Source organism: Phragmites australis, chromosome 16 (assembly GCF_958298935.1).
Source record: "Phragmites australis chromosome 16, lpPhrAust1.1, whole genome shotgun sequence".
NCBI lineage: Eukaryota > Viridiplantae > Streptophyta > Magnoliopsida > Poales > Poaceae > Phragmites > Phragmites australis.
In genome coordinates, this window is record NC_084936.1 from 2,537,359 (window position 1) to 2,609,447 (window position 72,089).

The 72,089-nt window shown below is 42.7% G+C and overlaps 3 protein-coding genes across 3 annotated transcripts; all 3 read right to left on the reverse strand.

The window, feature by feature from the left end:
• Nucleotides 1–5,679: 5,679 nt before the first annotated feature.
• On the reverse strand, nt 5,680–10,227 carry LOC133896009 (uncharacterized). Its single transcript, XM_062336526.1, has 4 exons — nt 10,056–10,227; nt 9,320–9,938; nt 6,163–6,340; nt 5,680–6,067 (listed from the first exon to the last, which is right to left on the reverse strand). The coding sequence occupies exons 1-4, from the start codon at nt 10,225–10,227 to the stop codon at nt 5,975–5,977; spliced, it is 1,062 nt and encodes a 353-aa protein (XP_062192510.1). The 3' UTR covers nt 5,680–5,974.
• Nucleotides 10,228–10,540: 313 nt separating this feature from the next.
• Nucleotides 10,541–16,912, reverse strand: LOC133894910 ((E)-beta-caryophyllene synthase-like). Its single transcript, XM_062335107.1, has 6 exons — nt 16,363–16,912; nt 15,918–16,281; nt 15,600–15,821; nt 14,472–14,607; nt 13,774–14,025; nt 10,541–11,069 (listed from the first exon to the last, which is right to left on the reverse strand). Exons 1-6 carry the CDS (start codon nt 16,772–16,774, stop codon nt 10,785–10,787), a joined length of 1,671 nt encoding a protein of 556 aa, XP_062191091.1. The 5' UTR covers nt 16,775–16,912; the 3' UTR covers nt 10,541–10,784.
• A 45,159-nt stretch (nt 16,913–62,071) lies between these two features.
• LOC133895660 ((E)-beta-caryophyllene synthase-like) lies at nt 62,072–65,822 on the reverse strand. Its single transcript, XM_062336125.1, has 6 exons — nt 65,244–65,822; nt 64,799–65,162; nt 64,479–64,700; nt 63,366–63,501; nt 62,667–62,918; nt 62,072–62,432 (listed from the first exon to the last, which is right to left on the reverse strand). Exons 1-6 carry the CDS (start codon nt 65,647–65,649, stop codon nt 62,148–62,150), a joined length of 1,665 nt encoding a protein of 554 aa, XP_062192109.1. The 5' UTR covers nt 65,650–65,822; the 3' UTR covers nt 62,072–62,147.
• Nucleotides 65,823–72,089: the final 6,267 nt, after the last annotated feature.

The window sequence follows — 72,089 nt, forward strand, 5'->3', positions numbered from 1 at the left end:
CTAATGTCCACATGAGGTTTATAGGATTTTACCGTTGTTACCACATCCTCATGAGCTATTTCTAACATAGCATGTGAGTCCACAAGATTTTCATGAGAGCACACAAGCTCATCATGATTTTCTTGTAAATCCACATGCTTGCTAATGAGCTCTTCAAGTTTAGCCTTTAGCTCAATATTTTCTTTCTTCAAAGATGCTACATAAGAATTAGAGTTAGTAGCACAAGCATCATCAACGGGAGAAATAGTGGATTTGTCCTTAGATAAAGAATTGCAATTAGGACATGATTTTTCTAAATCCACTAGAGGCATAGCATCTAATTTATCAATCAAAGAAATATGCTTAACTTTAAGATCTCCATAAAGATTAGATAAAGAACTATGAGATTCTTGAAGTTCTTCATATTTCACATTTAAAGCATTAAATTCCTCAATTTTCTCAATGAGGAATTCCTCTTGCCTCTCTAGGCTTTCCTCATGATCTTGTATTATACGCAAGAGCTTGATCATTTTAGACATATTCTTTTTGCTCAAAAGATCAAACCCAAGCTCATCACTATCACTAGCACTAGAACTAGCATTAGCATTATTTATCTCACTTACCAATTTCCTTTTACCTTTTGCCATAAGGCATAATGGAGAATCAATGTGAGAGGATGAGCATCTTGCAGAGGTGGATGCTTCTCCACCTAGGTTTTGTCTCTCAAAGAGTTCTATTTCCTTCAAAATGTAAGTCTCACAAATAATAGTAGAAATAGATGCATCACCATGAGAGCAAAGAGTCATATCATCATGATAAGTAGGCATTTTTGCACTAGATGATATGCAAGGGTTAACAACATTACTAGATATGGAAGTTTCATTGCAAGTGTTGTTAAAGTCCAAAGGAGGGATTGAACACTCACTTACAACACTCACCATTTCATTACCTTGCTCGTTGTTAAATGTTGGTGAAATGGATGATGGAGTGACATCCTCTTGGACAAAGGAGAAAGTCATTTGGTGCTCTTCATGGTGTGATGATGAAGTAGAGCATTCCACAAATGACGTCTTCGGAAGAAGTTCTTCTTCATCACATTTGGGCTTGTCATATCTTTCTTTAAGAGTAGTCCAAATGAGATGAGCGTCTTCAAGCGGCAAGATTGATTCAATAACATCTATGCTCAAATCATCAAATAAGACATTAGTAGCTTGAGCATTAAGATGTATGCATTTCTCTTCCTCTTCGGGTGATATGAGTTTATCATTAGGAGGAGAAATGCTTACATCTACAACTCGCTCTATTTGAGGACCCATGGCCCTAAAGATATTAAGCATACGAGTACTCCAATCACAATAATTAGAACCATCTAAAAGGAGTGGCTCTACGTGCACTAATCCACTAGTCGACATCTTTACTCTCTAGACGGTAAAGCCCGAAAAGAGAGACTTGGCTCTGATACCAATTGAAAGGACAATGATGTCGCCTAGAGGGGGGGGGGGTGAATAGGCGTTTTTACAAAAATTCAACCCTTTCTACCATTGGCCTAAACTTGCAGCGGAATATAAACTAACGAGTTTTTCACAAGAGAAAAACCTAAATATGCTAGGCTCAACTAGTGCACAATCACCCTAAATAAATGTGAAAATTACAATCCTAAGGTGACTAAAATTATTCAATTCTAGCAAGAGATATGCAATAAAACTTAAATTGAAAAATGCGGAAAATACTGTTCATATGCCTGAAAACACTGTTCATCCGGAGTATCCATAGTCCGGATACTCCGGTGTGTACAGGTCCGGAAACTCCGGTAAAGGCCGGATTCTCCGGGTTCTGTACAGAACTGAGCCCGAAACTGAATAAAATTAATGAGTAGAGGGTTCTAGCTCAAACCAAGTGATGTCGTGTGTTCCCGGAGATGATTCCAAGCAGATTCACGAAGAACCTACACTCAAATACACACAAACAAGTATATCGAGCAATATGCACAAAGATTTGAGCAAGAACTTAAAAGTAAGGAAACAAGAGAGGAGACGCAAAAATTTGTTTCCCGAAGTTCAGATTCACCACCGTGAATCCTACGTCTCCGTTGAGGAAGCTCTAACGAGCCGGGTCTCTTTCAACCGCTTTTCTCTCTAAGCTCGGTCACACTTGAGCTCGGTTTCCACTAACTTGATCTCTTTCCTTCCGGAGGCGAGATCGACCTTCACAAACTTTCCGCGGCTCACCACAAGCACGGGAGCTCACTGGCGACACCTAGCCGGCTAGGAGGCTTCACCTCCAAGAGTAACAAACGCTTCGAGAACTTCTTGTCAAGAACTCAAGTGCTTAAGAATGGATTTAGCTCACTTGCACTCAATCTTCCAATTTCTCAACCCAACTCACTTTTCTTCTCAAATCACACACTAGAATGGAGTGGGAGAGGTTCTTTTGGCTCTAAAAATGTGTTCTTTCGTGCCCCTTCCAGCAGTCCCAAAGGATGGGGTGAGTGGGGTATAAATAGCCCACTCCAAACAACTAGCCGTTACTGTTTTTGACAGAACTGGCCGGAGTATCCGGTGAACACCGGAGTATCCGGCCCTAAATCCAAATACGACGTCAGAACGGTCACAGAATGTGTCAGAACTAGCCGTTACGCTCTTTTCTGGACTTTTACCGGAGTATCCGGCCTACACCGGAGTCTCCGGTCGGCACTTAACCCAGAAAACAGCCCCGGAGACTTCCCGGAGTCTCCGGCCACTCCAGGTACCGGAGTATCCGGACTTCACCGGAGTCTCCGGCCTTTCCAGGTACCGGAGTATCCGACCTACACCGGAGTCTCCGGCCACAGCACAGCTGACCTCCGAAAAACGGCGATAACTTTTGATTCCGGAGTCCGATTTCGACGATTTTGGACTCTATGGAAAGCTTATTCAGAGGGCTACACATCCCAACTGAATTCATGACCTAAAACACATAGGATCAAATTAGGAACACTCCAAAACCCATTTTGGACACTTCCGCACTTTCCGCTCCGGACTCTTAACAACAAACTCTCACTTTGGGTTTGGTTGGGAACTCTTGAGCACTAAGACACGACAATTAGCTCACGTTGCATCCCTCTTAATAGTGCGGCATACTTATACTCAAATTCAAAGATAAAACTCGTTTGAACCACTTTGAGCATTTGAAAACTTTCAAGTACCGCTTTTTTTCTTTCAAACCTTGAGGGTTGCTAACTTCCATAAAATCTTCACTCCATCTCTTCTTGATTCTTTATATGATTTATGTGAATCATGCATAGCTTCCCATAGCCTCGCACGGTCCATCGGCGCAAAGCCTTCACTCGCTCTTCACCACCGCCTTGGGCCTTCGGCGCCAAGCCATTTGCTTTCCCTTCACCACGGATGGTCCATCGCAGCCGAGTCTTGCTTGCCCTTCACCGTTTTGCCATAGAAAATCACTTTGTATTCGACATCTTCAAGGAATTCACTTTTTCATATATGGAGTCCACTTTTGTTCTTCACTCTTGGCATATGTGATTTCAATTCAACTTATGCCTTCTTATAGATCCTAACCCCAACTCACTCTCAAGCACAAAGCACATGGGTTAATCCATAAAACCTAAATGACAACATTTATACCTTAAGTTACTTGATCTCCACAAGTAACTTATTAGCCTTCATGCATATTGTCAATCTTCATATAGAACCTAACCCCACTCATTCTTAAACACATAGCACACGGTTTAGTCCATAAAACTCTATTGACAAGTCATACCTTTAGTTACTTGATCTCCACAAGTAACTTAGCCTTCAAGCTTATTGCTAATCTTATTGAGCTTCTTCTTCTTATGAGCATCACCAAGAGCTCCTTTATTTAGATGCATATTTCTCCTCCATGCATCACATCAGAGCATCACCTAGAGCTCGTTCATCTCGATGTACTTTCAATCTTCCCATTCACCTAGAGTTCATGCATGTCTCTTCACCTAGGCTTCACCTATTGAACAACCTACTAACAATCTCAACAACATTGTTAATCCATATGTATTGTCATTAATTACCAAAACCACACATAGGGGCTAGATGCACTTTCATATACCGGCTGACGAATACACCGATATGCCACCTGTCGGAGATACATTGGTTGCTGATGATCTAGAGTAGATGTTGGCTGACAATGATGATGATCTGGAGCAGATGTTACGCGATAGGGAGGGGAACTTCACCAATGAAAGAGAGTTTGAAAAGTTCCACCATATGATAGAGGACTCTAAAACATCGTTGTTCCTGGGCTACAAGAAGGAGCACACAAAGTTGCATACCGTGCTTTCACTGCGACAATTGAAGGTAAGCAATGGGTGGTCTGATACAAGCTTCACAGAGTTATTACTGTTCTTGAAGAAATTGCTTTCAAAGGGAAATGTGCTTCCAGAAAATACGTACCAGGTCAAGCAGGTTGTATGCCCATTGGGGTTGGAAGTACAGAAAATACATGTATGTCCAAATGATTGCATGTTGTATCACAGAGAGCATGCAGATTTGGAAGCGTGTCTCATCTGTAGTGCAACACGGTACAAGCGTGATAGTGATGATATTGATGGTGAAGGAAAGAAGAAAAGGCCTCCCGTCAAGGTGATGTGGTATTTTTCATATAGTCCCTCGTTTGAAGCGTTTATTCATGAACAAAAGGCATGTTAAATTGATGCAATGGCACACTGAGGAGCACAAGGATGATGGGAGACACCCCGCTGGTTCTATGCAGTGGAGAAACATCAATAGGAAATACAAAAAGCCCGTTGCAGAAGATGTGAGGAATATAAGATTTAGGCTGAGTACGAATGGGACGAATCCATTCAGCAACATGAGCAATAGTCATAGAACTTCACACGTGACTCTATGTATCTACAACCTTCCTCCTTGGTTGTGTATGAAGCGAAAGTACATTATGATACCAGTGCTAATACCAGGGCCGAGGTAACCTCACAATGATATAGATATCTACCTAAAATCATTAATGGAAGATCTTGTAACACTGTGGAATGATGGTGTGCGGGTATGGGATGAATACAAGTGAGAGAACTTCACCCTATGCGTAATGCTATTCATAACAATCCAAGATTGGTCAGCCCTTGGCAACCTATCGGGCCAGACTGTCAAATGTTGCTTTGCATGCGTGTATTGCTTAGATGAAATAGAGAGCTTGTGGCTGAAGAATAGCAGATAAATGGTGTACCTAAGTCATCATACATTTCTTCGCATGGATCATCTGTACCGCAGCAACAGAAGAGCTTTTGATGGAAAGTTGAGAATTGATCATCTCCTAAGCATCGCACTTGGAGACAGGTATATGAGATGGAAAAGGGACTTAGAGTTATCCTTGAAAAGGGACACGAGAGTACACCGGTTCTAAAATCTAATCTTAGAGCTCCTATGTTCAAAAAGAAAATTATTTTTTATGACTTAGCTTATTGGCTGAATTTAGTTGTACGACACGCAACTGATGCCATGCATATCGAGAAGAATGTGTGTGATAGCTTGATTGGTACATTACTAGATATACCTGACAAAATAAAAGATATACTCCAAGCACAGAATTACCTGGAACGTTTGAAACTCAGACATGATGGTGCATACACCAAGTATAGCATTCGCGTAGGAAGTACAAGTACGACCTCTACCAGCCCGACCAAAATTAGAAAAGAAACTAGAAAATAGCGCGCCATTGGCGCACCGTATGGCCCGTCGCTAAGGTAGGAATATGATTGGTCTAAATAGTGCAATGAGTTAGTTAGCAAAAGTAGTGCAATGAATGATAATGCGCTGCAAAAAGATGAAAGTGATTTAAAACAGAAACTAAACACCAAATCTTTAGAGGACGCAAAACAACCATGGTTCGAGGAGCTGTTTTGTTAAGCTCTTATCTGATTGATATTGTAGACGGTCAACGCGAATTAAGCTATTATCTCAATTCCACGAATAAAAGAATTTATTGCAGATGATGATACTCCTTGTCAACGGAGTGCTGCCAATGACTCTTCAATTGGCCTATGCCTCCGTGGACTATTCATCTTGTTTTCCCTGTACTCCTTGATGTCTTCTGCGGTCTAGCAAGCATATACCAATCAGCATGTACACATTTTATTTCTCAAGGATTCATTAACTATTTGGTCAAACTATGTACAGGAGAGATGGAAAGTACCTGGTGATCTACATAGGCTAGCCCTTTCCGTATTAACTGAACAGCATGCTCATACAAAGCTTGGAAATAGTCACGCGTGTATGTTACTTTGTACGGCTCCCATCTCATCCAATGGACAATTTCCTGAATGTGGTCTATGTATTCTTTTCTTTCAGCTTCTGGATTTGTGTCATCAAACCTGTTATTCAAATACATGTCACAAAATGGTAACACAAAAGAACTGAAGTAGCAGCAAATTCTTAGAAATCCAATTCGGCAAAAAAAAAAATCCAAATAAAATCCAGGAAAAAGGAATACTGAAAAATCCAATTGTTTAGGCTGCTAGAGCAGCAGCAACTATTATGAAAAATTCAGAGATCATGATGGAGACATCATATATAGGCATTTTCAACAACTACATTCAGTCACATTGTGTTACTTTGTAATTAACTGCTGAAGCAGTTGATTGACATCTCTAAAAAAGGACATTGAGGAATCAAATTGAACTGATCTAATCTATTTAAACCATATGACTTCAGCGACTGGCGGAACCCCAATATTTTCAGCACTGAAGGCAGTAAGAAAACACATAAATATATAATGCAATATTTCATATAGGTGGAAGTTTGATTGTTTCGTTTGGAGCAAAGTTATACATACAGGAAAGCTAATAAAATCCCATATAAATTATTCATTGGGATCAAGTAGGATACAGTATACAGGTAAGAGATCATATCAAGAATAAAGTGACAATGCAACAAAGGGATATACCTGTATTGAACCATCTCCTATGGCACCCACAATTCGCATTGGTCTTGCTAGCTTAGGTTTGATGACCTATTTATAAAGTATAAACACCAAGCTTCAACTATCCAGAGTTCAAATGATAGAAGCTTTGTTCATTCCAATAGGAAAATGATGAACTCCAAGCAATCGCATACTAAAAGAAAGCAATTACAGTGCATTCTAGGGCCGCCTGATATTACTTCATAGAAACAACGCATTAATGTCTGACAAAGACATAATAGATTAAACTACCTACTTTTGACTTTTGAACTCCGACACATCCCACCCACCACCTGTAAGCCCGCAAATGTGACCCTTTGTATTCTTCAGATCACGAATATACATATCACCCTTAACAAACTCGCCTAGCGTAAGCCCTTCCTGGTCATATATTTGATTTGAAGCTTAAATGTTAATAACAATTTTTGAAGCTTATTGGGAAATTCTGTAAGATTACAAAAGTAGAATACCTTGGCCTAAGCTGAACCTGTAACACATAAGAATCGATCTGACGTTGGACTCGAACTTAGGCTATGAACTTGATGGCCCTCAAAGGGTTCTAATTGCCTGAATGATTGCAGCTTTGAATTCATACCCTGGAAATCATACATACGCACTGTATAGTCATAGCTACCAGAGAGCACTCTGGATCCTGCATGGTCAACAGCAAGGGCTGAGACAACCTGCAAAGAAAATAGCATGGTTATTAACCAGCAAAAATACATGTACTGTGGAGAGACTCAGATATTAATGCTAAGAAGCAATCACTTGCAGCTTGGAAAATGGTTTGTAGACCTAAGAATGAAGCTGCACTTGGTGTAATCAAGCTCAGTGTACAAAATGATGTCTTCTGCTTAAGATTTGGACAAATTTTTTAATAAGCATAAACTTCCTTGGGCCAAACTCATTTGGGAAAATTATTATGCCAATGGCTAGCTTCCTGGCATGGGACAAAGGGGATCATTCTGGTGGAGAAGTATAATTCATCTATTAGATACTTTCAAAGGAATTGCAACAGTTCAAATAGGCAATGGAGAAACAATCCACAAACAATGTGGATTCCACATTATAATTTTGGATATTCTACTGAACACAACCTTTGAAAGGACATGACAGCGATTCATAAGAATATGAGTACTGGAAGGCTAATTATACATCTTACAGAGTAGCCAGAAACTAAGTTCAAGAAAATGCATGACATATATCAAGTTATTCATATAAAAAGAAGTAGCAGTCTATCCAATACTGGCACAATTAGAGAAAAAATTCATCAAGGTATACTGCACGTAGCTTTTAGTACTATCATCAAGATATGTTTATAGCAACAATTGTCAATAAAGAAACAGCAGTGGAATAGAAGGACTATTGCATTTGAACAGAAACAGAATTAGAAAATTATGCCATGCGGTTAAGAAAATTAAACCTTATGAACATAGAGTAGACAGAACTCATTGAAAAACATGGAGTAGAAAGCAAAGCTTTTGAATCAGATACCTGTGTCACATTTGAGAGAGCCTGCCGGAAGTACTCGGTGAAGTGGAACATTTTTTGTCATTCTTGGCACTGTATAGCTTACATGGTTTTTGATCCACCATTTAATCAACAATGCTATGACCACAGGCGTAAGGCAAGTATTTTATCTTGTATGCATAACGGTTTGAAACAGTTACATAATAGCTACTATTTTCAGGCTCCACATGGAGCAAATACCAGCCCGTCCAATCATGTCTACAATGCAAAAATGGTGTTCTGGTGTTGGGATAATCCCAAAAATTTTTTGACATAAGTTGGTAATACTTCCACCCTTTATCAATAAGTCCAGAGTGACTGCAAGCTGACAAAAGAGCAGTAAAAGTGTTTTTTGTGGTTTTCATTCTAGAATCATTCATCTTCCAGAAAAGTTCTATAGATTTGAACCCATGGCCATGGAATACAAAAGCTGATATCATGGAGTTCCGGCCAGCAATTGATTTTTCAGCAGGAGCTTTGAATACTCTGACAGCAATGTCCAGTCTTCCACACTTGCAGTACATATCAACAAGTGATGCTGAAATAAAAAGATAATTTTGCAGACCAGACCTGACGACATGCCCATGTATGCTCTTTCCCTATCTAATATTTCCAAGTCGAGTGCAAGCACAGATAACATCGACTATAGATATTTTATTAGATGCACAATCCTCCATCTTCTGATAGAACTGCAATGCTCTCCAGCCTTTGTTATTCTGCGCGAAACCAGATATCATACAATTCCAGGAGCACAAATTTCTCAGACCAAGCAAACAGGGAGCCGCCCATACGGATCCGCAAAAACGTAGTTCAAAAATCCCCAAATCAAAATGCAAAACCCTGTACGAATCGATCAAAACAGGTTTCCACCCGGTGCGCTCACCTTGGGGAGGCACAAGCATTGAGCACGAGCACGAAAGTGTGGCTGGTCGGCGCCATGCACTCCTTCATCAGCTTGAACAGCCGCAACGCCTCGTCTCCAAGCCCGTTCACGGAGTAGCCGTCGATCATGATATGCCATGAGTCCATGTTCCGTTCAGGCCTATTGTCGAACGTCCTGCGGGCATGGGGCATAGCGGCGCACTTGGCGTACATCTCGAGCAGCTCGTTGTTGACCTTGAGGGCGCCACGGAAGGGAGAGCGGAGGAAGAAGTTGTGCACCTTCCTCAGCTCCTCGAGCAGCTTGTTGTCGGGGGCATTACCTCGCATGTGCTCGCCCGCAGTGAGGGAGACGTGTGCGAGCTGGGGAAGGAGGGCTGCAGCGGAGGCCGATGGGATATGGATCCGGCGCGCCGACGGAGGTACCTGCCAGCAATTACCTTTGCGCGGCGGCGCTGCGGGGGGACGCCTTGTACTCGCCGGTCCTGGTGGCGGCGCCCGCAAACGCCGAGCCGGCACCGTGGGCGGAGGAGCCGGGGTAGGCGCGCTTGGAGGTGGCGGTAGTCTTGGCGGGGGGGGGGGGGGGGCGGTAGGGGGCCGAGGGAGAGAGCAGCGGCGACGTCCTCAGAGCAGTCGCGGTCGGGGCACTCGGGGCCCGGGAGGCCGAGGCGGAGGGTGAGGCGAGGGATGGGGGAGGAAGAGGTCGGTATCCTTTTGCCGCCAAGGAGGAAGGAGAGCACTGGAGAGGCGGCCGGGCGAGCGGAGAAGTTTGTCGAAGCCTCCGGAAGCCTGTGACACGGTGCGGGGCGAACAGACCGTATCGGATGATCCTGATCTGGTGATGAAGTAATCCGATGGTTCACGATCAAAAACCGACGTGAACATCACCAGAAGCGACGAACGCGCCCGCATTTAGATTGTTAGAGACTAGGGATATGGTCAGGCCCAAGTACGGTCCGATCCAGCCCATCACGTGCGTTTGGAAGAGTAGTCGTCCAGAGGAGGATTATGGGCTATCAGAAAATTTGGTAGATCGGTAGCTAAGAAATGGATCATCAAGCTCAACTGTGATGATGGTGCTTTATCTTTTTTCTTTAAAAGAACAGGAGCCAGAAGTGGCGGATGGGGAGGAATGAATGCGAATGGAACTTTAGTAGCTCCTGGAGTTAGCCATTTCTTTGCTGGAACTGGTGTTTGCATGGATGCGCTGATCAGGTTAATTTGGTCAGACGATGCTGATATACTTGTGTTGGTGGCCAGCGATATATCTTGCCGAGCCTCAAGTTCAATAGAATTTCAAAAAATAAAAACAGCTGTGCGTAGCATACAAACTAATTAAGAGGAGATCATTACATTTATTCGATAAAATATACTACATTATTTCATCAACACTGATCTTAACTGTCCACATTTATACAATGATTTCATATTAAGCTGGCGTGCATGATCATGGCCACTGTCATAAGATTTTAATATATTAGATCCACATACTGTGAATCCAAAGTGTCTTTGATAGTGTATGATTCGGTGTATCCATCTACATCTTTGTATAGAAAATCCATTGTACGTGCCAGATTGACCACCCTGTCCAGAAGCGTCAATGGTTGTGGTTGTCTGAGGCACTCCTCGGTGATGTCCATCCACGCTTCCTCGATTAGTTCTCTGAGCTTTTCTGTTGCCTGTTCTATTGTGACACCATATTCTTTCGCACAAGCTTGCACCGTGGATACCATATTCTTCGATTCTTGTTCTCGCTTCAGAAAAAGAGAATGAGTGAAAAGTTCTTTTTTTAGCGGAACAACAGAGGAGAGAGCCCCCTACTGGTTTTTTCTATTTCATTAAAATAAAAAGTATTTACAGGTGTACAAAGTCCGTAGGCCCAAAGAAAGACCCTATATAGAGTATTTTCAGTGAAAAGTTAGGAATGGTTCAGTTAAATTTATTATTTATTTTCACTTATGATATATAGAGTTAAGTAGTACGTATACCTTGTACGACATTATATCATTAGCAAGGCGTGCAATAATGCAAACAGCTCGGATAATCTTTGGATAGGTATAGACCCACTCAATAGCCTCCGTAGTTGCCAGATCTCCCATTGAAATGAATGCCTGGCTCGTTTTTTTTTTTTTGATAAAAAGCGGAACTTCAATTAAACACAAGTAATTCTACAAAGGTGAAAGTCACCCCAGGAAGAAGATTGCAATGCCTCGAGTACTGGACATTGTTGATCATGAAAGAGATTGTTACACATGAAAGAACAGGATGTCCTGTCAGGTTGATTCCAAGCTTTTCGGGCCAGGCTGTGAGCCATCTTGTTAAGTTCTCTTCGAATCTTTCTAGCTTCGAATAGAATTTCTCTATTGTTGTTAAAGAACTCAGCAAGAATTGGTCGCAAGTTCCAGTGACCCGGCGTTGTAATGATATCGCCTTTGTGCAGGGCTGTCACCAAAGTTTGATTATCTGAAATATAAGTCACTTGGTTGAGGCCTAGAGACTTCACCACTTTTGCTGCAAGACTGACAGCTTGTGCTTCGGCCATCAAAGGTCCATGAGCTTGAAAGATATGTGCCGTGATGAATATACCTGCAAAAGATGAATTTGGAGCTGTGTTGCGAATGAAAAGTCCCAGACCTGCCTTTCGAGGTTCAGTTATTTGCGTATCTGGGAGGATGGCGGCATCAGCGTAGCACCTTGGACCTGGGAGTAAAGACCTCAAATTACTTTGCATACCTGAAATATTTAGTTGCCTTTGAAGTTGTTGTGGACCTTGTTCCCCCTCCTGTATGTGTTGCACTGATCTGGAGATATCATCTTGATGTGCATTGGCTGCTCCTCCAATCTGAACACGTTGTACTATAACCTGTGCTTCTACATGGTCTTGTACACCATGGGAATGCTTAATGAGTGCAGTGCTGTTCTCTTGCTCCTGTATGCATTGATTATTGTGCTGTGTACCTGCAAAAGGGTTAAAAGCTTGGACGGTGGCATTGGTTAAATGGTGAACCTGCTGAACTGTCCAAACTTTCGAATTGAACCTATGATCATTTCTAGCTTTCCAAATGAACCACAGAGTTGTAAAAACTTTATGGATGTGAACTTTATGAACACCAGTTTGAAACAAAAAAATGATAGGAGAATGAATCCCAGTATCATCTTCTGGTAAAACATCAGATCTTAAAGGGGGGTCAGCTGAGAACCAAACAGCTCTTGCAAAAACACAAGTGAAAAACAAGTGATGATCATTTTCTCGAATGCCACACCTTTTACAATTTTCATCTATGTGAGAGGAATATCTTCCAGCTCTCTCACCTGTGGCTATGGCTTGCCTCAATAATCTCCAGGCAAAAGTTTTGACTCTTGGCTGCATTAATCCATCTTTCCAGATCTGATTCAGCAATGTTAGTATAGGAATTGGTAGGGATCTCTCTCCTTGTTGTGGAATGGGCTGAAAATGTTGACCTGCAAGGTGCCTATAAGCCTCCTTGGCTGTGCAAATACCCGATGCCACTGGTTTCCAGCATAGAATGTCCTCACCTTCATGTTGAGAAACTGGAACCTGCAAAATAGATTGAGCAGCTTGTTGCCCAAAGAAGTGAGTAATTTTTTCCTCATCCCACCTTTTAGAATTTGGAAGCCACAAGTCAGAGACAATGTTTGGTATTTGCTCACCCTGAGTGCTTAAGGTTAAGTATGCATGCATGTTATTCCATATAGGACACCAAGGCTGAGACCAAATATTGGAGTTACCTTGCAAAATCTGGTAGAAGCAATTTGAAGTGAGCTCATTTTTGACCTGCATAATGGAAGACCAGAAGACTGATTTTGCCCCATGAGAAGGCGCAGTCCAGAAAGAGTTAAAGGGAAAGTATTTAGCTTTGATGACGGAAGAGAGATGAGGATCTTGGTTGTAAGCAATCATCCAGGCAGATCTAATGATGAGGCTACGGTTGACATGCTCAAGGTTTCTAATACCTAGGCCTCCCCTATTTTTTGGTTGGCAAAGATCAACCCAGGCTCTGTAAGGAATAGGGTTGCTGGACTCTCCTTCTTGCACACCAGACCACCAAAAACGCCTCACAATGGTATTGATCTTGGCCATGAAAGCTTTGGAGAAGAGGACATTGGTCATGTAGTAAATGGGAATGGAGGCAAAGACAGAGTTAATGTAAGTGAGCCTGCCGGCATGAGAGAGTTTATTGGCTTTGACCGTGGTGAGTTTGTTTTTGAACTTTTGATAAATAAACTCATAAGCTTTATTCCTATCTTTGTGAGTTAGAAGCAAAGGGTGACCAAGGTGAAAGGTGGAATGGGAGACCATAGGGACAGGAAAGATGGCCCGGATCGCAGCTTGAATAGCAGGAGAAACTTTTTTACTGAAAAGAATAGAAGATTTATTCCAGTTGGGAGTCTGACCTGAGAGACTGCAGAAATGGTGGAGAGGAGAGAGACGTATACCTTGTACGACATTATATCATTAGCAAGGCGTGCAATAATGCAAACAGCTCGGATAATCTTTGGATAGGTATAGACCCACTCGATAGCCTCCGTAGTTGCCAGATCTCCCATTGAAATGAATCCCTGGCTCGTTAAGTGCATACAACCACTACTACGTGCCGAAACTTTTAGATGTTCTTCAACAGTGGCTGGCACATATTTCTTATCACGCCATTCCACCTCAGCCTGATAACATTTGGCCATGTCGATTACCTAAATACATGTGAAAAATGTAAATTTCAAATATACATATATGCTAGACTATTTTTCCATTTTTTTAATGGCTGGCTGCATGCATACCATATGCATTCAAACACACACTACAGCTGGAACTTGGAAGCATGCCAAAATTAAAATTTTCTCTGGAAAATAATTAAGATTAGACCAAGCGGTTACACATTAAACTTGTAATCTATTACACATGCAAGGTGAAATTTGTAAGATTAGATTAATTTTAGATATTTCATGCTTGTTTATTTGGTATCGAATTAAATTACATAAGTGAATTGATTTTAGATTGCACTGTACAAAGTAAGATTATAAATCTAACAATCGGAAGGATGCACAATGAACATTTAAAGCTACACGCATAATATAACCAAGATTCTTCACAATAATTTGCCTCCTATGTTGTTTCGATAAGATTACATAAGCCATACCAGTCTTTTTACCAACTTGGCATGTTTGTTCTTTTGAAGTTTCAGCTCTTCCTCCATAGCTTCTACAGTGGTAAGTATATTTATATATAAGGTCCTTAGGTATGCTGGGCATTGCTCTGCTACTTCTTCATCCCACCTGCCATTTCCAACAAATAAATGCGATTTTTTTACCAAATTTTAATAACAAAATAGAATATATATATATATATATAGCTTACGTACAAATAATAATGCTTAGTGTGGATAAGCTATATACCGTAAGTAAATTGAGATTATGTTTTTCACAATATTCTTAATATCACAAGGCTTGTGTTTACAAACATAGAAAAGAGGTATCCACAAATACTCTTGCACTACATGTATATACTCCCTCGAAGTCCTTTTGTTGTCTTACATATAATTTTATCTTCACTAAAAAATATCTTCACAAAGGTTTGAGATCCACAACATGAAAAGGCACAAACTGTTCAAAAACACTTTATGATACTCTAATTTAAATTATTCTATTTAAATATTACAATATGTAAATTGCTTCTCAAAACTATGTTTTAGGACCATTTTGATGTCAAAAGGGCATCGTTTTTGTGGTAGAAGCTAGAAAGTAGTTTAATTTAAGTGTCCATTTTTCAAAAGCGTTATAATATATTATCATATTTTTCACATATAGTATCATAAAAATAAATTATTTAGGGCTACTTCGGAATGTAGGAATGCGAAAACACTAGAACAGAAAAAAAAAGCACACTAGATTTTAGTAGGAATGTAAATGCAAAACAAAGGATTGCAAAATACAAGAAAATTGTAGGATTGACCGCTTGGAAGGAGCACGTGAAATACACAGGCATTAGAAGAGAGAGATGGGCACACAATATTTTTTCCATGAGGTTGGGCCTCATGTTAGAAATCCTCGAAAATTCCTACTAAACAAGTCATTTCATAGGAATGTTTGAAGTTCAATCCTTTTTTCCAAAGAACTGTATAGGAATTTTTCCTATAGGATTCAAATCCTATATATGAGATCGTCCCTCCACTTTTATTTCCTTTAATCCAAAGGAGGCATAGAGTATAGACCTTTGTTACTATATATAATAAGCAGCGTAATGAATTTGAACAATAAGTGATGCTAACCTTTGCAGTGCTGCTAGGAAGACACTGCCTTCTTCTGTGGTGCAATAATTGTCATACAAATCATCAAGTATGGATACCATCGTAAACAGTTGTGTAAGCATTTTTCGTGAACATGAATATTGGGGCTCAAAGAACACTCCGAGCATCCAAAAATGCATCTCCACCATCCTATCTCGTGCATAGCTTGATATATTTGCCTGCGTTTGGAACTCTTTCCACCACCTGTAAATAGATATATATGTATAAGAACATGTATAGAGACATTGATAATGAAAGTACATACTGCAACTTCACTCTGTTATTAGTGACTCTTCTTACAATGTAAGATCTTTTAGCTCCTCACAATATAGAGTTAGTATAATGTTGAAGTCCAACTTTGCAAACTCCAATACCACGTCATTATGGGTAGTCTTTTTCTCGTATATTGAGATATATTGCCTCGCTTCTACTCTTTTGAGTCTCCTGAAAAGAGGTGTTTTCAACGCAAATTTCACCTCTTCTTTCAAGTCTGGTTCGAGATATTCTACAATAGATTGAAGCAGACTCTTGGTGAAAGTAATAATATTATCGAGTATTTCTTCCCCATTCACTCTAAGATATGCGGCATCATACAGCCTTAACAAACATCTTGCATCATTGCTTACAATATATCCTTCATTATCCCTGAACTTCAAAAATATGTCTGCAACATTAAAAAAGGCATCATCAGCCAAAAGTATAGACTACTAAGCAAATAGCCTGTAGCTTGTATTGCTGAACTTACCAGAACAGACGGTGTACCCATGCTTCCTGAGCAAGTAGAACCTCAGCGAGGTGACATAGAGGTCATCAGAAGCTCCATCCTTGTCATCATATACGGCACGAAGCAACTCGTCGATCTCCTTCTTGTAGTGGTAGTCGACTCCAAGCCGCTGCAGCGCGTCGACGAGTTCCAGCTTCCGCGCCAGGTCGGAGGAGGCTGCGGCGTCCAGCAAGATCCGCCTCACCTCCTCCTTCCTGGCCTGCGCCTTCTCCTTCATGGACAGGAGCTCTGCCGGCGTGCACGGCTGGTGGGTGAGGAAGAAGTCTCCCCAGGGGCTCGGGGTGTACGGCCGGGGATTGAGCTCTGCCGGCGTGCACGGCTGCTTCGTCGACTGCGAGGCCAGAGCGATGGGGCCGTGGGTGGTGGTCGCCATAGCAACGGCTGGGGTTGATCACACAGGTTGCTAGAATGCTAGCTAGCGCTGGATGATCGATACCTGAGCTCGAGGGCGGTGGATAGCTTGAAGAAGATGGCTGGATTCGCTGGCTTTATATAGACGCACGCGCACAATAATTAGTGATGTAGATCATAATACCATTCAAACGTACGGTCATGTCAGCGGCGCTCTGATAGACGGATGGACATCCTTTCTTTCTCAGTTTTACTATTGATCTTGTGATCGTACCGAAGAATCTCTGCTGACGACTTACAACTCATTGAGTTAATAGTTCAGTCCACTGTTCATCAGTACTAGCTTCGGCAGGGCAAGCAAGCACACCAAAAATATGGATGCATTGATGTTAATAGTCCAGTCATGCATTCTAGTAACATAATTCGCCTCTGATTAAAATCAGATGGATGGAAACTTGTAGCGAAAATGGTTTTATTAAATTATGATTGTGATTTTGAATGATTAATGATAATATAGTTAATGAAGTTAATATATTTGTTAAGAATATATGTTAGTAGGTCTCGTAGATGCAATATATGAAGAAGTCACCGCAGTCGGGACAAAGTTGGACTGAATTAGAGAAGTTTTGGGAAGATTTGACTCACCGGATGGTTCGATACTCTAGGTGTTGAACTCATCGGAGCATATTTGATAAAAGGGGAGAGAGACCTGAAAACCTCGCCGAATGTCCGGTGATCAAAGAAGATACACACCGGAGCATTTTGTCCAAAGAAGATTGCAGCTTCGAAGTTGAAGATCAAAGCACTAGATGGTCCAGTGATCATTGTATTGCACATACTGGATAATGAACAGTGCAAAGAGGCAGAACAAAGTTCAACACATCGAATGGCCCGGTGATAAAGGCTGTACACACCAGAGCATTATTTTCAGAGAGGATTATATTGGCTCAGTTGGCTGAAGTCAACTCACCGGATAGTCCGGTGATGAAGTGATGTGCGTCGGATGCTTACATCGGTGTAATTTACACAGAGAGGATGCGGTTAGCTCGTATGCTAAGAATAAACTCACTGGATAGTCTGGTGATGGAGACAAAGTATACACCGGTGTATCCGATATTCACAGAGGCTTGATTGGAGTTCCAATAGCTAGTTTGTGAGAGTGTACTCACCGGATTATCCAATGTTAGTACTAGTGTTCTCACCGAATCATTCGGTGTTAACAACTTTTCTGAGCTATTGGGTTAACGATTAGTACGTGGGTTTGAGGTTATAAATACTTCTACACCCAGTCATTTGAAGGTGTGGCATGCTGCTGGAGTCTAGAGAAAGCTTATACACACTTGAGAAGACATCCAAGCTACCAAAGTACTTAATGTGATTATTCAAGGCAATTAAACACAAGAGTAGTGAGTGATGAGTGCTTATAGGCCTAGAGAGAGTGTTGCTAGGTCATTGCCTTCCTAGAGAGTAAATCAGGAGGATGAGCCTAGGCCAGACCCCACATTTGACCTCGTGAGGGACTTCTTTGGGGGCGCACCGGACTACGACATCCTCAAGCATTCCTAGCTACCCAGTGCTCCACTTCGGACATACCATACCCAGGAGGAGGCCTCGACACCTTTGATCCCTACTAGGCCTACCAGGCAGGTTGGTCCACCTGATGCCTTGACCTACTCTAGGGGCCATGTGAGGGCGAACCAGTGGCAGCAGCACCGGGACCATGATGGTGGAACCGGCCAACGTCAATAAGGGAGACAGCAGTAGGATTGTACCTTTGCTTTTGTAACTTACATATGCATCTTCGATTAGCGAACTATTCTTACATATTCGGACATGTCTACTCTCTATGGTCTACTTACCATGTCATAACTGCATTTCTTGTTCCAATGTGACCATACGCTATTTGCATTTCTTAATCCAACGTGACCACACGCTACTTTCTATCATCCTCGGCTTTGTATGAACCGTTCACGATAGACTTAGAATAGTATTTCTTACAAAGCTACTTATACATGAAGTGACCACTCGAAACCTCTGTCGGGAGTCTAGGTTTAGACAAGAAGTGACCACACAACTCAACTTTAACCATGAAATGACAACACCTCTGTCTTGGCGTAATCTGTAGACACGAAGTAACCGCACGACTCAACTTTAACCATGAAATGACAACACATCTGTCCAGGCGCAGACTGTAGACAAGAAGTGACCACACAGGAGAGCTTTAACCATAAATTAAATAACAATACATGTATCTTGACACATGGAATCTCTGCCTAGCATCAATGCCACAACTTTTCCATTCTTGAACAGGGAATCCAATGCTCGAGCCTCTCGCCAAGCCCATACACTCACTCCATGCACCTGCCCTCCGCCACCATAAATAACCCCACCTTCATCCATGGATACACCACTCATTTCTCATCCCTCTCAACTACAATGTCCCGCTGCCTTGAGAAAGGACACAAAATTAGATTTTGCATCCTCCCAACAATACGTCACTAAATAATTATTGATACAATTTTTCATCAAATATCGACAAATTTACAATGATCCAGAATTTTCAAAATATCACTACTCCATGATGCCATATTTGCCACTTTTTTACCATTCTGATCCAAAATTGCAACATATCAATTTCAAATATTTTTCACCGAATGAATGTGCACTATTTTTAATATTGAGCAATACAAACGTAAAATTAAAAAACAAACCAATTCACCATATCTGGGCCTACCCGCACTCACAGAGAGCTATTACTCCCTACCCGCCCTCTGAGAGGGCGGTTAGCCCCAGCCGCCCTTTTAGAGGGCGGTAAGGGGTGGCGCTGCCATCGTGGCCATCCTTACCATCCTCTGAAAGGGCTGCAGCCCTTTTAGAAGATGGTAGACGCCTATTTCTGCAAATTTTGACCCAAAAGTCTATTTATTTAAATATTTAATAAAAAATATGAAAATAAAAAAACTCACTAGACTTGGATGGGGAGAAGCAACGAAGGCCCGAGGAGCACGGGGACTTGGTGTCAGCAACAGAGACTCAGTCCTAGTAGCAGAACGAGCAACCAACGTCACTGGTCAACTTATTTGACTTTGAGTACATGAGTAAACTCATCTTCTATGCGGATCGGTGATACACACATTTTGTTGACAGCTAATCTAAGAATTCTCCAGCAAGTCAAGAAGAGGATCAATGCATATAGAGATCATTTGCTAATCGACTAATCACTGAAAAATTAGTAAGATTGCAGGTAGTATGAATCGTTAGAACAGATTGGGATGATAGAGTCATTGTATTAAGCTTAGCCTCTCTTCCTAAACTTGTCATTTGCGTTGTCAGAGCATGGACAGTAGTGCCTAATGGAATCCATTATTTGATTTAAGCACACCATCTGTATCATACATAATAATTCAAGCAAACAACCAATGAATGGTTTGGCAGTTCCTATGATCTAAAAAATCTATCACTTCAATTTACACAAGTAACCCTCAAGCTCACATCCATGAAACTTCACTTTCCAGTTGAGCCATGAGTTCCCTTGTGACCCCTTTTGGAGCATCAATCCCTAGTGAGTCCCCAAGCTGGTTATAGGTCTCGTAGATCACCACTCCTTCGGTTGTGTCCTTTGATGATTTCATAGATTGCTTCGAGAGTTTCTCTATGAAAATCTCTGGTTGTCCTGGAGATCATGAGGATGCTAAGCAGGCAAGACTATCGGTGTGGCGGTTGTCCTTTCTTGGGATATACTTGACCTCAACTCTGACGAAATTCTATTCCAGTTTCCTCACCTCCATGAGGTATACTCCTTGCTAACTTGCTTCACTACCAACTGTGAATCCACTTCCACAAGTAGGCAGCGGATGCCAATAGCAGAAGCTACTTATGAGTAGACCCTCATATTTGGCTACATTAGTCGTAGCTAGAAAATTGATCTACAAAGTGTATTGTAGGCTTTCTCCCATTAGAGAGATCAATATAATCCCAGCCCCTCCATCTTAAAGCGTGAGTGATCCATTGAAAAATAGTGTCCATACATCCGATAAGTGGCCGTGGTCATCCTGGGGTTGATCGGGTTTTGTCCATTCGACCATGAAATTAGTGAGTACTTGCAACTGGATTGTTGTTCGAGGCATGAAATAGATATCGAATTCTCTAAGTTCAATGGACCACTTGGTGATTTGGCCAATTGCATATCTGTTGTGCAAGATCTCGCGGAGTGGGAACATTTATGGTACAATAATCATGTGAGTCTGGAAGTAATGTTGCAATTTGTGAGAGGCCATTAGTACAACATATAATAGCTTTTGCACCTGCGGATAGCATTCTTTAGGACTGTGGAGCACTTCATTGATGTAGTATACCGATCGCTAGCTTTTCACTCATTTGTCATGTGCTTCTCTTTCCACCACCAATGCACCACTTACAGCACGTGTTCCAGCCATGATGTATATGAGCATATCTTCATTAGGGTTCGGAGTGATTAGCATAGGGGGGGGGGGGAAGAAATATACCTCTTCAAATATTTCAATTCCTCTCTTGACCATTCAAACTTGTCATGTTGTCCTAGTATCTTGAAGAACGGAAGTCCTCAATCTCCAAGTCGGGAGATAAAACGGCTAAGGGTTGCCATGCATCAGGTTAGTCTTTGAACTTCTCGCACTGACTTGGGAGGTTGAATCTATTCAATAGCTTTGATCTTCTCAGGATTGACTTTGATTCCTCAGTAGGACACCATGTAACTGAGTAGTTTCCCCACGTCGACTCTAAACGCAAACTTCTCCAGGTTCAGTGTGACTCAATTCTTGCGCAGATTGTTGAACATTTCTTGTAGGTTGGAGATAAGATCTTCCTTCTTTTTGGTTTTGACAATGAGATCATCGACGTAGGCCTTGACATTCTAGCCGATCTAATCATGGAGAGTTATCAGCATTTCTGGTTGGTATGGTACCAGCATTCTTCAATTTGAAGGGCATCTTAACATAGCAACAGACTCCAAACAGAAGGATAAAGGAGGTCTTCTCCTCATCCTCTGGATGCATGCTAATCTGGTGACAACCGGAGTAGGCATTGAGAAGGCTTAGATAGTCATAGCTAGAGGTTGAGTCAACTATCTGATCTATTCGTGGCTGAGAAAATGCATCCTTAGGGTAGACTTTGTTGAGATTCGTGAAGTCAACACACATTCGCCATTGCTGTTTAAATTTTTTTTTTTACCATGACGAGGTTTGTGAACCACTCGGGGTGATCCACTTGAATAAAACCTGCCTTGGCGAGCCTTTCTATTTCCTTTTTATTGGCTTCTTTCAGGTTAGACATAAACCGTTAGAGTTTCTTCTTGACTAGCTTTGCATTAGGTCGGATAGCTAGTTTGTGCTCAACCACCTCCCTAGGGATCTCGGGCATGTTTGACGGTTGCAAGGCGAACACCCTCGGTGTTTTCCTAGAGGAAGGTGATGAGCGTGAGTTCCTATTTGAGATCCAGGTTGGAGTTGATCGGAACAATCTTGGATGGCTGTGCTATGTCCAGAGGCACTGCTTTGACCATGGGACTTCACGACAGCCTTAGGCTTCCAGTTTTTCGTCTCTTTGTTAGATTGATGTTGTGTGGCCATGTCCAGATTCTTGTTGTTATATTGTAGCCCTACTTTTGGGCAGCCCAAGACAATGATGACTCCCTTGGGTCCCGGGATATTTACGCACTGATAAGCATAATGTGTGGCTGCCATAAATTTGGTGAGACTAGGTCTTTTCAAGATGGCATTGTATGTCATCTCAAAATCGACCATGTCGAATAGAATCTTTTCTATCCAAAAGTTTTCATGCTTCTCGAAGGTAACAGGAGGTGATATCTGGCTAATGGGGGTGGCCGAAGATCTGGGTAGTATACCGTAGAAGGCTTGAGTAATAGGCTTGATAGTAGACCGGGTGATCTGCATCCCTTTGAGTGCATTAGCGAAGATGATGTTCAGGGAACTCCCTCCATCGATAAGAACTCAGGTAACTCTATAGTTATTTGTCGTAGGCTTGACCACTATCGAGAAGTGTTCTGGTCATACAAAGTTATCAAGGCAATCTTTTTGGCCGAATGAGATCTCAATGTTTGACCAGTTAACGACCTAACAACCCTTGGGGATGGCGGCTAAGATTTCTCGGACCACTATCTTGTACTGTCTTTTGGACTCATAGGATGTAGAACCACTGATCATGTGGTCAATCGTCCTCTCGTCTAGTTGAAAAGACATTGGATCTGTGTCGTCCTCACTGCCGCTGAAGCTAGAATCCCTACTCTAAGTCACGACTTGGGTCTTCTTTCCTTTGATTCCTTTCTCGACCTCCGCTGGGCCATCTTCTTCTACAAGTGGCACTTGTAGATACTGTGGTTGTCAGTCTAGTGATGGTCACGCTAAGACTTACTATGGCGTTTGCCAGAACCTGGTTTAGAGCTCTTGCCTTGAGAAGAACCAAGACACTTGTCAGGACGGGTATTAGGCAGATCTACAAAAACTTTCTCAAAATTATTTTTCTTGCCCTTACCTCCCTTGACGTTCTTCTTGCGCTTGGCCTTGGATCTATCACTCTTGTGTCTGGGTTGAGGGCATTTGATGCCCTGAGTCTTCTCCTTAAAAAAAGAAGCGCGTCTTTAGCCTTGTTAGGCTCATTGATGATTTTCATGAGCTCCTTGAATGTCTTAGGCTCCTGAATGGTGATGTCTTCAATGCATCTCTGGCATTTGATCCCCTGAGTAAATGCTTGTATGACGTCGTATTCAACACACATAAGTAACACTTTTATTAAATAAATGTAAGCTCTTACAACAATTGACATATATTATCTTTTATGTAGATATCTACAGCGGAACAGAAGCACTGGTGCCCAATAACACTACAGGCAACCGACTGGGAGACATGCGCCTAGAACGTCACAACCTCGTCTTGATAGTCTTCAACATCTTCACTTATTGAGCAATATCATACATGTCGCATGGCATAGGGAAATTAGCAAGTGTGAGCACATGACACGCTCAGCAAGTGTGGAAAAGATATTGATATGTAGGCTTATAACAAGAATAGGCTAACACATGGTATATTTGCGTAAATACGAGTAATGAAAGATATTTGGACTCAAAAAGCATTAAACAATTTTAAGTGAATGTAACCCATACAGTCCAACACATAGCATACAGGGCTCTCCACCTTGCATACCATAACCGCCTAGTATTCACTATACTATAACCAAAACCACAACCAAACCCATAACCACAACCCACTAATCATGTGAGGATCCAAGTCTCCCATAACCACGGGCACGGTTGTTATAACAGTTTTTACACTCTGCAGAGGTTGTCCAACTTTCCCCACGAGTCAGTGAATTCTATGTTGCCGTGTTCGTGAAACACTTAACACATGCCAGTGGTATGCCGCCAAGAAATCACTGAATGACATTTTCCACTAATCAGAGCCTAATCCAGTATGCGTCTGCCCACTAGGTTACACCACCAGGGTTTACGCGAGTCTAACTCCTACCCAGAAGCCCTCTTTTGCGCTGACCATAAGTTCATTAATCAAGTACATGACACTTCTCAACATCCTAAAAGCATAGCTAAGCAATCTACCCACCAAAAATACCTAACCATAAACCATCTAGGTTCCAAGGGATGATAAGGGAAAATCTAGAGAAAACCCTAATATAGGTGACTACCCATTATATTGACAGACACTATATGCAATTTTGTAAAACAAAACAGTTTAAATCATAGGTTGAAGATGATCAAGGATACTTGCCTTTTACCCAATGCTGCTTAGTGTTGACGAAATCTTGGTCTTGAAGTCCCTTGAACTCCTCCAGAACGTTATTGACTAATCGTGAGAACTACCGATAAACAACACAAAGTAAAACACTAAGAACAACATACCAAACATCATTAAAATACTTTAAAAATATTATGGTTGGATAGGTATGATTTTAGAAATATTTAGATGCAAGAATCGTCTAAATCGGAGTTAAGATGAAAAGAGAACAGCTTTTGGGAGATGGATTAGACTGAAAAGGAAAAACCGATTTACCAGAACTATCTTCGTATGGGAAAAAGGCTTTATTGCATTATCACTGTGTAAGGCTTGACAACGTCATTACGCAAGATTCAAGGAGTGTAGGGCAGACCATACTTCGCTGACTAGGCTAAGGAGAATAATGTGGTGCTAACTTGGTATGCTATACAAGTACCGTCTTGGATTAAAAAAGGGATACGCTGAGATCTAGTCTTGACCACCCATGATGGATCAAAAAGGCTGGAAGTTGCACTTCTAGGTTAAGGATACTACCGGCAACTCTGCATAGCGGCGGCGGCTTGGGTTTCGTCGGAGATGGTGATTGGGCACGTGGCCACTGACATCGACGTCGGGCTTCGATGGTGTTTCAGTGAAATGAGGGAAGCATGACTTAGAATGCGGAAAGATTAACTCAGCGGTATGGTTGGTTTTGGAGGGGGTCATCCGAGGTAGCGGGAAAACATTGATGACTGCGAACAGACGCAACAACGAAGACGTTCGCGTTCCAGGAGATTGGCTATGAAATTTGAGAAACCATTTGAACAAAGACGTTCATATAGCCTGGTAACACAATGCTATAATATGGGTTTGGATAGACAATCCACTAAGAGGTAGAACAATCAGCGGAGATGAGATGGATGATGGTTGCAACATGTTGTGGTTGGCAATCGTGTTCCGGTCGTGTTGCTGCACAAACGGGGATGGGCTCCTAGGGTCAAGTATAAGACTCGATGGGACATGCCGTGACGTGGTTGGTGCATCCATACGGCTTTCGGATTGATAGGGAATGCTGATGCAAATCCGATGCGCACGCAGAACGCGTTCAGAAACCGGACAACGGGCATGCCGACCTTGATTCTGGTGGTTTGGTTGTCTAATGGCTGACCAAGTTGGTGAGAGCATGGGAAACATCATGGGTCATGCGCTAGTGAAAGGGCATGATGATTTGACTTCTGGTCGGCCAGGAACGTCGATGCCAATCGGCGATGGCACGCTATCTACGACGACGATGAATGTGGCGTTATAGATCGGGCTTTGGCAAGGACTAGGGCTTTTCTAAGGACTTATTATGATTTTAAAAAAATTACTAAGGGAGGAGAAGAAAGGGTCCTCACCTTGCTTCGATGGTTGAGGAATGAGGATTCGCAGAGACGATGACATAGCACATCACGGCGACGGCGGCTCCGGCAAATGGCGGTGCACAGACAGGGAAGTAGCGGTGTCTAGGGCTTGGGGGTGTGGAATATGGGTAGGAGAGGGCATGCAACTTATATTTATAGTGCTAGGGGCGGCTAGTTGAGGTGGAGTCGAAGCTGGACACGAGTCGGATTCGAGTTTGAGTCGGTTATGATTTTCTTTTTCCTAGCTCTCTATTCCAAGGATAATATCTTCACCATACGGACTCTAAATTGGACATTTATGGACTCTAAATTATAGTACTAAAAAATATCTACAGCTTTGGTATTCATTGGAACTTCTGAAAACGACATCTTGACTTTAAAACATGCACCGCAAGATAAACTATTTGAACTCAGACTTATCTACGCAGTACTAATTTCGGGGGCCATAAATCCTAGCTCCATTATCCAAGGGGACTTCCATAAGTGCAAAATCTAAGCTCTTGACAAGACCTACAACTTTAGTATTGTTAAGATTTGCATTTGAGGCCGTTTTGAACTTCGAAACTTCATGGCAAGATGAGGCTGTCTAGGACTCCGCAAAAATTTGCATATTTCATGGATCCTTTTTGTTGGGCCTTCTAGATGACTTAGCTAAGAGTTTGGACTTGATTAAGATTGAGCCCAAAGACATATTAGGTATATCTAGGGTTTAGAAAAGAAACTTTTGAAGAGAAATTTGAATAGGATTTGAATTTGAATTGAGCTTTGAGTGAATTGGAGAGAAACAAAAAAATGAGGGTGAACAAAAATAGGAGTAGATAAGAAATTTGAATTTGGATTTGGGTAGAATTTGAGAAATAGGAGAGATTGGTTTTAAACAAGGATTTGGATAAGATTTGAATTGAACTAGAGAAGGATGAGGTATAATCAAGGATTAAATAAATGATGAATTAAAAGATTTTGAATTCCAACCATTAAGATCCTTAACTAATTTACTACTGAGTTTTGTAAAAACCTTTTCAAAATCTTTTTCACTCAAAACACCAAAGAGAAAGAAAAAGAAAAAGAAAAGGAACTCTAATAAATTTACTGGCTCCTAACAAAACTCAGCATGCAATGCAGACAAAATAATAACCTATTTTGATTAATTGTTTATTAAAATTGGTTTTGAACCTATTCTACTAGTGAAGCTATTCAATTATCTTGAAAACTTTTAAAAAGTTGTAAATTCTAAAAATCAAGGTGTTACAAATCTACTCCCTTAAAGGAATCTCGCCCTCGAGATTCAGGCAGATCGTAAACGAGATAAGGGATCTTGATCTTCAAGTTTTCTTAAAAGTGTTAATCTCATTGCCCTGACATACTCTGCTCACTTTGCTTTTGATGGCTTCCGCAACTGTCTCGACAAATCTTGATTGATTAACCTGAGTATGTTGGATTTTCTCGGATATTCTATTCCTGGTATCTTCAACGGTTGTAGTTGTCTCTGATGTACTATTCTAGCTTTTTTGACATGTGTCATGTAGGACCATATACTTTGCTACACCACTCTTGTTTCCATACTATTGATAACAATCCTTGAGATCATGATATATCTTAGTGCTTTCTGATTCCTGAGAATTCCATATATTTAGCACTCCTAATAAGTTTCCTTTATTATTATTTTTTAATGATCTTCTCATCTGTTGATTGACCTTAGCGGACCTTCTTATCCTTGAAGATTTAGTAAGGCCTAAACTAATTCAGAGGAAAGAGTACTTGTTCTTAGCAATCATTTCTGTGGTCAGAGTGCAGCTTCTGGGTACTGTCCTTCCTTTAGCACACTTTATTACCGCATTACCTTTGCTGACTAGCCATTTCCAATATCTGTCTTTAGGTTCCAGAACCAAGAGATTAGCTAGGAAGACTACCCCTTAAAAATGAGCGGACTTCCCTGACTTACATTTCCAGTTCTTGAGAAGTAGACAGACATGTAGCCTTTGACATGGAATATATCACTCTCTTTTTTGTGCCTACTGGGCTTCTGTGAGCCTGATGGGATCTCATGGATCTTGGCTATCTTGAGATACAACTTGAAAGTCGTGACAGTCTGAATGTTGAACTGAGATCTTCATATGGGATTTGGGGTTGATCCCGTTTCGTGCGGGGTGCTCCATGGGACATCTTTGACCCAGCACGTAGGTTCTCCACAGTGGAAACACACCTTCTTATTGTCAGTTACAAGGATCCTCTGGGGACATCGATTAGCATAGTATCTTTCTTCTTCACAGTAAAAACATACATTCCTTGTAGGGGTACTATGTAAATTTTCTCTTGACCTGTGAAAACTTCCTTTTTGACAGAATAAAGTGCTTGTTCAGGAGTGGAACGTAGCCAAGAACTGTTGTTTGCTTCATGGTCTTCAAAGGTTTTCTTCCTCTTCTTGTTGTTGCCTTGCTTTCCACGCTCGTCTTCTGCACCCAGAGCTTCGACAATCTGTAGTAGACTTTCTATATTCTGAGTCATGCCTTGAAGGATCTGAGTCTGTGTCTCCAAAAATTGTTCCTTATTGAATTGAGGAGGCATCTATTGAATGTTGTTGTTATTGTTGTTGGTACCTTTACCAAGCTGATCTTTCTTTGTGTTCACCATTTGATTGGGATTGAGGTGGAAGGTTTGGCAAGAAAAGAAGGGACTAGAAGGAGAAAACCCAACTATACTATTAACTATAGAGATATATAATGAATGCTGCTGTTACCAGATGCTAAAGCATCCCACGACGCATGCCAACACTCAAACAGAAAATACAAATCACACAAGGCACATAACACAAACACGCACTACCAACAGCGCTCTAACGTTTCCAAAGATTAGGGAAAATTCTTCTATAACTCGAAGTAAAACTGGTAGAGGCGCGAAGGTAGATCTTCATGTCTTTAGTGTTGTGGTCGACGATGCTTCCTTGTAGCGAAGAGTCATCGACTTCATGATTAGAATCTTCATACGAGGTAGAAGCGTTGAATGAGATCTTCAAGTGCATCTTTCTCAACCGGAGTAATCGGGATGGTTCAACAACTAAAAGTTTAAAAGGAGTGTTGAAAATTTATTTTTCACAATAGATTGAAATGGGTAAGTAGAGAGAGAAATTGAGAGGTTAGAAAAGCAGGGGATGGTTTTTTTTCTTTCCAAAATAGACTTTTAGAATATGACCTTATGGCACGACCATTCTATATAGACTTGCGTCTTACGGTCAGTATGGCTCTGATACCACCTCTGCCACACCTGGTTTTAACGGACAAAACTAGATGCGGCTTATGTGTACCCAGGATGTTCAACACACATAAGAAGGTCACAGGTGAAGTAACAAAAGCAATACTTTTATTAAATAAACGTAAACTCTTACAGCAATGAACATATATTGTCTTCTATATAGATATCTGGAGCGGAATAGAAGCATTGGTGCCCAACAACACCACAGGCAACCGACTGAGAGACACGCACCTAGAACGTTACAACATCGTCTTGATAGTTTTCAACATTTTCACTTACTGAGCACCACCACACATGTCGTATGGTATAGGGAAAATAGCAAGTGTGAGCACATGACGTACTCAACAAATATGGAAAGATAATGATATGTAGGTTTATAACAAGAATAGGCTAACACATGGTATATTTGCGTAAATATGAGTAATTAAAAGATATTTGAACTCAAAAGGTATTAAACAATTATTAAGTGAATGCAACCCATACAGTCCAACATCCAGCATACAAGGCTCTCCACCTTGCATACCATAACCGTCTAGTACTCCCTGTACTATAACCAAAACCTTAACCAAACCTATAACCACAACCCACTAATCATGTGAGGATCCAAATATCCTATAACCACGAGCACGGCTGTTATAACAGTTTTTTCACTCTGCAGAAGTTATCTAGCTTACCCCACGAGTCAGTGAATTCTATGTTGTTGTATTTGCGAAACACTTAACACACACCAGTGGTATGCCGCCAAGAAATAACTGAATGATATTTTCCACTAACCAGAGCCTAGTCCAGTATGCATCTGCCCACTAGGTTTCACCGCCAGGGTTTACGTGAGTCTAACTCGTACTCAAAAGCCTCTTTTGTGCTGACAAAACACACACTAGATAGATTCTAACTAGTATGTCACACCTTACCCATATCAGCATCGTGGTTGGTACGTTACTTCTTGGGTTATCGCTCCATGAACCAGTCCTTACTTAGGTTACTTGACCAAACACTAAAGCAACAGCATAACCATGATAACCACCAAAACCACTTTGCTCAAGGCCTAAGATTCCATGTTGCTAGACCATTAACACATTAACGACCATTGTTGCATAAGTTCATTAATCAAGTATATGACACCTCTCAACATCCTAAAAGCATGGCTAAGCAATTTACCCACCAAAGATACCTAACCATAAACCATCTAGGTTCCAAGGGATGATAAGGGAAAATCTAGGGAAAACCCTAACATAGGTGACTACCCATTATGTTGACAGACACTGCATGCAATTTTGTAAAACAAAACAGTTTAAATCATAGGTTGAAGATGATCAAGGATACTTGCCTTTTACCTAATGCTGCTCAATGTTGGCGAAATCTTGGTCTTGAAGTCCCTTGAACTGCTCCAGAATGTTATTGACTAATCGCTAGAACTACTGATAAATAATACAAAGGAAAACACTAAGAAAAACATAACAAACATCATTAAAACACTTTAAAAACACTATGTTTGGATAGGTATGATTTTAGAAACATTTAGACGCAAGAATCGTCTAAATCGGAATTAAGATGAAAAGAGAACAGCTTTTGGGAGATGGATTAGACTGAAAAGGAAAAACTGATTTACGTAACTATCTTCTTATGGGAAAAGGCTTTATTGTACAATCATTGCGTAAGGCTTGACAACGTCATTACACAAGATTCAAGGAGTGTAGGGCAGACCAGACTTCGCTGACTAGGCTAAGGAAAATGATGTGGTGCTGACTTGGCATGCTATGCAAGTACTGTCTTGGATTAAAGAAATGATATGCTGAGATCTAGTCTCGACCACCCATGATGGATCAAAAAGGCTGGAGGTTGCGCTTCTAGGTTAAGGATACTGCCGACGACTCTGCGTAGCGGTGGCGGCTTGGGTCTTGTCGGAGATGGTGAATGGGCACGTGACCACTGACATCGATGTCGGACTTCAATGGCATTTCAGTGAGGGAAGCATGGAGTAGAACACGGAAAGACTAACTCAGCGGTATGGTTATTTTTGGAGGGGGTCATCCAAGGTAGCGGCAAAACATCGATGACTGTTGCTAGGTTTGGTGGTGACCATGAACAGACACAGCAACGAAGACACTCGCGTTCCAGGAGATTGGCTATGAAATTTGAGAAACAGTTTGAACAGAAACGTTCATATAGCCCGGGAACACAATGCTATAGTATGGGTTTGGGTAGATAATCCACTGAGAGGAAAAACGATCAGCGGAGATGAGATGGGTGATGGTTGCAACATGCTGTGGTTAGCAATCGTGTTCCGGTCGTGTCGTTGTACAAGGGTCAAGTATAAGACTCGATGGGACATGCCATGATGTGGTTGGTGCATCCATACAGCTTTCAGATTGATGGAGAACGCTGATGCAAATCCGGTGCGGGCGCAGAACGCGTCCAGAAACCAAACAGTGGGCATTTCGACCTTGATTCCATTGGTTTGGGTGCTCTACTGGCAGATTAGGTTGGTGAGGGCGTGGGGAACATCATGGGTCATGCGCTAGTGAAAGGGCATGGCAATTTGACTTCTGGTTGGTCGGGAACGTCGATGCCAATCGGCAATGGCGTAGCTGTCCGCGACGGCGATGACCATGGCATTGTAGATTGGGCTGTGGTATGGGCTAGGGCTTGTCTAGGGACTTGGTATGATGGTAAAACAATACTATGGGAGGAGAAGAAAGGGTCCTCACCTTGCTTCGATGGTCGAGGAACGAGAATTCGCGGAGATGATGACTTAGCGCATCACGGGCGACGGCGGCTCCGGTGAACGGTAGTGCACGGACAAGGCAGCAACGATGTCTAGGGCTTGGGGGCGTGGAATAGGGGTAAGAGAGGGTGTGCGACTCATATTTATAGTGCTAGGGGCGGCTAGTTGAGGTCGAGTCCAAGCTGGACCCGAATCGGATTCGAGTTCGAGTCGGTTAGGACTTCCTTTTTCGCAGCTCTCTATTCCGAGGATGATATCTTCACCTTCCGGACTTCAAATTGGAGATTTATGGACTCTAAATTATAATACTCGAATAGATCTACAACTTTGGTATTCATTGGAACTTCTAAAAATATCATCTTAATTTTCAAAGATGCACCACAAAATAAACTGTTTGAACTCCGACTTATCTACGTAGCACTGATTTTGGGGGCCATAACTCCTAGCTCCATTATCCAAGGGGACTTCCATAGGTTCAAATCGAATCTCTCAACGAGACCTACAACTTTGGTATTGTTAAGATTTGCATGGCTGTTTTGAACTCTGAAACTTCATGGGAAGATGAGGCTGTCTAGGACTGTGAAATTTTGTAGATTTTGTGGATCCTTTTTGTTGGGTCTTCTAGATGACTTGGCTAAGAGTTTGGACTTAACTAAGATTGAGCCCAAAGACATTTTAGGTATATCTAGGGTTTAGAAAAGAAACTTTTGTAGAAAAATTTGAATAGGGTTTGAATTTGAATTGAGCTTGAAGTGAATTTAAGAGAAACAAAAAAAAGAGGTTGAACAAGAATAGGAGTAGATAAGGAATTTGAATTTGGATTTGTGTAGAATTTGAGAAAGAGGTGAGATTGGCTTTAAACAAAGATTTGGATAAGATTTGAATTGAACTAGAAAAGGATCAGGTATAATTAAGGATTAAATAGATAATGAATTCAAAGATTTTGAATTCCAACCATTAAGATCCTTAACTAATTTACTATTGAGTTTTGTAAAAACCTTTTCAAAATCTTTTTCACTCAAAACACCAAAGAGGAAGAAAAAGAAAAGGAACTCTAATACATTTACCTTGCTCCTAACAAAACTCAACATGCAATGCACACAAAATAATAATCTATTTTGATTGATTGTTTATGAAAATAGGTTTTAAACCTATTCTACTGGTGAAGCTATTCAATAATCTTGAAAACTTTTAAAAAATTGTAAATTTTGAAAATCAAGATGTTACATCATCCCCACCAGCCATTGATATGGCCGTAGTATAGATCTGGAGAAACTCAACAGGGTTTGTGTTTCCATTGTACTTTTTGATTATCCCGAGAAGGAACCTTACCAGTCAGCTTACGTGCTATAAATCTGAAAAAAAAGCCAAACATCTGTTGATGGTGCCCTACCTTGTTCCAGTAGCCTGGAGGTAGCTATTAAAAATACAATACTTTCCTCTTTTTGTAATTGCAAGTTTTTATCTACTACTTTATCTGGCTATATTATTTTAGACATCAACAGTTTGGTAAGCTACCTAGGAATGGTTATATTACTCTCAACTTTCTTGAGCAAGTTGCAAGTATAAATTATTCAAGGGGTGTACAAGGAAGTATAAATTATTGTGGTGATCAATAATTTTACTTCTACGCTGAATTTTGCTATTTGAATTGGTCAAACTCACGATGAAAATGGGGGTATCATAACCATGCAAGTGAGATGTAGATGCATTTTGCCTGCTCTCAATTTGATTCATTCTGTGCTGCTATTACTTATTTTCTGACTGAAGCACCACTTGATTTTACAGATTTTTCTATTGTTCAGTTTAGCTCATTCTTGCATAAGTAGTTTCGGTATTTTTGCAAGATATATCATGTTCTCAGATAACAGTTGGAAGTAGTACGGATATGTAGGATGCCAGAGATAAATCAGAATCCAATGCTTACTTGATAGTATATTGTTCTGACTGCAGCAAGATAGAGGAAGTCATAGCAAAATATGCGCAACTTATTATATATGATAGAAAGGGCTAAAAGGTAGTTCTTGTTCTGTCAATCGTCGTAGAATTTAGTACAGGTTGTTCATGTTGTATTAATTGCCATTCTTTTTTCCTCTGACCAGGAAATTGGAGAGCTTAGAAGTAAGTTGTCTCAACTAATATATTTGTTGACAGATTTATCCTTACCATAACAAGTTTGAGAATGATCTGCTTTTTTTTTTCCTTCTAAAAAGGCCCTAAAGAAGACCTTCAAGAAGCTAGACTATGATGTAAATATTCAGGACTTCTTAGGCTCTCGGTAATTCTACCATATTAGATATAGAGACCTCATGATGGCAGAGATGCCTAATTGCATAGACTGTCACTCACACTCTGACTCTGAATTTGTTGCAGGGGTCAGACAGTGGAGGTAGATTTTAAAGAATCGACAACTTGGATTCAATAATTTCTTTCTTCTTTCTTCCTGTTTGTAATGCTGTTGGATTCAATAATTTGACAGGAGTTGTCAAGCTATCTCGTTTCGTTGAAATGTCAAATGGCAGACGTTCAAAAACGTCTCTGGGGAACAGCCTTAACTCACGTAAGCAGTCACAAATTGTCTTCTTGCGACAACTACTCTTCACCACTCATGAACTATTTTATCTCGCAACCGTTTCACCTAATGAACTATATTATTTCATGAAATTTTTCAACCGTTCCACCCAATGAAGCGCGTGCGTGCCGCACGTGCATAGTAACTAGTAGCATAAAAGCATCAGTTGGTGCCGTCGTAGTATTTTCTAGCTCTGTCCCTGCTTGTGGCTCACTGACATGTTAATGTTTGGGTAAAGCGATCGAATTCCCAGCGAGAAGCGAACAACGAATGGAGCAAGCCTAGTATTTTTTCTAGCTCTGACCCTGCGTGTAGCTCACTGACATGTTTATGTTTTGATCTGAAAACTCTAAGATGATACCACGTGCTACTATATTCACGGAAATCAGCTCTAGGGCCTACCATGTGTGGCTCGTGCACTACATAGCACATATGAGGTCACACACATATATAAACTAAACAGGGATGCGACAATCTTGTGCGTGTTTCACGCTTCGCCTTATATATATTTATATACACAGAGAGGACAAGATCTGGCAGTCAACTTACTATGAGGCGACAATGTGTCCCTGTACAATCTCAATGCTCCCCTCCACAGCTCGACGTGAGGTTCGTCCTAACTGCTCATCGATCAGCGGAGCTCGAGAAATAAGTCTCAATAACAAATTTAACTATCGATAATGACAGGTTATTAGTATAGTCATTATGTAAAAAATAGATAAAAGAGATAAAAAATTAATAACAGCCACAGGTCATCCTAAGAGTCATTAGTGACAGGTCAAGTTATGACCCGTCACTAATGATCAGTTTGATAAAAAATAGCAGCGGAAGAAATTTAAATTAATCAATATGTATTAGTTAATCAATTTCCTATTTCAACTTACTTAATTTTTTTACTTATATAGTAAATATGTACATAGCATGATGCTATAAAAAAATTTATTTTATTTTTCTCGTATTTTTTCTTACTTCAGTAACACTAGAATAGAAATTATTGTACATTTCTGCTCAAGTTTGATGTACTGGTGGAGGCTATAGACACAAACGCGCGTTCTAAAACTGATACAGAAACTTCAGAGGGCGAGAACTTAATCTTTTAGGCCGTTTTTAGCCTCTAAAATTTCACTAAACTCAACAAAGTTATGGAGAAATGGATGTAACTTTTTCTGTAGATACCTGTATAGTTAAAAAAGTCAATTAGAGTCCGTATGTAAGAGTTATGTCTATTTTACTGAAGGTAACTCTAAGTCACCTATCAAATTAAAATAAAAAAATATTAATAAGTAATGAGTTATAACCGTGACCATTCACTTATGACCTTCGACAAAAATGTAAAAAGAATAAAATATCCAGTTTTCTTCAGAACGCACGTGAGGGTGTGGTGGTAAGGGGCAACGCACGCGAGTGGAAGTCATGAGTTCGATTTCTACGGAACGCAAAGTTTAAAAATAATGTGAAAATAGCATATAACACGTGGCGAGTGTTGATGGCCCCTTCGTTGGGACGGATCGGGTGAAAAAAAAATATTTTTTTAACTTTTTTATATCCAAACATGAAAAATATTCTTCAGTCATAAGTGACGGGTAATAACTATGACATGTCACTTACGGGATAAGGAAAAGAAGAAAAGAAAGAAAAGAGAAAGGATGAAATTCTGTAGTCTAACTCGGTCCACTCCAATTAAAGGTCTAGTCAACACAACGTTGTAAAACAAATCTGGAACAGGAAAACAAATTTTATAAGTGGCATGCCACAGTTATGATCCGTCACTTATGACCTTTATTAGTGATAGGTCAAATTGTGACATGTCATCAATGATTATTGGTGATGGATCTTACCCGTCACTTATAAGTAATCATCAGTGACGCGTTCAAGGTAATAGGTGCAGGACCCGTCACCTATAATGATTATCACCCGTCACTTATGTCCTTTTTTCATGTAGTGAGTATAAAATTTTTTTTGGTCACAGAATAATAGTATTGATTTATTTTCTACATCATGTGCTTCGGCATAGAATCGGTGTCATATAATATACGTAGTGACAAAATCCATAAAATCATCGTGGAACATTTTACAGTTTATGAAAATTATACTATCGTCATGGAAGGGAGACTATTCAACAACATTTTAATTTGTCATGCAATATAAGATTACACATCATTACTGCCTCGTGTTTTATTATGACCATTTTTGTTATAGATGGTCAAATTTCTTGTAGTGAATAATTAATGATTATATATATGTAATAGAAATATAGTATATCCTAAGATCAGGTATCTACCATAAAAGTGTCTTTAACCCAATACCGTAGGTTGCGCAACCACCATGTGGTAAATAGTGCATGTGCCGGTATTTCTGATAGTTTATCATGTTCTACACGGAAACCATCCCTAAACTAGCTAGAAAGGAATTTTCTAAATATCCAGAAATAATACAATCTGAAAAGATTACACTTAGAGTTTTTAAGTGTGGTATAACTACTCTTCCTCCACTATATAAGGATCCCAAGCCAAAGATCCCGAGCCAGAGATATCGAACTAGACTAGAGCTCGGGCAAAGTGATCAGATTCCCAGTGAGAAGATGAACAAGCAATATAGAGCAAGCATAGTCAGATAGGAGCAGAGACAACTCATTAAGATCTACAACAGAGCCATACCTTGATAAGATTCATCTGATAAGAGCTTCATGATGTAGAACACGATAGAACTCATCAAGATCCTTAAGATTAGATATAGACATATCATAATTGTAATTATCTTTTCTTAAGATTAGTCATGGCAAACCACAATGTAGGGACATAATCTCATGGTGGCCTAAACTTGTATAAATTATCATGTCTTCTTCTTCGATATGTATAATTAAAGACTAAATATTCCTACTTTATATAAATATTTACATAATCAAATTTACCGATCATTCACAGGAGTCCGTCCCCATCTCCGCATGAATGAGCCTTTGCAAGTTGCAACGGAAAGATAGTCTGGGTCAGAGCCCAAAATGATATATGCAACTACAATCTAGGGATGCTTGTTTCATGATTTTTTAGGAATAGGGCTGGAATTATATTAAATTTGGAAGATATAGAGGTTCCTATAAAATAAAAAATTACAAAGATAATACAACAAGGTCCTTTTTTATTTTCTTAGCTAGTTATAGTGGAAAACCTTTTTTCACTGGTCATGACTGTGAGCGCGCATATATATATATATATATATATATATATATATATATATATATATATATATATATATATATATATATATAGGCTATTATGCGTCTATGCGTACTTGCTATTCGCACTGTGTACATCTCCAGTTACAACCCGAAACACTGTGAGTTACAACTTGTTAGGTAGACCAGTTACAACTTCACGTCCATAAATGCATAATTGCAACACGAGAAGCTAAAACTGTGAGTTACAACTTATTATTCGCATTGCGCACATCCCCTAATTACAACTCGAAACACTGTGAGTTACAACTTGTTAGTTAGACCAGTTAAAACTTCACGTCCATAAATGCATAATTACAACACGAGAAGCTAACATTGTGAGTTACAACTTGTTATTCGCACTACGCACATCCCTCAGTTATAACCCGAAACACTGTGAGTTACAACTTATAGAGTGTGCGCAGACATAAACTACAGTGAGCATACCTGCAGAATATACATACAGTATGTATATATATATATATATATCTTATGCTAGTCGGTTCTGGGATATAAGTGACTATGATATGTACATTATCAAAGTCAGTTTCATCGAAGAACTATCTGGGATAAGATATAGTCAGGTTTTGTCTAGAACAAATGCGATATGTATTTATCATAGTTGGTCATTGTTAAGAACCGATTGTGATAATCCCACAAATACCATCTCTCCAGAGCAGCTCCTACTAAAACCGAGCGGAGCTACCCAAGTAGTAGCTGCTCGGTTTGAACAAGAGCTGCTTGAGAGTCGCAATCATTTTCTAATATTTCTGTGGAGGAGACTATTTTTTTTTATGAGGCTTTCCTTTTTAGTGATGAAAGGTAAGTAGTTTTGATGTACTTAGCCTGGTTGCATGTATTAGATCTAGAATTGTTAGTTCCCTAGGGTTTATATGGTTGTAGCCATTTAGGGTTTCAGTTTTACATGTAATTCTTTGTGCATGATAAATATCCATATGAATCTAGCCATGTAGTCTTGTAGAGATCCAAAATCTTTCTCCAGTTTTATGTTTATATCTAGATCCAATTAATAAGGGTCATGAATTTATTTAATTTTCTATGGACTTTTGTATTTATTTAATTAGGTGATTATGGCAAGGTAGTTATTAGATCAGAAATTTTCCATCTCATTTCATGGAAATTCAATACATTGTTTTAGCTACACTTCTTTCAAAATTTAATTAATTTTTTTATCACTATTAGTTTAATTATTTCAAAAATTAATTAAATTGAGTGACACTTAACTTTTTTTACTAAATTTATGATAGACCAAGAAAAGATGTACGAGGAACTGAGACATATGCAAGAGTATATAAATGCCATAGACTACCACATAAAAGGTCATTAGTGCCGGTTCAAAACGGCATCAGTGCTGGTTCACAACCGGCACTGATTACTCAGCACCGATAATTCATGACTATATGTGCCAGTTTATGAGCCGACACTGATTATCCGGCACTGATAGTCTATGACTATCAATACCGGTTTATGAATCGGCACTGATAATGAGTATTAGGGCCGGTCCATAACAAGGAACTGGCACCGATACTTAGTGGCAGTTCCTTGTTATGGACCGGTACTGATACTCGTTATCAGTGTCAATTTATAAGTTCAGCTGACAGTATTACTATTTTCCAGAAAACAAAAAAAAAAACAATCATCTCCCAGAAGCAAATTGAAAACATTTAGTAATCATACCATAAAGTCCAATCATCTCATAGCGGTGATTACAATCATCTCACAGAGCATAATCGGAAGCATTCAATAATCATACCATATTACAATCATCTCACATAGCATAATCGGAAGCATTCAGTAATCATAATATATTTATTTTAAGTTAATCCACATACTAACAAAACCAAAATACGGAAGGAATGTAGATCTAACTACTCTGAAGAAGGGTCACACAAGAGGACTGACTGAAACAGAAGAGGGGTAAAGATGCACCTGCTTGCCAGTGGTGTGTAAAGACCCATGACCACATATTGAACCACATCTATTTCGACAAATAGCAGAAAGAAGACATAGAAGGCAAAACCAGTGCCAAGAAGACTGTAATCGCCACTACCTGCACACATCTACAGGGAAGCAATACACATTAGGAACAAGAAGGACCTGAAGCGGATTGTATGGCAGGTGACAAGAAGCAATACACACTACGCCTCGGAACTGCTGCGATGGCTAGTCGGAGAATCACTAAGCCAGCTTAGGCTTTCTTCTGTAACCTGTGCTTGGAGATAGAAATAGGTACCTTTATGTAAGTCAAAGAATCACCAAGTCCGCTTAGGCTTCCTTCTGGCATAGAAGATCATAGCTCCGAGTAGGCCTCGGAACCGCCGCGGTGGCTAGTCGAAGAATTAGGTATCTTTATGTAAGTCACAATCAAGTCGAAGAAACAAGTACCTTTATGTAAGTCGTAATCAAGGTACCTTTATGTTCGGGATCTCTTCTGGCGCATAGGGGGTTGTTCACACAAAATACCAGGAGAGCTGGCGCACTACACTGACAAAAGCGCTCAATTTCCAAATGTCATCATGGTCTTTTGCTAGAAAAGAAGGAAATATTCTTTTCACCACTATGCAAAATTTCTGCTGTGATAGTTCGACTTCCAATCCTAGCTAGTGATGAGTCTTATCTCCTTCGTACCTCTTAAGGATGTGATGATATTTATGGGTTGATTAGAACATCTGCCCAGATGGAACACCTTCTAAAGGACTAGTTTGAGAACTCGGAGGTGTTCGAAATCCCGAGTAGGTGATCTGAGAACTTAGAGAACCCAGTTAAATGCTTCACCCTAATCAGGAATCCGAGTCTTACTCAACGACATGATCAGACAAAAGCTTATCTTCGCTAGCTAGGTACTTGATCCGTCGAAGCCTCATTTCACGTAGTAATGGGGCGCTTGATGATGAATAAGGGATACTTACCATATCTGGGCACCTCAGGGTTTCCCGCAATTCCAAGGGTATATCTCTATCTCCAGGAAGGAGATCCCTGAATGAAAGGAAGCTACCCATAGGTACCCAAGGTGTCCCATAACTGGAAAAGGTTTATCTCTAAGAATAGGAATGAGTAGTCCAGAGGATGTACGGCAAGACAAGCCAACAGAGGCCAAGAAGGAAATCGCCAACTAGATTTAGCTCCATAGAGGATAGCCACACCCTCTTTTGTAAAAGGCTTAGATCAATGCAAGAGAAAAATGATGTAGGGTTATTATCCTCAGGGAGGCCAGAACCTATCTAAAAACCCCTGTGTATTTTCTTTGTTATTCGTCTACTCAAAGTATCTCCTAATTCTTCAACAAGTTTGTTAGATCAGCAGTTCACCAATCGTCGATAATGATGAAAAGAAAACAATGTTTCTTCACAGACCTCTCTCAGTAAAGTAAGGAAGAAAAAAAATTTACGCTCACTAGTGTTTTATTGAATTCTTACTTGTGGAACACAAATAGTGGAATGAGGATTAAATAGATGATGTAGTTGTGCTAGATTAAGATGCCAACATGTAGTGATAGGCTGATGTCTCGATTCTCACAATCATATTATGGTTGGTTGGAGTTAACAACCGGTACTGATAGACCGATTCATCAATTCGTGCTCCCCCATCACTTCTAGGTGGATTTATCAACCAATAGAGATGACCATCAATGTTGGTTGGTAACTCCAACTAACACTGATAGATTACCTACTCCAAGCGGCGAGCACGGAGGAGGACAAGGCTAGCGCATAGGATGATGCATCCTCTAAGGAGGATGATGAGGACGAGAAGGACAAGGAGGAGGAGCAGCAGTCATCATCATCAAATAACGATGATGGCCTGCCAATGAAGAAGCGTAAGCTAGCATAGGAGTAGGCTAGCCATAACATAGGCTAAGTGATCTTTTGCAATCCGGATGTTGGTTTTTGTGTAATGCAAACTTCTTTTATAATTAGAACCTTATATATTTTGTAATTGAACAAGACATTATTTTTCAGTGTAATCATATATTTCATAGTGCAATTAGGAACTTATTTTGTAGTTACTTTCTTAGTTTACATTTTGCAACTTCCAAACTATGTATCTTAATTAATTTGCATTGTCAGTGCATGGTATCAACCGACAGTTATAAAGTGTATATATCTGTCGGTTTTAGCAATGAACTAACAGTGATGTCCACTTTTGGGTCATGTTATGAACCGGTAGTGATATGTGGTATCACTACCGGTTCCAACAGAATCATCAATTATTTCATCGTTGTTGGTTATGAATCAACAGTAATACTTTATCATTGCCGGAGCTAGCAACACCAGCACTGATAGGCAGTCACCAACTGAGGTTTCTATGGTAGTGGTGGTTCTTACACAAGAACACATGCACACCGATGGTTCTTACATAGGGGACATAAATACTGTAATATGAAGAAAATATTTATTGACAGGACAAAGGAGGAGGAAACAAATATGTAAGATGGTTAAAAATGTCACTTTGGTTCTTGAAAAGAAAAGGGGTGGACTGAGGATCCTTGAGAAGGTCATCTAGATGAAGAGATGAATATTTTGGGATTACTTGCCTTATTGAAAGTACTTAGACATTCTGCATAGCAACAATATCATGCACGTAGAGTAGAACATATGTGATAGCATTCTCAGCCCCTTATTGTACCTTCCTGTTAAAACAAATCATGGAATAAAGGCTTGCAAGGACTTTGTAGATATGGAAATCTGGCTCGAGCTACATTTTCATGATACAGCCAATGGCCAAAAGTACCCCCTTACATTTCTACACTCTGAAAAATGCTAAGAGAAATGAAGTGTATCAACGCTAGCATGATGTGAATGTCCTGTCAAGTTACTCAACCAGCATCAAGAAACTGGAATCGATAAAAGATTTGAAGCTAAATGGCATGATGTCTCATGATTGTTATGGAATGATTACACATATCCTTCCTATTGCAATTTGAGAAATTAAGCCACAAAAGATGAAACAGGCAATCATACGGCTGTGTCACTTCTATAACACAACTGCATAGAAAGTAATGAATCCCGAAGGACTACACGCTCTACAAGATTATGTGTAGAGACTCTATGTCAGCTTGAGATGTGTTTCCCTTCATTATTTTTCGATACCATGGTACATCTCATTGTTGTTCACATTTTAATAGAGATAAAGTAACTCAGTCCCATGTTTCTACATCAGATGCACCCATATGAGAGGTACATAATCATTCTTGGCCAGAGGGTAGCATCATGGAACGATATGGAATCAAAGAAGTCATTAAGTGGTGCATAGATTACATAAATGGGGAAAAACCAATCATTATGCCTGAATCTCTACATGTGGGGTGGTTGGCTAGGAAAAGGATGAAAGGAAAAAATATTCATTGATAACAAAAATATTTATTAGAACAAGCCTATTTCACAATCTTACAATAGCTTACCAAAGCTACAGTCAAAGTTACAGTGTTCATAAAGATGCCTATGACACCAAATGGAACAAGGGCACCTACTATGGGTTCATAAAGGAAATATGGGAGCTCAGCTATGACCTTTCAGCTTCCAAGGTCTCGGTGTTTCGATGCAAATGGGTCAAACTCTCAGTGGGAATGAAGGTTGACAAGTATGGATTCACTATTATGGACTGAGATGGGGATCAATATTCTAGAGGATCAAGATATTTATAGAAGGATTATCACTGTCGGTTTGTAATACGAACCGGCAGTGATACATTACTGATGGTTTCGAATACGAAATGGTGATGATAAGGATTATCATTGCCGGTTCATAAATGCTTAATCATTGATCTGTCAGTTGAGCTTATGAGCTACTAGTGATAATCCTTATCACTGCCGGTTTATAACGGTTCCATCATTGATCTGTCTATTGAACTTATGAACCGGCAATGCTAAGCATGCTAGTTCATAGCTAAAACCAGCAGTGATAGTGGCTATCACTGTCGGTTCTTAATGGCTCAATGTTAAATCTGTCGGTTCAATTTATGAACAAGCAATGATAGCTTATCACTGTCGGTTATTACTGAACCAGTAGTGAAATAGGTATAGATGATCTTTTCTGTAGTAGTGCTAATTCGTTTAATATTTCACACTAATCGCATATCAATATATATTTGTCAAGACTTGGCGTGAGCAATTTGTCTTCTTATTGCAAACACATGCCATTACATCGATTTGTGCACATGAAACACATGGTGCACGATTTGTGCACATGAAACACATGGTGGACATGAAACACATGAGCAATTTTTCAGTTTCACTGTTGATCAGTACCTGGTTAACAGGATATTTTTCCCACCAAAGAATCCTGTGTCGGCAACATACAAATATTTGAGGTTAATAGTTCAGTCAAGCATTCTAGTAACACAATTCGCCTCTGATTAGATGGATGGATACCCTATCTTTTTCAGTTTCAGTGTTGATCCTGTCCTACCCCAGAATCTCTGCCGGCAACATACAAATCATTGACGTTATTAGTAGTTCAGTCATGCATTCTAGTAACATAATTCGCAAGAACATTAGGAATTTTTCATATATGATTCAAATCCTACGAGATTCCTCCACTTTTATTTCCTTTATTCTAAAGGAGGCATACAATGTAGACCTTTTTTACTGGATAATAAGCAACATGATTAGAAATTAAGCTAAGCTTAGTTGATTGAGGGTGTGGATATACGTCTAGATCATTCAAGTTTAAATTCTCTTAGACGCAAATTTGAGTGCCTAATTTAAAATAAAATAGTTGTTTGCATACTGGATGTCTTGTTGATGTAGAGACTAAAAACTATACTTCTATATATTATCTTAAAAAAAAGGAGCATGATGAATTTGAATAAGAAGTGATGCGAACATTTGTAGTGCTTCTACGAAGACACTGCCTTCTTCTATGGTGCAATAATTGTGAAACAAATTATCAAGTATGGACATGACCATAAACAGTTGTGTAAGCATTTTTCGTGAATATGAATATTGGGCCTCAAAGAACACTCCCAGCATCCAAAAATGCATCTCTACTGTCACCTCAGAATGAGTTATTACAGACAGATTTTAAACCTTATCATAGACGAGTATAAGCTCTGTCTCTACAAAACTGTATGTAATATCGAGCTTGTTACAAATAGTTACAACTCCATCTGTAATATAGCTACATATAGACTCTGAGGAAATATCCAAATAATATTTTAATTAATCATTAAGTCAACCATTTGTATAGTAATGACTACACGATTAACCAGAATATCACCCCGGTGGTCCCGACATGTGTTTTGTGCCCAAGATAGGAACCCACGCTATCGGTGATATGGGAACCGAAGGTTCCCGAGTCCCGAGGCCAGGACAACGCAGTGCCATATGGCGCCCTCTCTCGGGGACCATAACCCCGAGGGCCCGAGAAAAGAAAAGTCCAGGAGGGAGTGCTGGGGGCCAAGAACATTTGGTCCTCGAGTATCCAGAGTTCACCGAGGACCCGAGAAGATCCAGATCCGGGAGGGGGTGCTCGGGGCCAAGAACAGTTAGTCCCCGAGTACCCAGAGTTCCCCGAGGACCCGAGAAGAGTCAGATCCGGAAGAGGGTGCTCGAGGCCAAGAACAGTTGGTCCCCGAGTACCCAGAGTTCCCCGAGGACCTGAGAAGCCCCTTGCCGGTGGACCCTGAAAGGGCTCCACGATGAGGTGTCGATCGGTGGGAGGCCCGATGCTGCATTTAAGGGGCAGCATGGCCGGTCACATCCAACCACTCCCCCCAACGCCTGTCGTATTGAGTACGTTAGTCCCTGCCACCGCTTGGTAGGAAGGTGTGGGAATAATTAATACGACGGGTCCCAACGCATTTCCCCTCGCGGGGCCCATGAAGAAAGACGGCTTGAAGATATCTTCGATGGGCTCGAGGCGTATCGCCTATCGCCCCGTTGCTTCAAACCGTGTCTGACTTACTCTGACCGGACGGGCATGAGAGGATACACAGTGGCTGGCCGGTGGGCCCCCTGCACCTTCTAAAGTTGGGGCGTAAAGACCGACGGGACCGTCTGAGGGGCGCATTTTCAACCCCCTGTAACATCAAATTGTAGACCCATGATGGTTGTTTTCCATTTATTATTTATGGGAACTTGTGTCCTCGTTCTGGGCACGCCCTGGAGGGCTCCCCCCTGGGTAGGATAAAAGGGGGGAGCACTTCGTAGAAAGGACACTTGAAACGGAAGCTGAAGCCAACAAGAGACCAAAGCTCAAGACTTAGAACACTAAAACCTTGTAACACAGAGATCTAGAGAAAGGCATTCCAAGAGCATTAATAACACACTAGACACAGGAGTAGGGTATTATACCTTCGTGCGGCCTGAACCTGTCTAAATCCGTGGTGCATTTACTCCTACTAGCCGACGATCATTCGTCCCGCCTAAGTCCCATACACTCGCATTAACCCCACCTACGAGGTAGATCCAGGACTAGCCCCCCGGCCAAATTCAAAGGGGGTCCCTTAGGTTCCCTGCTTGCGGTGTTCATCCATCGACAGCTGGCGCGCCAGGTAAGGGGGTTGCATCCCTGAATCCGCCTTATTTTCTGCAGGAAAAATGGCAGGCGGACATCATCTTCAGTGCACTGACTCGAACTCGAGTGAAGAAGTGGAAAACGAGGCCCAGGGGACCCCGGCTCCTGCTGATCTTCAGCAGCGTCAGCAGTCGGCCCGTACGGCGCCTCCCTACATGGGGTTCAATGGGGCCAGGCCCAGCAGGACCGCGGCCGCCGCGGGCGGGCCGCCAAACCTGTAGCAAGCGGCAATTGACCCTACCGCAAGGTCAGCATCCGGACAACGCCACGCGCCGATACGGCTTCAACTCAACTTCGGTGATGCCAGCCCTGGGAGTGCTTTGCTTGCGGCGCAAGCACTCCTTAGGCACCCGCCTGTCCAGGCAACGGGGGAAACACCAGAGGGCCATTGGCTACAGGAGGTGGTCGACTTGGTGGGCACGGCTCACCGTCAAGTACTTGTCCAAAGTTCCCGTGCCACCTCCCTCCATGGTGCAACAAAGGCCGGACCATCTTCGGGTGGCGACAGAACCGGCCGGGGTGGCGGGGGGTTCCAAACGAAGTGCCACCCCCTGGTCACGATGGGAGCTCAGGACCTCCGCTTGCACCTCAATAAGCAGAGGGCCGTTGAGGATGCGCGCGTCACCCTCAAGCGTCGTCGGGAGTCCTGGCGCGAGGCCGAGGCAGAGGACCAAGCTTCCTCTATGCCGGCCCACGACCACCAGGGTTCCCCGGTGCGCCGGTGTTCACCCCCCAAGGACACAGCCGGCACCGAGGGATACGGCACGGGCTGCCAGGCGTTCACCGGCAAGCTCCGCCGAGTCAACTGGCCCACAAAGTTCCGGCCTGAACTACCGGAGAAGTACGATGGGTTCCTCCAAATCTACGCCACCGCCGTCCAAGCGGCGGGTGGGAACGAAAAGGTGACGGCCAACTACTTCCACGTGGCCTTGAGGGGCTCTGCCCGCTCTTGGCGTATGAACTTACCCCCAGGCTCTATTTTCTCCTGGGATGATCTGTGCCACCAGTTGTGGCAAACTTTCAGGGTACTTTCGTGCGCCCCGGCCTGGAATGCGACCTCCATGCCATCAAGCAGCGGGAGGGAGAGACGCTGAGGCGGTTCATACATCGCTTCAGGCTGGGGCGCAACACCATCCTGCGGATCACCCCCCACGCCATCATCGTCGCCTTCTGGCAGGGCGTCCGTGACAAGCAGATGCTCGAGAAGCTAGGCACGCACGAGGTCGAGACCACCGTGGAGCTTTTCGCGCTGGCCGACAAGTGCGCCAAGGTGGCAGAAGCTCGGGCGTGGCACGTTCCACGCCCCAAGCAACCCGCAGCTGACAAAACAAGTCCTTCCCACTCTGATAATTGGGAAAAGAAAAACAGGAAGAAGTGCGACGCTACCCCTATCCTGCCGGCGGAAAGCGTTGCACGCAGGCCAGCACGCCGGGTGGCTGTCGAGAAATAGCCCGCTCTTACGTGGCTAGAGGCGGGGAAATGGTGCGAGATCCAGTCGGTCAAGGGTCTCGTGGAGCGGCGACAGAAGGAGCGCGAGGAGTGCCGTAAGGGTGGCGATGACAAAGCCACCCCCGAAAACCAAGAGCTTGGGTTTCAAGAGCCTGAGCACACTGTCACCTTCATCGATGGGGGTGCGTACACACCCTCCTCTCGCCACTGCGTCAAAACAATGCGGCGTGAGATGTGCTCGGCAACCCCGAGCGCTGCGGCCACAAGACCCCTCAAGTGGTCGGAGACCCCGATCACCTTCAGTCAGGCGGACCACCCCATGAGTACTGTGGGGGTGGGGTGACTGCCTCTGGTGGTGTCCCCCACCATCTGCAATGTGAAGGTCAGCCGAGTGCTGATCGACGGGGGTGCAGGCCTGAACCTCCTGTCCTAGGAGGCGTTCAAGAAGCTACAGGTACCTCCGAAGCGTCTAAAATCGTCCCTCCCCTTTTATGAGGTGACGCCGGGACACACACTATCTCTCGGGAAGGTCGAACTGCCCGTCACCTTTGGGAACCGGGACAACTTCCGGACGGAAAATGTCGTCTTCGACGTCGCGGAGGTCCCTCTCCCCTACAACACGATCCTCGGGCGCTCGACGCTCGCCAGGTTTATGGTGGCGACGCACTACGCCTACCTCACCGTCAAGATGCCGGGCCCGACTGACCCCATCTCCATGCCCGTCAAAACCAGCAGCGCCGTCTCCTATGCCGAGCAGCTATACTCGACCTTGGTCTTCGCTTGGACCGAGGTCGAAGGACACCCAGGGGGTCCGGAACCCTCTTCATCCAAATCCCGACTCGTCGCTGATGCCTCCATCCCCATGAAGGAGGTTGCGGTGGGCGAAGACCCGTCTCAGGTCACCAGAATCGGTGGTGACCAGGACGACAAATAGGAAAACGCGCTCGTCGCCTTCCTCCGGGCTAACGCTGACGTGTTTGCATGGCATTCGTCGGATATGCTCGGGATCCCTAGGGAGGTGATCGAGCACCACCTTGCTGTGCGCTCAGACGCACGACCAATGAGGCAGAAGATTCACCGGCAGGCGCCTGAGCGCCAGGAGTTCATTCGGGAGCAAGTCAACAAGCTCCTTGACGTCGGCTTCATCCGAGAAGTCCTCCACCCAGAGTGGCTAGCAAACCCCGTCGTCGTCCCGAAGGCCAACGGCAAGCCGAGGATGTGCGTCGACTACACCGACCTTAATAAGGCTTGCCCAAAAGATCCTTTCCCTCTACCTCGCATAGACGAGATTGTCGATTCCACTATGGGGTGCGATCTTTTGAGTTTTCTTGATGCAAATTCAGGTTATCACCAAATTCGCATGGCCAAGCAGGATGAAGAAAAAACATCTTTTATTTCCCTGGTGGGGACTTATTGCTATGTGTCTATGCCTTTTGGTTTGTGTAACGCTGGATCTTCATTCTAGCGGGCCGTCCTCATTACCCTTGACACGCAGATTGGTCACAACATCGAAGCTTTTGTCAACGACATCGTGGTCAAGTCCCGAGAACGGGCCACCCTGCTGGGAGACTTGGCCGAGACGTTCAATAGTCTCCGCACCACGCGCTTGAAGCTCAACCCTGAGAAGTGAGTATTCAGGGTACCCGCGGGAAAACTCCTCGGCTTCTTGGTTTCCAGTCGCGGAATCAAGACCAATCCCGAGAAGATCCGGGACATCGAGCAGATGCGTCCCCCAGCTCAGCTCAAAGAGGTACAGCACATCACTGGGTGCATGGTGGCCTTGGGGCACTTCATCTCCAAGCTCGGGGAACGGGGGCTCCCACTCTTCAAATCTGAAGAAGACCGATCATTTCGACTGGACACTAGAGGCCGAGCAAGCCTTCCAAGACTTGAAGAAGTATCTCACCTCACCGCCCGTACTGGTGGCCCCCGCCGAGGATGAACCTTTATTGCTCTACGTCTCGACCACTCCTCAGGTTGTGAGCATGGTGCTGGTGGTGGAGCGTGATGAGGGCTCGGGGCAAGGTGCTGGGTCCGAGCTCCCGGCTGCCCCCGAGTAGCCTCCAGGACTCGGGACTGGCCTCGACCGAGGGGTCGAGCCCAAGACCTCCGCAGGCCCAGACCACTGCGTCGAGCTCGGGGCAGTGACAAGGCCTCGGGCAAGGCCGCAATTGGGGCCCACCGGATACAGTGACCGCTGTACTTCATCGGTTAAGTCCTCCAAGACACCAAGACAAGATACTCCCAAGCACAAAAGATTGTCTACGCTTCCAGGAAGCTGGGCCACTACTTCCAGGCGCACAAGGTCTCGGTGATGACCACATACCCACTAGGACCGATCCTGCGGAACCGAGAAGGTATTGGGCGTATCGTCAAGTGGGCGGTTGAGCTCATAGAATTCGATCTGCACTTCATCAGCCGTCACGCAATCAAAAGCCAGGCTCTGTCCGACTTCGTGGTGGAGTGGACGCCGGTCCCCGAGATCGATAATGAAGAATCGTTCGCGTACCCCGGGCAAGACGGACCTGGGTACTGGGTCAAGCACTTTGACGGCTCCCTCATGCTGAAAGGCGCGGGAGCTGGAGTGGTGCTCACCTCCCCGACAGGTGAAGTACTCCAGTATGTCGTGCAGCTGCATTTCCGAGCAACAAACAATATGGCGGAATACGAAGGTCTCATCGCTGGACTCTGAGCAGCAGTGGGTCTCGGGATCCGGTGGCTGCTCGTCAAAGGTGACTCCCAACTTGTGGTCAACCAAGTATCCAAGGAATACCAGTGCGCAGAACCGCAGATGGCGGCATACGTGGCGGAAGTTAGGAGGCTAGAGCGGCACTTCGACGGCTTGGAGCTGCGGCATATACCTCGCCGTGACAACACCATGGCCAATGACCTCTCCCGCCTGGCCTCCGCCCGGGTGCCCATCCTGGCCGGAACCTTTGAAGAAAGTCTCACACAGCCATCCGTCCTGTCTGCCGACCAGGATGAAGGGGAACCCTCGAGCTTAGTCAGGGGGACCCAGGCCGCACCTTCTGTGGGAGGTCCCGTCAAGGTGCCGCCGCCCGGCGAGCACGTTGCACGTGCTGGTAGTTCTCAAGAATTCTCGTGGATTGACGAGATCTGAGGGTACTTGAAAGAAAACATCCTCCCCGGGGACAATGCCTCTACAGAGAGGATTGCACGGCAGTCCAAACGCAATGCCATTGTAGATGAGGATCCCTACCGGCGCGGCATGGATGATGTGCTCCTGAAATGCATCACCTGGATAGAAGGCAGTGAGCTTCTCACTAAGATCCACGAGGGCGAGTGCGGTGGCCATGCATCATTCCACACGCTAGTCGGGAAGGCCTTTCAGCAAGGTTTCTACTGGCCAACAGCCCTCCAGGATGCTTCCGAGCTGGTTTGGGGCTGCAGGGCGTGCCAGTTCCACGCAAAGTAGATTCACCAGCCAGCCCAGGCTCTTCACACCATCCCCCTGTCTTGGCCCTTTGCGGTCTGGGGGCTGGACATCTTGGGTCTATTCCCCCGAGCAGTCGGGGGCTATGAGTACCTGTATGTCGCCATCGACAAGTTCACCAAGTGGCCGGAGGCGGTCCTAGTCATCAAGGTCACCAAGAACATGGCGGTCCAATTCATCCGCGGTATCACAAGTCACTTCGGTGTCCCGAACAGGATCATCACTGACAATGGCACCCAGTTCACAAGTGCCCTGTTCGGGGAATACTGCGAGGACCACGGGATCAAGCTTTGCTTCGCCTCTGTTGCTCATCCCCGTAGCAACGGGCAAGTCAAGCGTGAAAATACCGAGATACTGAAGGGGCTCAAAACCCGGACCTACGATGTGCTCGCAAAGCATGGGAAAGGGTGGATCGATGAGCTGCCTGCTGTGTTATGGGCCAATCGGACCACGCCAAGCCGGGCTACCGGGGAGACGCCTTTTTTCCTCCGAGGCGCCAAGGCTGTCCTCTCCTCCGAGTTTACACTCAGCTCACCTCGGGTGAATGCATACTCAGAGGGTGAACAGGAACAACGAAGAAGCGACGACGTCGAGCACTTGGAGGAGCATCGGCGACGAGTTGCCGTCCAAGCCGCCAGATATCAACAGAGCCTGAGGCGCTACCATAAGCATCGTGTTTGGGCCCAGTCACTCGAAGTTGGGGATTTGGTTCTCTGACGCGCCCAGACGCGTGAAGGAAAGAATAAAATCTCCCCTATGTGGGAAGGCCCCTTCATCGTGACCGGTGCCCCATGGCAAGGCTCGTTTCGGCTGGCCATAGAGGATGGGCAACCTCTCCTGAATGCGTGGAACATCGAGCGTCTTCGCAAATTTTATCCATAGGAGAGCGTGTTGGTGCTCGGGCCAACCAGGCCAGGTGCCTTCCCCTCGCCCAAATTGGCTAGGGGCCAATACCAACCACGTAAGTTAGCACTTACTATTTATTTTTGTCACTTTTGTATAAATCATTAATATACGCCCATGTCGCTCTTATTTTGAGTTTTCCTCTGGAATCCATATGTTAATCTACTTGGTGAGATGCTCGACTCGTGCGAGAAAAATGTGCTCTCTCTCATTTTTCCGCTGATAAAAATGGATGCCGGTCGGTATGCGGCACAGGCAGCGATCACTGACCTAAGTCTGTTGTGGTAGGCTATGGTGCCCGGCTGCATGGCAGTACCCGGAGCACTACCGAGACTCTGGGGTTCTCGGGTAGTCCTACCGCTTGAACATAAGTGGTCGGGACCGCCTAGTCCCCGGAGTCGAGCTGTCGGTGCTCGGCCTGGTCAGTCCTACCCCGGGGACCACCGAACCATGGGACCTCTTGGTCATATCTCTGTCTGTACACTTCGCCGGTCCGGGCATTTGAGAGGTCGCGAGTCAAAAACGAGAGCAGGCCATAATGAGTACCGCACCTACAGAGCGCACCAAGCAAAGAACCTTGCCTATTTAAGCTTGCAGAGAGCTGCTCGAGCCTCTGGGGTCCTCGAGTAATCCTACTGCTCGGACATGAGCGGTCGGGACCACCTAGCCCCTGGTTCCATTGCCGGGTTTGCAGTGCTCGGGTGCTAAAAGGATGACCTGGGGGCTAAAGCGCTCTGCACAGAGGAATCCATGTTCCCGGGTGCCCCGAGCTCGGGGCATCTACCCTGTCCTGGCCTGGTCGGCCAAGAAGCTGACACTAACTCAATGAGTCGCTAAAGTCATCTGAATTTCTGTTTATACATACGCAATAAACTATTGTTCCTGAGTTATTCTCGGGACCCTCGTATGCTAATCTGTTCGGCGAGGCAGTCTCCTCGCGCGCAAAACCTTGCTCTCTTATTCGCTTTTTCCGGAACGACAAAAACAAATAGTAGTCGGTGTACCGCACAGGCGGCGATCACTAACCTAAGTCCTTTATGGTGGGCTGTGGTGCCCGGTGGGCATGGCAGTACCCCGAGCACTACCGAGCCTCTGGGGTTCTCGGGTGGTTCTACTGCTCGAACATGAGTGGTCGGGACCGCTCAGACCCCGTGGGCAGGCTATCGGTGCTCGGCCTAGTCAGTCCTACCTCGAACACCACCGAACCGTGGGGACTTTTTGTTGCATTTCTGCCTACGCACGTCTCCGGTCTATCTGTTTGAGAGGTCGTGAGTCGAAAGGCATTCATGAGTCACGGTGGGTACCGTGCTCGGAGGACTTGCTTCCCGAGCAAAAGAGTGTGTCTACTTGTGTCTATTTGACTCAATAGCCATGTACTCGCAAGCGCCCGAGGGCTGCATGCCCTGAGCGCGGGATCCTACGCGCGGGCTCGGGGGCTAGATACTCGGGTGGTCCTGCTGCTAGAGTGCGAGTGGCCAGGGCAGCCTCATTCTCGGGGGTAAACTGCCGGTGCTCGGACTGGTCAATGCCTCCCGGGACATCAGTACAAACTACATCAAGGAAGACCAATTAATGCGACGGGTCCCAACGCATGTTCCCTCGCGGGGCCCATGAAGAAAGATGGCTTGAAGATATCTTTGATGGGCTCGAGGCGTATCGCCTATCGCCTTGTTGCTTCAGACCGTGTCGGACCTACTCTGACCGAACGGGCATGAGAGGATACTCAGTGGCTGGCCGGTGGGCTCCCCTGCACCTGCTAAAGTTGGGGCGTTAAGACCGATGGGACCGTCCAAGGGGCGCATTTTCAACCCCCTGTAACATCAAAATATAGACCCATGATGGTTGTTTTCCATTTATTGTTTATGGGAACTTGTGCCCTCGTTCTAGGCACGCCCTGGAGGGCTTCCCCCCGGGTAGGATAAAGGGGGGGGAGCACTTCGTAGAAAGGACACTTGAAACGGAAGCTGAAGCCAACAAGAGACCAAAGCTCAAGACTTAGAACACTAAAACTTTGTAACACAGAGATCCAGAGAAAGGCATTCCAAGAGCATTAATAACACACTAGACACAGGAGTAGGGTATTACGCCTCCGTGCGGCCTGAACCTGTCTAAATCCTTGGTGCATTTACTCCTACTAGCCGATGATCATTCGTCCCGCCTAAGTCCCATACACTCGCATTAACCCCATGTACGAGGTAGATCCAGGACCAGCCTCCCGGCCGAATCTCAAAGGGGGTCCCTCAGGATCCCTGCTTGCGGTGTTCATCCACCGATACACGCCTTTACAACAAGCATATCATCACAAGGCATAAGAAAGAGCGAGTATAAACCGGACATTGTTAGAGTAGCTACGCAACGGAAATAGTTACATAATGACAAAAGATAGGTAGTGCCATTGCCCTAAGATGCCACCCAAAATAACAACACTTGTGCCCATCACCAACATCGGCGGGCATAAAGTAGCCAGAAAGTAATCCTTCCTCATCTGAAAAGCAAACGAAGCACGTGAGTAAGAAGATACTTACAAGACTTAATCCATAATAGTTACTTATAAATAGCCCGACTCCAATGAGAATGCAATTTGGATAATTTGCAAGGACTCGGCCATAAGGTTTAGTGAATTTCATATGCAAGAGCAATTTTGACTCAAGTGTAAGCATCTATACCTAACCATAAACAACCTTCTATCCTGAGATCACTACCATACCATAATTATAACTTGAACCGTATCAAAACTTCAACAACATCACCATACGTTTCCCAACATACAATCACAACCACAACCAGAACTCTACGATTGATGCAAATGGACAGTAGCATGCTCACAACCGAGAGCACGGCAATTCGAATTGTTTTACACCTTGCAGGAGGTACTCTATTACCCACACAACTTGATGACCATACGGCTTGCGTGACCACACAGGTTCACACAAGGGGGTACTCATGTCAACATTTCCCAAATGAGCCCCAGCCGTTTATATATCCGCCTCGGCATACGGGGTCATCTAGAACTACTCACAGAGCAATCTAGATACCCGTTCCAAGCCTATTATCCCAACAACACCAAATACTAGCATACCAAAAGATCACAGCTACATAAGGTATTCTGCTCATCCATCCCATATACGGATATGTGGTAAGTACGGACAAGTGCTAAAGCTAACTGCAACAACGGACGATGCTTAATTGATTCAAGCGAACCTATAGCATCCGAGACCCCTGTTCTTGAGCCATCCCTATTGCCCATCCGAATCTCGGCTCATCCTCACTAACTTACACCATTCTCTACCATCATTATCTTTATGATATAAGGTAAGCCCTAAGCTTGCAAACAATGGCCGAACCACCGCTCGACTTCTACCGAGGACCTAAACCATGCTAAGCATAACACATTCTTTTTAAGTTATACTATTATGTGACATGAACAACCTAGGTTACAAAGGATCAAGCGACAAACAGTATCAAGGGAGGGTAATGCAACAAATAGGATCTAACACAAATCCTGACATAAGACTCATTGACATGCGAACATACATAATGTATAACTTATCAATTGACACAATATATGATCCAAAGTAATAGGATAAAAATTGTTAGATGGTTGCCTTGTTGATCAGCTTCACAAGCAAGGGAAACAACTTCCGGATCGCTCTCGATCACGCCCGAGTTACCCTCCTGTCCTTCGTTCACTAAGAAGAATGCGTGTGGCACACAAGTCAAATACACAGTCTTAATACATGTGTTGCACATGCGTCGATTGCGATAACAAGAAGCAGTTTTCCACCACCCAGTAGATACATTCGCACTTGATGCCAAGGGGCTTTATGCCTGGCTATACCCGTTGGACCAAGCATGATGAAGCTGAGATTGTACATGAAGAGGAGCACATAGGCAGAGAAGACAAAGACTTGCGCACCGATATGCCGGCTGACGAATACACCGATATGCCACCTGTCGGAGATACATTGGTTGCTGATGATCTAGAGTAGATGTTGGCTGACAATGACGATGATCTAGAGCAGATGTTACGCGATAGGGAGGGGAGCTTCACCAATGAAAGAGAGTTTGAAAAGTTCCACCGTATGATAGAGGACTCTAAAACATCGTTGTTCCTGGGCTACAAGAAGGAGCACACAAAGTTGTATACCGTGCTTTCACTGCTACAATTGAAGGTAAGCAATGGGTGGTCTGATACAAGCTTCACAGAGTTATTACTGTTCTTGAAGAAATTGCTTTCAAAGGGAAATGTGCTTCCAGAAAATACAAACCAGGTCAAGCAGGTTGTATGCCCATTGGGGTTGGAAGTACAGAAAATACATGTATGTCCAAATGATTGCATGTTGTATCACAGAGAGCATGCAGACTTGGAAGCGTGTCTCATCTGTGGTGCAACACGGTACAAGCGTGACAGTGATGATATTGATGGTGAAGGAAAGAAGAAAAGGCCTCCCGTCAAGGTGATGTGGTATTTTCATATAGTTCCTCGTTTGAAGCGTTTATTCATGAACAAAAGGCATGTTGAATTGATGCAATGGCACACTGAGGAGCACAAGGATGATGGGAGACACCCCGCTGGTTCTATGCAGTGGAGAAACATCGATAGGAAATACAAGAAGCCCGTTGCAGAAGATGTGAGGAATATAAGATTTAGGCTGAGTACGGATGGGATGAATCCATTTAGCAACATGAGCAATAGTCATAGAACTTCACCCGTGACTCTATGTATCTACAACCTTCCTCCTTGGTTGTGTATGAAGCGAAAGTACATTATGATGCTAGTGCTAATACCAGGGCCGAGGCAACCTCACAATGATATAGATATCTACCTAAAATCATTAATGGAAGATCTTGTAACACTGTGGAATGATGGTGTGCGGGTATGGGATGAATACAAGTGAGAGAACTTCACCCTATGCGCAATGCTATTCATAACAATCCAAGATTGGTCTGCCCTTGGCAACCTATCGGGCCAGATTGTCAAATGTTGCTTTGCATGCGTGTATTGCTTGGATGAAATAGAGAGCTTGTGGCTGAAGAATAGCAGATAAATGGTGTACCTAAGTCATCATAAATTTCTTCGCATGGATCATCTGTACCGTAGCAACAGAAGAGCTTTTGATGGGAAAGTTGAGAATTGATCATCTCCTAAGCATCGCACTAGGAGATAGGTATATGAGATGGAAAAGAGACTTAGGGTTATCCTTGGAAAGGGACACGAGAGTACACCGGTTCTAAAATCTAATCTTAGAGCTCCTATGTTCAAAAAGAAAATTGTTTTTTATGACTTAGCTTATTGGCTGGATTTGGTTGTACGACACGCAACTAATGCCATGCATATCGAGAAGAATGTGTGTGATAGCTTGATTGGTACGTTACTAGACATACCTGACAAAACAAAGGATATACTCCAAGCACGGAATTACCTGGAACATTTGAAACTCAGACATGATCTACATCCCAAAGATATGGAAGAAGGAAGCAAATATCTTGGTCCCGCTAGCTACAGTCTAAGCAAGGTGGAGAAAATTGTAATGTGCAGGTTCTTGCATGGAATCAAAGTTCCATCCAGTTACTCCGCCAACATAAAGAGACTAGTAAACATGAATGATTTGAATTTAACTAGCATGAAGTCTCCTGATTGTCATGTGATGATAACACAAATGCTTCCAATTTCAATCAGAGGTTTTCTACTGCCGAAGGTTCGAAACTCAATTGTAAAGTCATGTTCATTCTTCAACGTGATATCACAGAAGGCTATCAATCCGACAAAGCTCGATAAGCTGTAGGAAGACGTGGTTGAGACTCTATCCCATCTTGAGGTGTGTTTCCCTCCATCAATTTTTGATATCATGGTGCATCTCATTGTTCACATTGGCCCTGGGAAACAAGGAGCACGGTGGTCGCACACGAGGTGTTGGTGTGATGGGTTGAAAATATGGATTCCCAGGCGCTATCAACAGTTACAAGAGTTGAAAGAGATCCTAAGTAGAGCGAGATGTAGAACGAGAGGTAGAATAAGCTAGAACAGTGGAATTTCTTGAACAAGTGCTACAACATGAGAGGGAACATACTGACAAAAAAATAGCACAAGCAGTACAACAAGCCCTCATGCGTGAACGGGGCGCCATTGTGAGCGAACAGGAACGGTTGGTAGCGTCTCCTAATTTTGCGCGCTCCAGCCCCGGTGTTCGTCGAAGTATCTGTGCATCCACAGGAGTTACTGGAGCTGACTCCATCACTTATCCCGTGGAACACAATGGTGCTAAAAATATTACCATCAAGGTGGCTTCCAGCATGGCTTATCCCCATGACGCCCATGACCTTTTGCACAGACGTCCGATACTGGAGGGCTACGCCGTGGTCGAAGTAGACGAGGCAGTTGACCATTACCATCATGTTCAGATGGACTACCCCGTAGAAGAGGGTGTGAACACTATAGGAGAGAACGAGCACACATTCATCACGTGGGAGAAGGCCTATATAGTGTTTTCACCAGGAACAGCTCCCGAGAAGCTCTTCTCTCCACTACACCCCGGGCCGTTGTTGCCTTGTAGATCTCTCTCTCCTCAGCCATCTCCTAGAAGAAGTCCACCTCCTCAGACATCACCCCAAAGAAGTCCACTACTCAAGAAGCCAGCACCATCAAAAAGCCAGCCATCATCTCGGAAAACACGATCAGGTTCCGCAGCATCCAAGAATACGATGTCATCTAAGAAGTTGGCGGAACCCAATAATGTCTATTCACTTAATCCTGAGGAAGCCAAAAAGATTGTGGACGCTAGTGCAACGGCTCATTTCCATCCTCCAGCACCTCCACCGAAGACTGTTGTACTAGAAGATAGCACAAAATTTTTCTTGAATATAACCAAAGTTAAACAGACGGGGGTAGCTTCAAGAAAGCCACCAACTGACTACAAACACATCAGCAAAAAGCAGGCCAAGAGGAAATCAGGTCCAATCATTGAGGATGCTCCAAGCATTAGGGACTTCATGACTACTTCTAGATTAACAGTAGAGGAGCTAGCACAGCTTGTTGCGGGAGCAGAAATCCGAAAGTTGGATGTTACATGGCTGTTTGAGTTAGACAAACCTTTGGTCAAACCAGATATAGAAAGAAACCTTATAACTCAAATGCACTGATTACATATGTGGTACTTGGAGCAGTCCAGACAGGGTTTTGAGGTGTTGAATATTTCCTCAACAGGAACGACTACTTCTGGGTGAAATTCGAGTGCTTATATGAAATATTCAAGGAAGATGCATCGACGTGACCATAGTCAGAGCGTGGACTCTATAAGTGACTTATGTATATAATTCACGTTATATGATCTTGTACCTTCACGTTATAAGTGACTTATGTATATAATTCACGTTGATGCGCGCCGGGCCAATCTTCCGAAAGTAATATGATAAGTCGATTGGTGGAGTTTCGACGTTGATGATCCAAAGGCTCCGAATAGAATAGATCGAGAACCCTCGCAACCACTACACCACTACTCCGTGGTTATCAACCGTGTCAAGACGCGGATAACCTCGCTAAGAAGGCTTTTCCTGCAAGCGAATCGAGAACACAAGCAAGAACAGGTAGATACAATCTGAATATTGCTAATTACTAATGAAGTACTCGAGTTGAGGTTTTACAAACCGAACAAGCGATGAAACTGTATAAAATAGAATAATCTAAGCAAAACCTGAGCCTAAACTACAACGGCTACTGTGTATATATAGGGGGAGACGTGAGGAGATCGACCTAGGGTTGTGCAACTATGGAAAGAGGCGTGCATAACCTGGACTCCAACCCCGACACGATTACAAGACCCGACAGGGTTCAAAATGGTGACGCAGCACCTTATTTTAATGACTCTGATTAATCTATAAGGAATCTAAGGGAGAGACCAGATCCACTAAAAAGGTCTCGTCAACAGCTTTCCAACGAGTCTAAGAGCACCTCAATTGGACTCTGTATGCGAGAGTTATGCCCATTTTATTGACATGCTATCCTGAAACTCAACCACGACCACGACCACGACCAGAGCTTAGCTTCGAGTTCGAGTAGATCAAGGGGTGATGTCCGGGTAAGGTTGTGGTTCTTCTCATATGTTCCTAAGGAACAAAACAACACAATACTTAGTAGTATTTTATTTTCCATGAAGAAAATATGAACAATAAGGAACGAATTCACCATGTGTGTATCCGAGAGAGCCATGGGCGCATCACACGTTATATGATTCATTGTATCCTCTTTGTCATCCACCCAGATTTGAGCAAGATCATTGTTTTGGACTAAAAAAAGAGATAAGAAGACTTAACAAGACCTCATCAACATGCTAAAAAGGGAAACTTGATCATTTAATCTTCTCGTCGATTGCATCTAAGTTTAATTAGTATTCATATTCACATACAGGGTATACATAAAATACTGCAAAAAGAGTATTGTATATCGTCCATACAGGAAGCGGTATGATGTAAAAGACGACTTTTCGGTACACGGGAAATATTCATGTCTTGCATTTCCTACTAATTAAAAATATTCAATTCATTTCACTGACGAATCATTTCCTCTTTAAATGTATGAGGCAGCCACCCGGCAACAATCTCTGCAGGTTCTATGTTCTTACGCGTTCAAGGACTAATTCTTTCGATATTCCCTACGAAAATACATGTCATTTAAGAATAAATCGTTGGGTTCTTCATTGAATATTTTATCAACTCAAACGGTGAGTTTCATGAATCGATTGTGTCGTCGACGCGTAACAGACCTTTTGATGACACCATACCTTCTAGTATAGAGTATGCGACAAGGAGAAAATCTACCAAGGGGCTTGACAGTATATATATCGTTAAGCCAGATTAAGTAGCTTTATTTGTATATTAATGAAGGACATTAATTACTATGTATTAATGAAGGATATAAATTACTATGTATTTATGAAGGTGTCTTTATTATTGATTTACATTAAACATATCTCATTGTATGCATGTATTGAGAGGCAAAGAGAGACGTAGAGAGGAGAGGACAGATGGGAGAGAGAGGAGAGAGACATAGGAGAGAGGAGAGACAAAACACTGCCGGCTCAAAGATTCAGTCGGCAGTGTATTGAGAGGCAGAGAGAGACATAGAGAGAAGAGGACATATGCGCGAGAGAGGAGAGGACAGAGAGGAGAGAGACGTAGGAGAGAGGAGAGACAAAACACTGCCGGCTCAAAGATTCAGCCGGCAGTGATTTCACGACTATCATTGCTGGTTAAAACCACCAGTCGACAGTGATACCAGGGCATCACTGCCGGCTTAATCCTTGGGCCGACAGTGAAACCTCGTTTCACTGGCCGACAGTGGTAATCTAGGACTATCATTGTCCGTTATCCATCATCGACTTTAAAATCGACAGTGAAAGATATTTCGGAGCTGGTAGTAAAGAGATTTTCTGTAGTAGGGAGGCTAGCAACGTGGAGTCCGTCGCGAGGTAGAAAAGAAGGCTGGCAAGCGGCACCTCTTGTGTAGCGAGCACCGGATGGTGCATACACCAAGTATAGCATTCGCGTAGGAAGTACAAGTACGACCTCTACCAGCCCGACCAAAATTAGAAAAGAAACTAGGGATATGGTCAGGCCCAAATACGGTCCGATCCAGCCCATCACGTGCGTTTGGAAGAGTAGTCGTCCAGAGGAGGATTATGGGCTATCAGAAAATTTGGTAGATCGGTAGCTAAGAAATGGATCATCAAGCTCAACTGTGATGATGGTGCTTTATCTTTTTTCTTTAAAAGAACAGGAGCCAGAAGTGGCGGATGGGGAGGGATGAATGCGAATGGAACTTTAGTAGCTCCTGGAGTTAGCCATTTCTTGGCTGGAACTGGTGTTTGCATGGATGCGCTGATCAGGTTAATTTGGTCAGACGATGCTGATATACTTGTGTTGGTGGCCAGCGATATATCTTGCCGAGCCTCAAGTTCAATAGAATTTCAAAAAAGAAAAACAGCTGTGCGTAGCATACAAACTAATTAAGAGGAGATCATTACATTTATTCGATAAAATATACTACATTATTTCATCAACACGGATCTTAACTGTCCACATTTATACAATGATTTCATATTAAGCTGGCGTGCATGATCATGGCCACTGTCATAAGATTTTAATATATTAGATCCACATACTGTGAATCCAAAGTGTCTTTGATAGTGTATGATTCGGTGTATCCATCTACATCTTTGTATAGAAAATCCATTGTACGTGCCAGATTGACCGCCCTGTCCAGAAGCGTCAATGGTTGTGGTTGTCTGAGGCACTCCTCGGTGATGTCCATCCACGCTTCCTCGATTAGTTCTCTGAGCTTTTCTGTTGCCTGTTCTATTGTGACACCATATTCTTTCACACAAGCTTGCACCGTGGATACCATATTCTTCGATTCTTGTTCTCGCTTCAGAAAAAGAGAATGAGTGAAAAGTTCTTTCTTTAGCGGAACAACAGAGGAGAGAGCCCCCTACTGGTTTTTTCTATTTCATTAAAATAAAAAGTATTTACAGGTGTACAAAGTCCGTAGGCCCAAAGAAAGACCCTATATAGAGTATTTTCAGTGAAAAGTTAGGAATGGTTCAGTTAAATTTATTATTTATTTTCACTTATGATATATAGAGTTAAGTAGTACGTATACCTTGTACGACATTATATCATTAGCAAGGCGTGCAATAATGCAAACAGCTCGGATAATCTTTGGATAGGTATAGACCCACTCAATAGCCTCCGTAGTTGCCAGATCTCCCATTGAAATGAATGCCTGGCTCGTTAAGTGCATACAACCACTACTACGTGCCGAAACTTTTAGATGTTCTTCAACAGTGGCTGGCACATATTTCTTATCACGCCATTCCACCTCCGCATGATAACATTTGGCCATGTCGATTACCTAAATACATGTGAAAAATGTAAAGTTCAAATATACATATATGCTAGACAATTTTTCCATTTTTTGTAATGGCTGGCTGCATGCACACCATATGCATTCAAACACACACTACAGCTGGAACTTGGAAGCATGCCAAAATTAAAATTTTCTCTGGAAAATAATTAAGATTAGACCAAGCGGTTACACGTTAAACTTGTAATCTATTACACATGCAAGGTGAAATTTGTAAGATTAGATTAATTTTAGATATTTCATGCTTGTTTATTTGGTATCAAAATAAAATACATAAGTGAATTGATTTTAGATTGCACTGTACAATGTAAGATTTTAAATCTAACAATCGGAAGGATGCACAATGAACATTTAAAGCTACACGCATAATATAACCAAGATTCTTCACAATAATTTGCCTCCTATGTTGTTTCGATAAGATTACATAAGCCATACCAGTCTTTTTACCAACTTGGCATGTTTGTTCTTTTGAAGTTTCAGCTCTTCCTCCATAGCCTCTACAGTGGTAAGTATATTTATATATAAGGTCCTTAGGTATGCTGGGCATTGCTCTGCTACTTCTTCATCCCACCTGCCATTTCCAACAAATAAATGAGATTTTTTTACCAAATTTTATAACAAAATAGAATATATATAGCTTACGTACAAATAATAATGCTTAGTGTGGATAAGCTATATACCATAAGTAAATTGAGATTATGTTTTTCGCAATATTCTTAATATCACAAAGCTTGTGTTTACAAACATAGAAAAGAGATATCCACAAATACTCTTGCACTACATGTATATACTCCCTCGAAGTCCTTTTGTTGTCTTACAGATAATTTTATCTTCACTAAAAATATCTTCACAAAGGTTTGAGATCCACAACATGAAAAGGCACAAACTGTTCAAAAACACTTTATGATACTCTAATTTAAATTATTCTATTTAAATATTACAATATGTAAATTGCTTCTCAAAACTATGTTTTAGGACCAATTTGATGTCAAAAGGGCATCGTTTTTGTGGTAGAAGCTAGAAAGTAGTTTAATTTAAGTGTCCATTTTTCAAAAGCGTTATAATATATTATCATATTTTTCACATATAGTATCATAAAAATAAATTATTTAGGGCTACTTCGGAATGTAGGAATCGAAACCACAAGAACAGAAAAAAAGCACACTAGATTTTAGTAGGAATGTAAATGCAAAACAAAGGATTGCAAAATACAAGAAAATTGTAGGATTGACCGCTTGGAAGGAGCACGTGAAATACACAGGAATTAGAAGAGAGAGATGGGCACACAATAATTTTTCCATGAGGTTGGGCCTCATGTTAGAAATCCTCGAAAATTCCTACTAAACAAGTCATTTCATAGGAATGTTTGAATTTCAATCCTTTGTTCCAAAGAACTGTATAGGAATTTTTCCTATAGGATTCAAATCCTATATATGAGATCGTCCCTCCACTTTTATTTCCTTTAATCCAAAGGAGGCATAGAGTATAGACCTTTGTTACTATATATAATAAGCAGCGTAATGAAATTGAACAATAAGTGATGCTAACCTTTGCAGTGCTGCTAGGAAGACACTGCCTTCTTCTGTGGTGCAATAATTGTCATACAAATCATCAAGTATGGATACCATCGTAAACAGTTGTGTAAGCATTTTTCGTGAACATGAATATTGGGGCTCAAAGAACACTCCGAGCATCCAAAAATGCATCTCCACCATCCTATCTCGTGCATAGCTTGATATATTTGCCTGCGTTTGGAACTCTTTCCACCACCTGTAAATAGATATATATGTATAAGAACACATGTATAGAGACATTGATAATGAAAGTACATACTGCAACTTCACTCTGTTATTAGTGAGTGTTCTTACAATGTAAGATCTTTTAGCTCCTCACAATATAGAGTTAGTATAATGTTGAAGTCCAACTTTGCAAACTCCAATACCACGTCATTATGGGTAGTCTTTTTCTCGTATATTGAGATATATTGCCTCGCTTCTACTCTTTTGAGTCTCCTGAAAAGAGGTGTTTTCAACGCAAATTTCACCTCTTCTTTCAAGTCTGGCTCGAGATATTCTACAATAGATTGAAGCAGACTCTTGGTGAAAGTAATAATATTATCGAGTATTTCTTCCCCATTCACTCTAAGATATGCGGCATCATACAGTCTTAACAAACATCTTGCATCATTGCTTACAATATATCCTTCATTATCCCTGAACTTCAAAAATATGTCTGCAACATTAAAAAAGGCATCATCAGCCAAAAGTATAGACTACTAAGCAAATAGCCTGTAGCTTGTATTGCTGAACTTACCAGAACAGACGGTGTACCCATGCTTCCTGAGCAAGTAGAACCTCAGCGAGGTGACATAGAGGTCATCAGAAGCTCCATCCTTGTCATCGTAGACGGCACGAAGCAGCTCGTCGATCTCCTTCTTGTAGTGGTAGTCGACTCCGAGCCGCTGCAGCGCGTCGACGAGGTCCAGCTTCCGCGCCAGGTCGGAGGAGGCTGCGGCGTCCAGCAAGATCCGCCTCACCTCCTCCTTCCTGGCCTGCGCCTTCTCCTTCATGGACAGGAGCTCTGCCGGCGTGCACGGCTGGTGGGTGAGGAAGAAGTCGCCCCAGGGGCTCGGCGTGTACGGCCGGGGATTGTGCTGCACGTCCTGCTTCGTCGACTGCGAGGCCAGAGCGATGGGGCCGTGGGTGGTGGTGGTCGCCATAGCAACGGCTGGGGTTGATCACACAGGTTGCTAGGATGCTATATAGCGCTGGATGATCGATGCCTGAGCTCGAGGGCGGTGGATGGCTTGAAGAAGATGGCTGGGTTCGCTGGCTTTATATAGACGCGCGCGCACAATAATCAGTGATGTAGATCAGAATACCATTCAAAGGTACGGTCATGTCGAGTTGCGGATCGCTACCAATAAAAAAATGCTGCTGAGGCGAAGGCGATGGAATTTTTTTAAATAATATTATTTTATAGGAAAATTGAAAAAATATATCTAAAATCCGAAATTTACAGAAATAGATGTTTGTCGGCACGTAGAGTGCCGACTAGGGACCTATAGTCACTCCACGTGCCGACAACCTACGTGCACTGTGGGCTCAGGGCTTGTCGGCAGTTGAAGAGCTGATAGGTGGTGCGACCAATGCCAGGTTGGCGCCACTTCGGTATTCGACGCACCGCGGAGGCCTGTCGGCACTTAGTTTATCAGTATCAAAATTGTACCGCACAAGCTATTATCGTTGTTATAGTCGGTGTGTGGCTCATCCGTGGTGTGCGCAAATAAAATTGTCGTATTCAATTACTCTTGTCGAATAATTTAGCATTTCAATATTATACCATTGTGTTGTATTTCAATGCAATTTTCCATTAAATATTTTTTATTCACATAAAAACAGTTCAATACAAAAACTAACTAAATTAAAAAAATTACCTATTGGCAAGCGGTGTGCCGACAGACCTATCGGCACTCGGTGTGCCAATACCCCTGTCAGCACACCGCTTGCCGCCAGGCCTGTCGACTTCAATATCGTTGCCGACATACTTGTTTGCATAAACCCAGGGACCCATCAGCACATCGTGTGTCGACAGGCCCTATGGCCCACTACCACGTCAAGCCATGTAGGCTAATCAGTACTCTACGTACCGACAAACATCTATTTATGCAAATTTCAGATTTTAGATATTATTTTTTAATTTTCTAATGAAAAAATATTTAAAAAAAATCAAGGCAATGACCGTTCTCAAGGGTATGTACGTCAAGACACATGACCCTTTCCTTCGTGAGGTTTGCACATAACACGAGGCGGATGTGTGTTGGCAAGTGAATTGCGGTAACCTTGACTAAGAAAAGACCTTTCCTTCACGAGGGAGAAATACTTCCTCTTGGAAGCTAGACAGCCGCGCGCATGCATGCTTCAACCGAAAACACATCATGCGCTAACTAATTAGAGTCCAGTTGTGCAAAATTTTACTATAATACTCCATCCAATTACAAATATAAATCGTTTAGATTTATATACAAAGATTAAAAAAATAGATTAAATGATCTTATTACCTTTTATTTATTCTGTATTGGAAAAGATAACTTATTCAATTGTGAGAGCGGTAGCATTTATTAAACAATGGTAAGACAGGAAAAAAAGAAAAAAAATGTATAGAAGTTCCAGAATAACTTATATTTAGAGAATAGTTGAGAAGGCTAAAATAATTTACATTTGTAATCAGAGGAAGTATATATATGATACGAAATTCTGACACTTGACCATATATAGTTGGTTTATTACTCCCAATTAAAACCTAATCTGCTATACTGTGTACTCGGTTGTTTCCCGTCTAACGCTCTTTTTTTTTTCTGCACTCGTCTTCGTTGGCCTCGACGAGCTCGTTAAGCACATGTCCTGGGCTTTTGGGGTGTACGGGGGTGTTACCACAAAATTACATCACCTAGCTAGTAGTCAATTTTTACCCATATACTCCATCCGTTCAAGAATATAAGTCATATTTTATTTCGAATAAACCAAACTTTATAAATTTTAATTAACAATTAGTTAAAATATATATATTTAATATATAAAATTTGTTTCAATAAATTTGTATTTCAAATTATTTTTAATATAATATTTATTTCATAATCAAATTTTACTATATATTATAGGAGAATATAAGGCCCTAGGAGAGTGAGATGAGGAGCTGGCAGCACGGCCGTGGTGAGCGTGGCCACGCTAGGAGATGGGGACAACAGTGAGTTCAGCGATAGGCCCGAGAGGAGTGAGGTATGGAGCAGGACAGCATGGCTACGGTCAATACAGCTGAGGTAGGCGGCGGGGACAGCAGCGGGATCGGCGATGGGCTTGAGGGGAGTGAGAAAGGGTGCGGCGAGGTAGGCAATGGAGACGTTGGCGAGATCAGCCATGCCCTAACCTTGACAACGAAAAGACCTTTCCTTCACGAAGGAGAAATACCTCCTATTGGAAGCAACACAGCCGCGCGCATGCATGCTTCAACTGAAAACACATGCATGCGCTAATTAATTAGAGTCCAATTGTTCCGAATTTAACTATCACAAATATCATGCTAAATCTTGACACTTGACATAGTACGTACCATGCAAATTTAAAAAAATGGGCTAGCTGCCAACTTAATTCTATAGCTCTACCAGTTTCGACAAAGAGCAGTTCCTTTCAAATTTCACACTAATCGCATGTCAATATATACCTGTCAAGACGTGGCCAGAGCAATTTCTCTTTTTATTGCAAACACACGTCATTACTTCGATTTGTGCAAATGAAACACATGGTGCATGCATGTCAGCGGCGCTCTGATAGACGGATGGACATCCTTTCTTTCTCAGTTTCACTATTGATCTTGTGATCGTACCGAAGAATCTCTGCTGACGACTTACAACTCATTGAGTTAATAGTTCAGTCCACTGTTCATCAGTACTAGCTTCGGCAGGGCAAGCAAGAACACCAAAAATATGGATGCATTGAGGTTAATAGTTCAGTCATGCATTCTAGTAACATAATTCGCCTCTGATTAAAATCAGATGGATGGACACTTGTAGCGAAAATAGTTTTATTAAATTATGATTGTGATTTTGGATGATTAATGATAATATAGTTAATGGAATTAATATATTTGTCAAGAATATATGTTAGTAAGTCTTATAGATGTAATACATGAAGAAGTCATCATAGTCGGGATAAAGTTGGACTGAATTAGAGAAGTTTCAGGAAGATTTGACTCACCGGATGGTTCGATGCTCTAGGTGTTGAACTCATCGGAGCATATTTGATAAAAGGGGAGAGAGACCTGAAAACCTCGTTCGAAGATCCGGTGATCAAAAAAGATACACACCGGAGCATTTTGTCCAAAGAAGATTGCAGCTTTGAAGTTGAAGATCAAAGCACCAGATGGTCCAGTGATCAATGTATTGCACATATTGGATAATGAACAGTGCAAAGAGGCAGAACAAAGTTCAACACATCGAATGGCCCGGTGATAAAGGCTGTACGCACCAGAGCATTATTTTCAGAGAGGGTTGCATTGGCTCAGTTGGCTGAAGTCAACTCACCGGATAGTCCGGTGATGAAGTGATATGCGCCGGATGCTTACATCGGTGTAATTTACATAGAGAGGATGCGGTTAGCTCGTATGCTAAGAATAAACTCACTGGATAGTCTGGTGATGGAGACAAAGTATACACCGGTGTATCCGATATTCACAAAGGCTTGATTGGAGTTCCAATGGCTAGTTTGTGAGAGTGTACTCACCGGATTATCCAATGTTAGTACTAGTGTTCTCACCGAATTATTCGGTGTTAATAACTTTTCTGAGCCGTTGGGTTAACGATTAGTACGCGGGTTTGAGGTTATAAATACTTCTACATCTAGTCATTTGAAGGTGTGGCATGCTACTGGAGTCTAGAGAAATCTCATACACATTTGAGAAAACATCCAAGCTACCAAAGTACTTAATGTGATTATTCAAGGCAAATTAAACACAAGAGTAGTGAGTGATGAGTGCTTATAGGCCTAGAGAGAGTGTTGCTAGGTCATTGCCTTCCTAGAGAGTAAATCAGGAGGATGAGCCTGGGCCAGACCCCGCATTTGATCTCGTGAGGGACTTCTTTGGGGGCACACCGGACTACGACGTCCTCACGCAGTCCTAGCTGCCCAGTGCTCCACTTCGGACATAGCACACCCAGGAGGAGGCCTCGACACCTTTGATCCCTACTAGGCCTACTGGGCAGGTTGGTTCACCCGATGCCTTGACCTACTCTAGGGGCCACTTGAGGGCGAACCAGTGGCAGCGGCACCGGGACCATGATGGTGGAACTGGCCAACGTCAATAAGGGAGACAACAGTAGGATTGTACCTTTGCTTTTGTAACTTACATATGCATCTTCGATTAGCGAACTATTCTTACATATTCGGACGTGTCTACTCTCTATGATCTACTTACCATGTCATAACTGCATTTCTTGTTCCAATGTGACCGTACGCTAGTTGCATTTCTTAATCCAACGTGACCACACGCTACTTTCTATCATCCTTGGCTTTGTATGAACTGTTCAAGATAGACTTAGAAAAGTATTTCTTACAAAGCTACTTATATATGAAGTGACCACTCGAAACCTCTGTCGGGAGTCTAGGTTTAGACAAGAAGTGACCACACAACTCAACTTTAACCATGAAATGACAACACCTCTGTCTTGGCGTAATCTGTAGACACGAAGTAACCGCACGACTCAACTTTAACCATGAAATGACAACACCTCTGTCCAGGCGCAGACTGTAGACAAGAAGTGACCACAGAGAAGAGCTTTAACCATAAATTAAATAACAACACATGTATCTTGACACATGTAATCTCCGCCTAGCATCAATGCCATAATTTTTCCATTCTTCAACAGGGAATCCAATGCTCGAGCCTCTCGCAAAGCCCATACACTCACTCCATGCACCTGCCCTCCGTCACCATAAATAACCCCACCTTCATCCATGGATACACCACTCATTTCTCATCCCTCTCAACTACAATGTCTTCCTTAGCTCCACCAAGCCCACCCAAGAAACATTGGGGGATTTTTCATCTCCCAGGGGTCGAACCACCGATGTGCTTCTGTGGCGACCTTTGTAGGCTTCGTGAGTCCCAGGACCTCTCTTACACCTATGGCCTACGCTTCTTCATTTGTGCCAACTACCAATACGACAAGCCTCAATATGGACCGTATGAGTACCCACTGGTATAGCGAATAGATCAGTCATGTGGCACTTTTCACATCTTGTTCCTGATTTCATGCACTGTTTTACTAATATCTCATCTTGTTTTATTTGTTCAGTCTCCTCCACCTATCTGTGATTTCATTGAATGGCTCGACATTGAGCAAAATGAAGACCAGAAGCGGTAGATTGACATGAACATGCGGTGGAGGAGGGAAGTTTACGCATGCCGGAAGTACGAGCAACAGCAAGAGGAACTATGGCTGAAGCGGCATGAAGAGGAGCACATGAGAAAGGCAACGTAGGATCATACTGCGGCTTAAGCTGAGAGGGCAAAGAAGCGGGAGAGGGTCCGTCGCGCTAAGGCGGCAGGTCCCGCTGCCTTGAGAAAGGACACAAAATTAGATTTTGCATCCTCCCAACAATACGTCACTAAATAATTATTGATACAATTTTACATCAAATATCGACAAATTTACAATGATCTAGAATTTTCAAAATATCACTACTCCATGATGCCATATTTGCCACTTTTTTACCATTCTGATCCAAAATTGCAACATATCAATTTCAAATATTTTTTACCGAATGAATGTGCACTATTTTTAATATTGAGCAATACAAACGTAAAATTAAAAAACAAACTAATTTCACCATATCTGGGCCTACCCGCGCTCACAGAGAGCGATTACTCCCTACCCGCCCTCTGAGAGGGCGGTTAGCCCCAGCCGCCCTTTCAGAGGGCGGTAAGAGGTGGCGTTGCCATCGTGGCCATCCTTACTATCCTCTGAAAGGGCTGCAGCCCTTTTAGAAGATGGTAGACGCCTATTTCTGCAAATATTGACTCAAAAATCTATTTATTTAAATATTTAATAAAAAATATAAAAATAAAAAAACTCGCTAGACTTGGATGGGGAGAAGCAACGAAGGCCCGAGGAGCACGGGGACTTGGTGTCAGCAACAGAGACTCAGTCCTAGTAGCAGAACGAGCAACCAACGTCACTGGTCAACTTATTTGACTTTGAGTACATGAGTAAACTCATCTTCTATGCGGATCAGTGATACACATTTTTTGTTGACAGCTAATCTAAGATTTCTCCAGCAAGTTAAGAAGAGGATCAATGCATATAGAGATCATTTGCTAATCGACTAATCACTAAAAAATTAGTAAGATTGCAGGTAGTATGAATCGTTAGAACAGATTGGGATGATAGAGTCATTGTATTAAGCTTAGCCTCTCTTCCTAAACTTGTCATTTGCATTGTCAGAGCATGGACACTAGTGCCTAATGGAATCCATTATTTGATTTAAGCACACCATCTGTGTCATACATAATAATTCGAGCAAACAACCAATGAATGGTTTGGCAGTTCCTCTGATCTAAAAAATCTATCACTTCAATTTACACAAGTAACCCTCAAGCTCATAT

Excerpts from the sequence above, each read along its gene's own strand:
- LOC133895660 (XM_062336125.1), bottom strand. The coding sequence starts at position 65,649 with ATGGCGACCACCACCACCCACGGCCCCATCGCTCTGGCCTCGCAGTCG. Across the intron at positions 65,163-65,243 it reads TGGGTACACCGTCTGTTCTG|ACATATTTTTGAAGTTCAGG; the intron begins GTAAGTTCAGCA and ends TTAATGTTGCAG. Across the intron at positions 64,701-64,798 it reads GAGCTAAAAGATCTTACATT|GTGGTGGAAAGAGTTCCAAA; the intron begins GTAAGAACACTC and ends ATCTATTTACAG.
- LOC133896009 (XM_062336526.1), bottom strand. The coding sequence starts at position 10,227 with ATGCGGGCGCGTTCGTCGCTTCTGGTGATGTTCACGTCGGTTTTTGAT. Across the intron at positions 9,939-10,055 it reads CTCGCCCGGCCGCCTCTCCA|GACGTCGCCGCTGCTCTCTC; the intron begins GTGCTCTCCTTC and ends GACTGCTCTGAG. Across the intron at positions 6,341-9,319 it reads AATGCTTGTGCCTCCCCAAG|GTTTGATGACACAAATCCAG; the intron begins GTGAGCGCACCG and ends TTTGAATAACAG.
- LOC133894910 (XM_062335107.1), bottom strand. The coding sequence starts at position 16,774 with ATGGCGACCACCACCCACGGCCCCATCGCTCTGGCCTCGCAGTCGACG. Across the intron at positions 15,822-15,917 it reads GAGCTAAAAGATCTTACATT|GTGGTGGAAAGAGTTCCAAA; the intron begins GTAAGAAGAGTC and ends ATCTATTTACAG. Across the intron at positions 14,608-15,599 it reads TTCCTAGCAGCACTGCAAAG|GTGGGATGAAGAAGTAGCAG; the intron begins GTTAGCATCACT and ends TGGAAATGGCAG.